Source organism: Odocoileus virginianus, chromosome 32 (genome assembly GCF_023699985.2).
Source record: "Odocoileus virginianus isolate 20LAN1187 ecotype Illinois chromosome 32, Ovbor_1.2, whole genome shotgun sequence".
In the NCBI taxonomy this organism is placed as follows: Eukaryota; Metazoa; Chordata; class Mammalia; order Artiodactyla; family Cervidae; genus Odocoileus; species Odocoileus virginianus.
In genome coordinates this window covers 18,419,889-18,491,977 of record NC_069705.1, presented here as the reverse complement: position 1 = coordinate 18,491,977, position 72,089 = coordinate 18,419,889, and the positions used below count along the sequence as shown (strand labels likewise).

The 72,089-nt window shown below is 45.5% G+C and overlaps 1 long non-coding RNA gene across 4 annotated transcripts; it reads left to right on the top strand.

Annotated features, from left to right (window-relative positions):
- The first annotated feature begins 22,847 nt into the window (after nucleotides 1–22,847).
- Nucleotides 22,848–41,514, top strand: LOC110143827 (uncharacterized). 4 transcript variants are annotated; one of them, XR_002315704.2, is made up of 5 exons: nucleotides 22,848–23,304; nucleotides 24,785–24,920; nucleotides 25,026–25,227; nucleotides 30,082–30,186; nucleotides 30,530–32,362. It is a non-coding gene; the product is annotated as an uncharacterized lncRNA (long non-coding RNA). The 4 variants fall into 4 exon arrangements; XR_002315703.2 differs by lacking the exon at nucleotides 30,082–30,186 and having other exon boundaries at nucleotides 22,853–23,082; nucleotides 23,188–23,304; XR_002315705.2 differs by lacking the exons at nucleotides 30,082–30,186; nucleotides 30,530–32,362 and adding an exon at nucleotides 40,945–41,514 and having other exon boundaries at nucleotides 22,852–23,304.
- The last annotated feature ends 30,575 nt before the right edge of the window (nucleotides 41,515–72,089 follow it).

The following is a 72,089-nucleotide window of genomic DNA, read 5'->3' as shown; positions in this document are numbered from 1 at the left end:
AATTGTGTCTGGCTCTGTGCTACCCTATGGGCTGTAGCCAGCCAGGCTCCTCTGCCCATGGGATACTCCAGGCAAGAATACTGGAGTGAACTGCCACGCCATCCTCCAGGGGATCTTCCTGACCTAAGGATCAAACCTCAGTCTCTTACGTCTCCTGTATTGGCAGGCGGGTTCTTTACCACTAGCACCATCTGGGAAGCCTTCTCACAAAATGATATACAAGTATCCTGTGAGTGTAAACTCTCCTCTGAAATGGAACAATGAGGCCATTGGATTAGCTGATTTCCTTAGACCCTGATTTTCAATTCATCACTGTAGGATTCTGACAGTAAGTGCTTTGAGGTCAGAGTTTTATCATCTAAACAGGTTTTCTTCTCTTCCTCTTATTGCATTTACATCAGAAAGTAATGTAGAAGAGCAAGTTATGTGGAATTAAAGTTGGCTTGCAATAATAGTTAAGTTCTATTATCTGCATCTTATATGCAGGACGTATTATGTCAAAATATTGACCAGTGAACATACAGAGTGTATTGAAGTTTCTTTACTTATGAACAGGTTAGATTTATAATGTTATTCTTTTGTTAGAATTTTATTTTATTATGGTGCGAGTATGCTAAGTCGCTTCATTCGTGTCCAACTCTGTGCAACCCCATGGACTGTAGCCCGCCAGGCTCCTCTGTCCGCGGGATTCCCCAAGCAAGAATACTGGAGTGGGTTGTCATTTCCTTCTGCAGGGGATCTTCCTGACCCAAGGATTGAACCTGGGTCTCCCACACTGAAGGCAGATTCCTTACCATCTGAGTCACCAGGGGAGCAAGACAATCTTGTTGACTGTCAATAAATGTTGCACGCCAGATCTCAAAAACTTATTCATCTTGTTTAACTGAAACTTTATGCCCGTTGATTAGCAACTCCCCATTTCTCCCCCCCTGCAGCCCCTGAAAACCACTATTTCACTTTGGTTTTCAGGTCCTTCTTAGATCTAGTTGTCTGCAAGTTCAAAGTGTCTCCAAACCACCAACATTTGACATTTTCTCATCACTGTCAATATTCTTATTTCTATATTAGTTTCATTGGAAATTCCACCTCTTTTTACAAGGACCTTCAACATTCTTATTATTTTTGATTCCATCAGATATAATGAGGTTAATACTACTTGCAAAATTCATTTAAAAAAGACAACACTCTCTATTGACAGAGGTCAAGAGAAGACTTGGTCTTGGAGTAACATGGCTTCTACAAATGTCTAGAACTTCATACACAAACTCAGAGTCACTTACAGGTATTAAGAATGATCCCCAAGCTCAGGAATTAAGATCGGGCCTCCCTAAGCCTTCTATTCCACCATCCTGGGGCTCCAGAGGGGGCCTGAGGGCCTCACCCCTCCCTACCATTCAATATTTACAACTTCATCACCAATAAAGGAATTTCCTACATACGAACCTTCAAGTTGCAACCTTTCAAAGATGTAAATGTGTGTGCCAGCCCCAGTATGCCAACTGTTGTACTGTACTACTGTGCTTTTCAAGGTACTATACCATGACTAAAAATGTTTTCTCTATTTTTTGTTTGTTTTTATGTATGTGTTATTTTTGTGAAAAGTATTATAAACCTATTACGTGCTAAGTCGCTTCAGTTGTGTCTGACTCTTTGAGACCCCATGGACTGTGGCCCACCAGGCTTTTCTGTCCGTGGGATTCTCCAGGCAAAACTTGGAGAAGGTTGCCCTGCCCTCCTCCTGGGGAGCTTCCCAATTCAGGGATGGAAACTGTGTCTCTTGCATCTCCTGCATTGGCAGGGGTGTTCTTCACCCCTAGTGCCACCTGGGAAGCTCAAACCTATTACAATAAGTATTATATAGCTGATTGTGTTAGTTGGGTACCTAAGCTAACTTTGTTGGACTTTCCAGTTGGACTTAAGATGTGCTCTCGGAAACTTGTTCGTATGTAGGGAACTTAGTCTATTTGTCTTGAGTCCAGGAGGACTAATCTCAGCCTGCTCTGCATCCCAGGTTGTCCTGAGAAGCTTCAGCCTCTCAGGTCATCCCCCATCTCCCACCCTCTAATCCCTATAGGTTCTGAGTACCCACTATTCTATCTCTGTCTCTTTCAGCTTCCTAACTCTTGAACCTTTTCTACCGTGTCTTGGCAATTCCTCATCCATCATTACCAAAATCCCACATACCATCATCTGTCCTCTTTGCCTGAATCTCCCCTGAGGACGGGCTTCCCCAGGAGCCCCTCAAGAAGTGACTGTTTTTCTCCTGTAGTCTCCGTAGCCCCAGGCCTAGAGGAGAGCTCAGCGTTTGCTCCGATCCCCGTGGACCCTTAAGGCCCGTTTCTTACTCTCCTCTCCATGGATTACCAGCTTTGACTCTCATATCAGCTGGTGTCACTCGTACCCTTCACTGTTGCTGACTTGAATGAAGGGGGTCACTTCCCCCTTATATCTTAGGTTTTTTAGCTCCTGGTTCGCTGTTACTCTTTTTGATCTTTCTCTAATCTGAATGTTTGGTGATTTCTGGGTTCCTATACGTACATGGTCTTTCCCCAACTCTGGCCTCTCCAATCCCGCGACCTCGCCTCCTCCACCGCAGCCACCCTCTCCCCAGTCACACTCTATCCACGCCGGGTGGGAGGTAAGGTGCTTAGTGCAGATGTGGGAGGAGGTAGATGGGTGGGTAGGGTCTGTGCCCTCTCCTGCACATGTAAGTCTTCTCAGGAAATAAGAAGCAAGGTCATCAGCCAAGAGTGAGATGAGATAGAAGGGTTGAGGAGGGAAGAGAAATCAGGAATGAATTGTTTAGGATTTGGGTGAGGTGTCCTTGGGGAACTTGCTTAACCTGTACACCTCACTCTCCTAATTTATAAAACGGGGGCAAAAACAGTAGCAATTCAGTGGTGTATTGTGAGGACTATTATACTTCATCAAATCCAAGATGTCATCCATTGTAAGGTATACCTTTACTTCATGCCCCAATAATACAGAAAAATGTCCACCGATATCTGCGCCCCAGGATTGTTGGATATGGCCTGATTTCCCAGATGTTAAAATGTGAAACAAAATACATCATACAATCAATGAAGTGTGGTAAATGTTTTAAATGAATCATGCACTTACGGGATGAAGTGTGTCCTCCCAAAACTAGTATGTTGAAATTTAAACCCCTAGTCCTCAGAATGTGATTATATTTAGAGAAAAGGTCTTTAAAGAGGGAATTAAGTAAAATTACATCATATGAATGGACCCTAAACCAATATGAACGGGGTCTCTATATGTATAGAAGACTAGGACCCAGAGCCACCTGTGGGCCTGGAAGAGAACCCTCTGAAGAAATAACCTTGCTGACACCTTGATCTTGAACTTTGAGCCTCCAGAACCTTGTGAAAATAAGTTTCTGTTGTTTAATCCACGTAGTCTGTGGCACTTTGTTATGGCAGCCCCACCAAACTACTACGCTGTGCTGTTCTTGGTCACTCAATCATGTCAGGCTCTTTGTGGCCCCATGGACTGCAGCCCACCAGGTTCCTCTGTCCATGGGATTCTCCAGGCAAGAACACTGCAGTGGACTGCCATGCCTTCCTCCAGGGGATCTTTCCAACCCAGAGATCACACCCAAGTCTCCTGCATTGCAGGTGGATTCTTTATAGTCTGAGCCACTATAGATCCCTCATAAAGCTTTCTAAGACTACAGGACAAGCAACTTAGATATGGGACAGCCCTGTCTCAGACCTCCAACCCACCCTCCCAGGGTCCCTTATATTCCATCAACCCAGCCCCAAGTTAGAGCTCCCCTTCCACTTGGGTCTCCATTCACCAAGAAGTCAACTGTCTACTTGGCACATGAGAGCTATATGTAAACTAGAACCATTTGCACTTGACTTCTTTTTTTTCTTTTTTTAAATTTCGCTTTTGTGGCCAGAAGGGGAAAGTGTGATGAGTTTTTGATCAACACACTGTTAGCAGGATTCAGACCAAAGTACACAGTTCGCACTTAGCTCAAACCATCCTTAGCAAAACTGATGGTGGGCACTTGACATTAAAGGGGTCTTTAACAGCAAATTGTCTAGATTAATTAGCTCTCCAAAAAGGACTGACACCTTCCTACCCCCTCAACACCCTTGAGTTTTTTTCTAGATGGATTTGACATTTGTGCATAATATGAAGAAAGATTGTTAAGCCTGTAATGTGGCTGCTAAGAGGCTTCAGCTCATGTTTGCTAATCTCCTGTATGGTGAAACACTGGCACCCGGACAAACCCTCATTCACATTGGAACAAAGCGCTAGTTATGTGTGTTGAAATTCCTTCGAGAAAATGTCTTGCAGGCCATTGGGGGAGTGCATGAATGCTGGAAATACTTCACCAAGTGTTGCTCAACATCCTGGGAAGACGGTCTCCTGGCATCTGGACGCTCACCCTGGAGACGGGTTGCAGCCCTCTGGGGCACGTGGGTCTGGTGAGGACAGAAGGAGCATGGGTGGAGGAGGGGGCGGACATGGGGTTGGATGTTTTCTCTGTAATTGTTCCAGACTGGGCTGGAGCCAGCCCCAGGCTGCCCACTTGCTTAGTCCCTTGAGAGTATCTAACCCCAATGCTGGGAAAGATTGTAGGCAAAAGAAGGGGGCAGCAGAGGATGAGATGGTTAGACAGCATCGCTGACTCAAAGGACATGAATTTAATCAAATTCCAGGAGAGATGGAGAACAGAGAAGCCTGGGGTGCTGCAGTCCAAGGGGTCGCAAAGAGTCAGACATGACTTAGCGACTGAATAGCAACGACAAAGTCAGGTTTATCACCAAGGTTGCCACCTTCCCTGCTGGGAACCAGATTTTCCTGTTTTCCGATTTTACGTCCAAGTTACATACTTGGGTTTCTTCAGCTTTGACTTGAAGTAGTAAGAGGGTGGAGAAACAGAGGAAAGGTTTCTGATCAACACTGAAGGTGTGAAATGGTTAGGTGGGAGCCCCTGGGTGGAGGATGGAAGCCGAATCCACTGCGCTTCCAGCTGTGTGCTGTGCTGTGTCTGACTCTGCGACCCTCTGGACGGTAGCCCGCCAGGCTCCTCTATCCTTGGATTTCCCAGGCCAGAATACGGCAGAGGTTTGCCATTTCCTCCTCCAGGGGATCTTTCTGATCCAGAGATCAAACCTGGCGTCTCCTGCAATGACAGTCAGATTCTTCACCACTGCGCACCTGGGAAGCCCAGTTGTGTGGAGGTAACTCCAGCAGGTGGGTTTGAGGAAGTGACTTTAGGGAGCAGAGGATGGAGGGTGTGGTCTTCCTGTGGGGTGACATGATAAGTGAACACGGCCAGAAGGGAGAGGAGAATGGGGCAGTGCTTAGCATGGTGACCAGCAGCATTAGCACCACCTGGGAAAAATGCAAAGGCTCAGCCCTGCCCCAGGTCTGCTGAATCGGGAACTTTGGGAGTCGAGGCCAGTCATCTGTGCTTGAACAGATCCACCTGGTAATTCTGATGCTGGCTACAATGGGTTAGGAGCCCTTCTGGAATGAGGATGAGACAGTCCTGGTATTACTGGTTGGGGGAGAGTTTGAGGGGAGGAAAGAGTGGAGAATGGACTCAAAGGTAGAAAGATGTTCTGCTCCATACATATGAAAAGTGATGAGGGATGCCGGGATCAATGAAGAATGTGAGTCAAGATTGGAGCTTCCCAGAATTTCCCTGCTGGTCCAGAGGCTAAGATTCTGAGCTATCAATAAAGGGGGCCCAGGCTCGATGCCTGGTCAGGGAACTAGATCCCACATGCCACAATTAAAGATTTCGCATATTGCAATGAAGATCTCATATGCTGCAGCTAAGAATCAGTACAGCCAAAGAAATAAGCAAATATTTTTTTAAAAGGACTTTAGCGCTCAAGGTATCCTGAATCCTTAGTTCGCGTATGCTGACCACGGATATCAATGCAGAAGTTTTAAGGAGAGATGTGGCCAATAAGAGTGAAAGAACAAATGTGCATGCAAATTACTTACATGGCTGAGATCCACCTGCAGATGAAGTGTGGCTCATTTATTCTTTTCTCTCTACTCTGGTCTGTTATGGGCTGAATGGTGGCCCTCAAAAGCCGAGTCCATGTCCTAACCTCCAGAACCTGTGAATGCAACTTTATCAGAAAAAGAGTCTTTGCAGATGTAATCAAATTAAGGATCTCCAGGTAAGATCATCCTGGATTATGTAGGTGAGCCCTGAGTCCAGGGAACTGTTATCACGAGATACAGAAAAGGAGACCCACAGAGAAGGAGATGAGAAGCAGGAGCCTGAAAAAGAAGACGATGGAGGCAGAGATTGGAGTTACACAGCCATGCTGGACCTAGAGCCTGTTACAGAGAACGAAGGAAGTCAAAAAACAGGTATCATATATTAATGCATATGTGTGGAATCTAGAAAAACAGTACTGATGAACCTATTTTCTGAGCAGAAATAGAGATACAGACGCAGGGAACAGATATGTGGACATAGAGCGGGAAGGAGAAGGTGGGACGAATTAAGAGGGTAGCACTGATGCATATTCACTACCATGTGTAAAATAGGTAGCTGGTGGGAACCTGCCATATAATACAAGGAGCTCAATGCAGCGCTCTGTGACAACTTAGGTGGGATGGGGAAGGGGTGGGGAGGGAGGGAGGCGATATATGTTGACGTAGAGCTGATTCATGTTGGTGTACAGCAGAAAGCAATGCAACACTGTAAAGCAATTATCCTCCAATTAAAAAGAATTTTTTTTAAATGGAGGAAAAAAAGTTAAAATAGAAAGAAGATGGAGGCAGAGATTGGAGTTATACAGCCATAGACCAAGGAATGCCTGAGCCATCAGAAGCTGGAAGAGGCCAAGAAACATCCTCTTGGAGAGACTTCAGAGGGAGCACGGCCCTGCTAACACCTGACTCTCAAACTCCTGGCCTCAGACCTGTGAGATAATAAATACCTGTAGTGTTTAGCCTGTGATCTGTGGAAGTTTGCTAGGGCAGCTCTAGGAAACAAATACACCTGGCCTAAGGAAAAGATTTGGAGTCAGAAGACATGTGTCTTAAAAAAAAATTTTTTTTTTCCCATTTTATTTCCTTGGATGTGAAATGAACTCTCAGAGTCACAATGGCCCCTACCTGGCTTATGTTGCTCATGACTTTACCAATTTGCCTCCTGTGAGCATCTGAGCTTGCGTCACACTACCATTCTAGCAAGGGGATGGATCTGTGTGTGCTCAGTCGCACAGTTATGTCCGACTCTTTGCGACCCCAGGGACTGTAACCCACCAGGCTGCTCTGCCCATGGGGTTTTCCAAGTAAGAATATTGGAGTGGGTTGTCATTTCCTACTCCAGGGGCTCTTCCCAATCCAGGGATCGAACCCATGTCTCCTGTGTCTCCTTCATTGTGGGCAGATTCTTTACCCACTGAGGCATGGGGGAACCCAAGAGGATTGGGGAGGGAGGTGTCAAAAACCCAAATCCTTTGGAGAATATTTGGAGGTGATGCAATCTATCAGTCTTCGAATAGTTTGGTTGATTTTCTATGGAGGATGAAGGAAATTTCTTCCTAAAATATATACCAGGATGACTTTTCAGATCTGTGAACTCAGTGATTTTTCATGAAGGCATGAAAGAGATTGTCTCCTGGCTGGGTTTCAGCCGCCCTTTCCTGAGGGTAGGAAGGTATGACTACACTGGGGACGATGGGTGAGAAGGGCCTGCCTTGCTGAACAGAAGAAATAAACACAGGCCTGTGGCGGGGATGTTATATCGTTGGGTTACTATTACCCTTGTGTGTTCAGTTCAGTTCAGTCGCTCAGTTGTGTCCGACTCTTTGTGACCATGGAGTGCCTCCCTGTCCATCACCAACTCCTGGAGTTTATCCAAACTCATGTCCATTGAATCGGTAATGCCATCCAACCATCTCATCCTCTGTCGTCCCCTTCTCCTCCCACCTTCAATCTTTCCCAGCACCACGGTCTTTTCCAATGAGTCAGCTCTTTGCATCAGGTGGCCAAAGTATTGGAGATTCAGCTTCAGCATCAGTCCTTCCAATGAATATTCAGGACCGATTTCCTTCAGGATGGACTGGTTGGATCTCCTTGTAGTCCAAAGGACTCTCAAAAGTCTTCTCCAACACCACAGTTCAAAAGCATCAATTCTTCAGTGCTCGGCTTGCTTTATAATCCAACTCTCACATCCACATATGACTACTGGAAAAACCATAGATTTGACTAGATGGACCTTTGTTGGCAAAGTAATGTCTCTGCTCTTTAACATGCTGTCTAGGTTGGTCATCGCTTTTCTTCCAAGGAGCAAGTGTCTTTTAATTTCATGGCTGCAGTCACCATCTGCAGTGATTTTGGAGTTCAAAAAAATAAAGTCTGTCACTGTTTCCATTGTTTCCTCCATCTATTTGCCATGAAGTGATGGAACTGGATGCCATGATCTTAGTTTTCTGAATGCTGAGCTTTAAGCCAGCTTTTTCACTCTCTTCTTTCACTTTCATCAAGAAACTCTTTAGTTCTTCGCTTCATTAGGGTGGTGTCATCTGCATATCTAGGTTATTGATATTTCTCCCGGCAATCTTGATTTCAGCTTGTGCTTCATCCAGCTAGCATTTTGCATGATGTACTCTGCATGTAACTTAAATAAGAAGGGTGACAATAGACAGGCTTGACATACTCCTTTCCCTATTTGGAACCAGTCTGTTGTTCCATGTCCAGTTCTAAATGTTGCTTCTTGATCTGCATACACATTTCTCAGGAGGCAGGTCAGGTGGTCTGGTATTCCCATCTCTTTAAGAATTTTCCACAGTTTGTTGTGATACACACAGTCAAAAGCTTTGGCATAGTCAATAAAGCAAAAGTAGATGTTTTTCTGGAACTCTCTTGCTTTTTCGATGATCCAGTGGATGTCGGCAATTTGATGTCTGGTTCCTCTGCCTTTTCTAAATCCAGCTTGAACATCTGGAAGTTCACAGTTCACATACTGTTGAAGCCTGGCTTGGAGAATTTTGAGCATTACTGTGCTAGCATGTGAGATGAGTGCAATTGTGCAGTAGTTTGAACATTCTTTGGCATTGCCTTTCTTTGGGATTGGAATGAAAACTGACCCTTTCCAGTCCTATGGCCACTGCTGAGTTTTCCAAATTTGCTTTCATATTGAGTGCAGCACTTTCACAGAATCATCTTTTAGGATTTGAAATAGCTCAGCTGGAATTCCATCACCTCCACCAGCTTTGTTCATAGTGATGTTTCCTAAGGCCCACTTGACTTTGCATTCCAGGATGTCTGGCTCTAGGTGAGTGATCACCCCATCATGGTCATCTGGGTCATGAAGATCTTTTTTATATAGTTCTTCTGTGTATTCTTGCCACCTCTTCTTAATCTCTTCTGCTTCTGTTAGGTCCATACCATTTCTGTCCTTTATTGTGCTCATCTTTGCATGAAATGTTCCCTTGGTATCTCTAATTTTCTTGAAGAGATCTCTAGTCTTTCCCATTCTATTGTTTTCCTCTATTTCTTTGTATTGATCACTGAGGAAGGCTTTCTTATCCTTCCTTGCTATTCTTTGGAACTCTTCATTCAAATGGGAATATCTTTCCTTTTCTCCTTTGCCTTTAGCTTCTCTTCTTTTCTCAGCTATTCGTAAGGGTTTGTCAGACAACCATTATGACTTTTTGCATTTCTTTTTCTTGGGGATGGCCTTGATCACTGCTTCCTGTACAATGTCACCAACCTCCGTCCAAAATCTTCAGGCACTCTGTCTATCAGATCTAATCCCTTGAATCTATTTGTCACCCACATGTGAGGCAAGTGTTATTTGGAATTGTTCTCAAGTTCTCAGCTTAAAAAAAAAATACAACCTGAAGTCAGTCTTTCCCAGAGACTGTGTGTTGTTCAAGAAATTCTCTAGAGTGAGCTACTCCAATAGAGAATTATATAGTAGATACATCAGTACTGTCTCCATCCAAGGGAATTTATTTCTCGAGTACCAGAAAACACTCCAGTTACTAGCACTCTGCTGCTAGTAAGGTCCCAAGCTATGCTCTGATGCTTTGTGGGGGCCGATTTTTGGTGGCTTCCTCCCAACCCCTGAAACCTAGTTTCCATCTGGCTCTGCCTCTGTAGCAACACTCAGACTTCAAACTTTCACCTTCTTCTTCTTTCTCTTTCTTTGTGGCTGTGCTCGGTCTTCATTGCTGGGTGGTCTGTTTTCTCTAGTTGCAGAGATCGGGGGCTACTCTCTAGTGGCGCTGCATGGGCTTCGCATTGCCATGACTTCTCTTAATGCGGAGCATGGGCTCTAGGCACGTGGCTTCAGTAGTTACAGCATGTGGGCCCAGTAGTTGCAGCTCCCAGGCTCTGGAGCACAAGCTCAGAAACTGCGGCTCATGGACTTTGTTGCTCCATGGCATGATCGGCCCCATGTCTTTGCACTGGCAGGATTCTTTACCACTAGGGGCTTCCTGGTGTCTCAAATGGTAAAGCGTCTGCTTGCAATGCGGGAGACCTGGGTTTGATTGGTGGGTCGGGACGACCCTCTGGAGAAGGAAATGGCAACCCACTCCAGGACTCTCACCGGGAAAATTCCATGGATAGAGGAGCCTGTTAGGCTACAGTCCATGGGGCCACAAAGAATCGGACACAACTGAGCGACTTCTCTCTCTTTCTTTCTTTACTACTGAGCCACCAGCGAAGGCCTTTCTTTTTGTTGTCTCTCTCTCTATCAAAGTATAGCTTGTCCTTAGCCTCAACCCTTTAAAGTTTGGATCTGTGGATGAACAAACGCCCTAGCAGCCATGGGTATCCTGCATTCATTTGCATTTCAGAGCCTTCTTGACTCTAATGATGGGAATTTCAGAACCATGGTGGACTAGGCAGTGCCCGAGTGTTCCTTAGAGGCCCTCAAACCACAGGATGTGTTTGACTGTCAGCTGCACCAGTGGACCAACAGACTCAGGACCAACCCAGACAGGGAATTAGTTTGTTTGGATCTACAGAGGTTCTTTAGCTTCACCTCGGAAGTCAGAGCCAGCAAAAGGAATGTTTGCTCAAGCTCCTTCTAAAGAAGGCTTCTCTCAAGCAGCCGGCAGGATGATGGGCAAGGGGCGGTGGCGGGGAGTGGGGGTGGGGGGAGGCTGAGAGAGCCAGGGTCACCACTCCTGGGGCTGGCTCAGCCCCAGCTGGCCAAGTGATCCCTTCTCTCAACTCCTCCGGGTTGCTTTTGTCACCTGTAAAAGTTAGCAGTAAATCAGGTGAAATTAGGTCAATGTCTGGTCAGAAAAATCATTCAGGCCAATAGTAGAGAAATCATTCAGGCCATTCGTTAAAAAAAAACAAAAAACACTATTCTTGGGGCCTCACAACAGACCACCTGACTCTTATTATCTGTGAACGGACATGGGCATATCTGTTTGTGATAGGTGCTGCTGTAGTCGAAGGGATCGGGGTGTGGGAAACAAATGTAGGTGGTTTCCCAAATGTAGGTGGTTTCTCAAGACCCTCTCAGCCTTACTCTCCTGTGATGTACAGAAAAACAGCAGAGCAATGGCTTCAACAAAAACCTGGGAGCCCAAACGCCTGAGTTCAAATTCTGGCTCTGATTTACCAACCCCGTGTTCTTGGCCAATCATGCCTCGTTGCCTCAGTTTTCTCACCTGTAGAATGGGAGTGATAAGAATATCAAACATGAAGGCTTGTTGCTGATTCAGTTCAGTTCAGTTGCTCAGTCATGTTCAACTCTTTGCACAGACTCTTCTCATGGCCTGCAGCATGCCAGGCTTCCCTGTCCATCATCAACTCCTGGAGCTTACTCATGTCCATAAAGTCACTGATGCCATACAACCATCTCATCCTCTGCCATCCTCTTCTCCTCCCACCTTCAATCTTTCCCAGCATCAGGTTCTTTTCCATTGAGTCAGTTCTTTACATCAGGTGGCCAAAGTATTGGAGTTTCAGCTTCAGCATCAGTCCTTCCAATGAATATTCAGGATTGATTTCCTTTAGGATGGACTGATTGGATCTCCTTGCAGTCCAAGGGACTCTCAAGAGTCTTCTCCAACATCACAGTCCAAAAGCATCAATTCTTTGGCACTCAGCTTTCTTTATAGTCCAATACTCACATCCAAACGTGACTACTGGAAAAACCATAGATTTGACTAGATGGACCTTTGTTGGCAAAGTAAGGTCTCTGCTTTTTAATATGCTGTCTAGGTTAGTCGTAGCTTTTCTTCCAAGGAGCAAGCATCTTTTAATTTCATGGCTGTAGTCACAATCTGCAGTGATTTTGGAGCCCCCCCAAAAATAAAATCTCTCTGTTTCCATTATTTCCTCATCTATTTGTCATCTATCCACAGCCTTCTGTGTTTAAAAATTCAATCTATGATACTTTTTTAAAAAATCATTTGCCATGAAGTGATGGGACCAGGTGCTATGATCTTAGTTTTCTGAATGTTGAGTTTTAAGCCAATTTTTTCACTCTCCTCTTTTACTTTCATCAAGAGGTTCTTTAGTTCTTCTTTGCTTTCTGCCATAAGGATGGTGTCATCTGCCTATCTGAGGTTATTGCTATTTCTCCCAGCAATCTCAATTTCAGCTTGTGCTTCATCCAGCCTGGCGTTTTGCATGATGTACTCTGCATATGTTAAATAAGTAGGGTAACAATTAAATGATGTCAAATAAGTGAAGAGTACAGAACAGTGCCTGGCCAATAGCCAGGGCTCAAGACAATGTTTGTTGTGTTAAAACTACAAAAGAGAGAGTGAGAAAAGGCACCTGCCAGGTTTTAGAACTCAGCTCAGTGTCCACCCTCTCTGCAGCCTGCTCTGGAGCCCTGAGCCAGCCAGGCCCCGTCCCTTACTGCTGCCTTTGTGACTACCCTGAGCTCACTTAGTGCACGTCTTTGTTTGACTTTGTTTACCTGCACATCCAAATCCCCACCAGAGTCCAAGGGCCCCAAGGGCAGGGCTGGGCAGGTTTATCATTTTCCCTTCCATGTAGAGCAGAGCGGCAAAGGGCAGACCACACATCCACATGAGCTGCGTTCATCTCTCTGACTCTTAGCTCTCTCCGCTTCCCTCTGTCTGTCTCCTCTTGTCTCCAACTTTGTCTCCCTGGGTTGGAAGGTCACACTGTTCCAACTGGGACATAAAAACTGGCCTTCAATAGGGAGGCAAATGAACTTTCTCTTTCCTCATTCCTTGGTGGACGGTGTACACTGGAAGATTCCAGGGTCAGAGGATGGACAGGAGTCTAAGGCAAGCAGGAATCTTAAAAGTGAAGCCGGGGGCTTCCCTGGGGGTCCAGTGGTTAAGATTCCAGGTGATTCCACTGCGGGGAGTGTGGGTTCGATCCCCGGTCAAGGAAGCTACATATGCCGCAAGGTGTGGACAAATAAAGAAACACATAAATAAAGGGGGATCTTTTTCCCTGTCCCTTAAAAAAAAAAAGCAAATCTGGGAGGAGCAACTTGAGTAGCATGTCCTGGACCCTGCAGAGAACTGTCACTGAGCAGTGGCTAAAACAGTGACTGTTGTCCCAGAAATTTGCCCCATTTTCTGGGTGCCAGGCATCTGTTCAGCCTCGCGCCCCTAAGGGAGTCAGGTCAGCTGGCCTGGAGGTTGACCTAACTGCCACTGAGGGAGAGGCCAGGCTGTAGGATCCTTCCCAGACACACCCAGAAAGACGTTGGACCAAATATCTAGGCCCCCCAAGACCCAGTCATGTTGACAAGTAATGCTAACCGTCACAAGTCATCTCTGAAAAACACAAATGCCACATCCTCAGAGGAACACAGCCCCGCCCTTTTGGTCCTCGGGTGAGCTCGGAGCCTTCTGGGTCTTCTCAGGGATGTGGCTGCCGGCAGACACGGGGACAGGATTCGGGCAGAGTCACTTCCTCTTCGGGGTCTCCAGCCTGCTCCTGATTAGGTCTTGTAGGTAAAGGAACTCAGAGAGGACAAGGGTGACTTCCGTGGGTCCCAGGAGATCTTACTCAGAGCATTGCCTTTAGAGGAAAATCCACAGACCATGTTTCTTAGGCCTTTGTGACTGTGCCAGTTCACAGGTGGGAGCACGTGGGGACACGTAGGGGCACGTGGGGGCACTCTGGTACTTCTTCTCCTTCTCCTCCTCCTTCCCTGGCCCAGTTCTGGCTCTTTGGTCTAACAACAAGGCAGAATAAATAATCCAATAAAGGACACCAGCATAGTATTGGGTTCCATTTATGTGTCACATTGACAAGCTAGGGCTCTCACAAAACTTATGAGAGTAGAAAGCTATCGATTTCAATCTGTAAATAAAGACCCAGTTGGAGAGACTACAGAACTTGCTCCAGACCATTACAGCTGGTGAGGATGGAGGCTGGATTCTAAAGATGTCCATCTGACCCTCAGTTCAGTCGCTTAGTCATGTCCGACTCTTTGCGACCTCATGGGCTGCAGCACGCCAGGCTTCCTTGTCCATCACCAACTCCTGGAGCTTATTCATGTCCATCGAGTCAATGATGCCATCCAACCATCTCATCCTCTGTCGTCCCCTTCTCCTCCCGCCTTCAATCTTTCCCAACATCAGGGTCTTTTCCAATGAGTCAGTTCTTCGAATCAGGTGGCCAAAGTATTGGAGCCTCAGCTTCAGCATCAGTCCTTCCAATGAATATTCAGGGCTGATTTCCCTTAGGATGGACTGGTTGAACCTCCTTTCAGTCCAAGGGACTCTCAAGAGTCTTCTCAAACACCACAGTTCAAAAACATCAACTCTTCAGCTCTCAGTTTTCTTTATAGTCCAACTCACATCCATATATTACTACAGGAAAAAACCATAGCTTTGACTAGAAGGATCTGACCCTCAGGGTTCACTCATTACAGGCTCCTTGCACCATATCAGAGTGCCTCTCACTGAGGGTTGGGGGCGGGATGGGGGAATTGATGAGGAACAGGGAAGTGAGGCTATGAGGAAAGAGCAATGAGGTGGAAACAGAAACCAGATTTCCTTCCGTCTCAGGGGTTGCTGAACTTTAAGGGACAAGTAGGTGGGGGAGGCTGCCTGATTCTGGGGACAGCAGTCAATTTGGGAAGGATTGGTCTTGCAGCAGAATTGAGGAAGTGATGGGGAAGGCTGCTAGGTTTAATGAGAAATGAAATGTCAGGTCTAGGAATGCCTGGCTTCTCCCCCACGGGCATGGCCAACCTGCATGGCAGCTCAACGGCTGGCCCTCTTGTCTCTGCTGGTTTCTCTCTTGAGGTTTCCTGGGAAAGCATGTTTCCTTTATTATATAATAGTTTCCTGGGAGAAGGTAGAATAGGGTGGATGTCACGTGAAGATACAGCAAATGGGAACTGGACTTCTGGCCGGGTCACCACTAGTTGGTGTAGAGGACGTGCTGCCCAAGTTTCCTTCCAGCTCTGCGCCTGGTGTGTCCTAAGCACTCAAAGAAACTGCATTATTGAGCATATTGAGCTAAATCTCCAGGCACTCCAAGGAAAGGTGTGGGCTCTGTTTCCTGAAGAGGCGGAGCAATCCCGCCCAGGTGAGTTGCCATATTTCTCCTCTACACATGTCCCGGGAGAGGGTTTACTGCGGGCAGGTGATACCAGAGCTCCAATTGCCTTTTACCTCTCACGTGATTCTGACTCCTGTGGCACCTGCCCGTAACTTCCTGCAGCCAAGTCAACCTATAGGGCTGTGTTAGAATGTTCTCCCTTTGTTCCAGATCTTCTCAACGCCACCCATCCGGGGAACACACACGGTACATCATGTCCGGATCTTTCCAGGATGTTCTGGGTGCTGTGAAGGGGCCCTGGTGGGCGCTGACGGACACTCGTCCCATCTCGTGGACTCAGGCCATTAGTCAGGCTGCCACCTCCTCCTTGCCTTGGCTCTTCTCAAACTCTTCCCCCTTGAGGCCCCTTCCCTTCCTCTCCCAGACCCTCCCCAGCCACTCATCCTGCACCAGGCTCGTCCCTCTCTTTGCTGAGGGTTCGACTTGGGCTGCGTGAATCTTAGGGAGCTTGTCCCTTCTTATGCTCTTCCCCGCTGCTCCTCACTGCAGCCGTTGGGGGGTGTCAGGAGGTTGGAGGGGCCGGGCCATAGTTAATAGCAGGTGAGTCATCCTCTCAGGTGGACCTGGGGCAAAAAGGGTGGGTGGATGTACTGGGAGGAAAAAGAACGACATTCGAGCAGAGAGTACAGCTGAATCAAGCATTAGTCACTGAACCCTGGGGAGAGGACGCCCTCTCTGGGAGGGGCATGTATATGGGGGGTTGTGGGGTGTGGTGGGGATCTGGGAAGAGACCCGAGAGAGCAGCGGGACTTACCACCTGAGGGGCTGTTCATTGAGTATAGTGTGAGAATAAACGCTGGATCATTTACATTCATGAAAGCCCATCAGTAAGCCTCAGTCTACCATGTGGGTAAACATATGTGTTGCCCCACAGCTGCTTAATAATTCATTTGCCTTTGAAAATGGTATGTGGGCAGAAGCTAAAACACGCAGCTAGAGGGATGCTGGTATTACACTTTATGGTGAAAGAAATATTTTTCTGGAACCTTTTTCAGAAAGAGCATGAGTACCCTCTCTGTCTAAAACAGGCAGGGGCCAGTCTGAAGGTCAGGGTGGTGCTGGTTTATCTGGGAACAGCCCTTGAAGATTTGTGGACCCACAGCCTCTCACTTCATCATCTAGGGACAAGAGGCCATGGTCCTAGGGCTTGGGGACTCGGTCCCAATCAGAAGGTTGGAGGTCGGTTAGCCTTCATCTCTCTCCTTGAATCCCCTCTTATTGCTTTTGCAAGACATTTGGTTTCTGCCCTCATTCCCTCTCCTCCCCCAGAATGGCTCCCTCAACCTGGCACTGATCATCCACGTTCTGCCACATGTACCATCCCTCTCTGGTCCTGAGGTCACAGACTCTGGAGTCCACTTGGATTTAGCGAATTCACTGAGTAAGCACTCTTTTACTCATTTCCTAATATCAGTCCTGATCCCTCCTCCCCAATTCCAGTGTTCTTTCTTCAGCCTTCTTTTCTTCTGCATACTACTGTCCTCAGACAGCTCTGGGCCGTCATAACATCACACATGATCTCCAAGCTACCGATCTGCAGCTGGTATTTCTCTCCCCAAACCTCCCTGAGGTGTGCTTGGGTGATGAAACAATGAACTGGGTCAAGAACATGCAGCAGAGACCTCTCCACATGCACCAAAAATCCACTTTCTCTCCCAGGGAATGGGGCTGGCCCACCTTTACCAGCATTCCATGTTTTTAAATGTAACAAACCACTGAATTCCAGGCAGGGGAATCCGCGCAAAAGGACCAACTCTTTAACAGAGCACCAGCTAGAAGCAAACACCAAGGAGGCTTGGGTGATGGCAGCCTTGGAAATGGAAGATACCCAGGCCCTGAATTACACTGAGGAGGAAAGTCGCCACCACCGAGACCGGACTTCCAGCCATATCAGCAAGAAATAAGCTTGTTTCGATCTTACTGTGGAGCACCGGGAACTCTGCTCAGCGTTATGTGGCAGCCTGGATGGGAGGGTAGTCTAGGGGAGAATGGATACATGGATATGTATGGTTGAGTCTCTTGGCTGTTCACCAGAAAGGATTACAACATTGTTAACTGGCTATACTCCAATATAAATTTTTTAATTAATTTATTTAATTGGAGGCTAATTACTTTACAATATTGTAGTGGTTTTTTGCCATACATTGACATGAATCAGCCATCCAATATAAAATTTTTTTAAAAAAGAAGAAGCTCGTTTTGTGCTTGAAAATATTTGGGTCAACTAAATATTGACCCAAACAGGTCAACCATTTCAAGTCCAAGATCCTCTGTATGATTTGTTGGGGCTCTCCCCATTACCCCATTCCCTGTCTGGCTTCATTTCCCACCACTCTGGTCATCCAGGTCTGTGTCAGCCTGCTTCCTGCCCCGAGCCCGCCGCTCCTCCTGTCCTCTGCCTCCTTCCCTCTGATGACCTCAATCTCAAGTTCTTCTAGGAAGAACTTTGGAGAATTCCATCCCCCACTCCACTCTCTCTTCCCTGATTAAACAGGTGAGTCATTGCCTCACATGCGCTAGTTTTCCTACTCACAGGCAAGAACTGTCTTCGTGTTTCTCCTCCCTGTTGGGTGTTAAATAAAAGTGAAATACAATGTGTTGTGAATTGACTGTAGTCTCGGGTCTTCAGACTTTATTCCTAGATGTGAAAAATGTGAAGTATGCTCTCTAATAGATCATTTGCTCATTCAGGGAAAGATTTCCCAAGTGTGACTCTCTTTACAGTCCCCACCAACACAGTGAAAGTTGCAAGGGAGCACATGACGAAGTTACTGACCTTCAGCATATATGTCAGAATGTGAGATGTGTTTGATGATATTTCTGTCCTGGTTAGTCCCTGAGGTTGCTCATGTATTTTCACTTTCCCCTGAAATCTCTGGTTCCCTGTCAACACTGTACCTTTGACTTGGAACCTCGAGGCTGGACACACCCAAGGAACTGCAGGGCAGGTCCCCACTTGATTTTGAATCTCAAAGTTGACTTTCTTTGCTTGTTTATCAGAATAATGCTTGTGGAAGTCAGATTTTGTAGAAAGAGGGGAAGTTTTTCTAAATTACAAGTATTTCCCTTTGGCTTCTTAAGAGCCGAAAGCAGCTGGATCTGTATCAGAGAGTGGAGGAGACAGCAGACACCCCCTCAACCTTTCCCCATTCACTGCCCAGAAGGGGGCGAATGAGGGCAAAGGGAGTCGTTGCCAATAAGAATGATAAAGTGAAATGCCTTCTGGCTCTCTGAAATGTGGAACGGAGAGCGGGTTGAGATGAGTGTGACTTTCCCCAGCCGAGGGGCAATGTTCGTTGAGAGGGAGGCCAAGACAAGAGGGACTTATGCTCCCCATCTTGGGACTCTGGGAGGAGACCCCTAAGTGGACACCCGCTTCACTGTCATGGAGTTGCTGGAATGTAGGCTCCGCTAAGGCAGGGATCTTTGTTTTTGTTCACTGATCCCCCTAATCTAGAACACTGCCCCGAACATAGTAGATGCTCAATAAATATTTGGGGAGTGACTACATCAGAGTAAAATGGATGGGACGTAGCCTCCGGGCAGAGCTCCCCCATGTGGTTTGGAAGGCATCCAAGAATTTCCATGATCCCCGCAAGGGGGACTTGGCCAAGTGGAGAGGGCTCGATGGTGATCTTGTGTGGGGTGTTGCCACAGTAGAGGTTTCCAGAAGGACCCTGTAGGCTGGAAGCGCCACAGTGTCCTCAGCCAGGGTCAGGGGGACACTCAGCTCCAGTGAGAGCCCGAGAGGGCTGAGTCGGCAGCGGAGATACCGGGCTTGGCTGACCGAGAGGGGCCACAGCACTGGCAGCACCAGGCAGACAGGGGGCGCTATGCCGCACAAGGACCGAGGTACAAGGGCGCAGTGGGCTTCAGCGACCACCTCTGCAAACACAGGGACTCCTTGAACTCTCGCTGCTCAGAGGTCGTCTTGGGGAGGAGTATGGAGTGGGGTAGAACTTCAGCATTTCCTTGAAAAGGACTGCTTTAAACGGAAAAGAGACCATTGAAATAAGAGAAGACTCAGATATTGTTAACAAGCCGATCTGAGTCTCTCCTTTCTTTCAAGTGCAATGGGCATTGGCACCTACTTCATAGGATTGCTGGGAGAATTAGATAAAGGGCATGTAGAAAGCATTTGGTGTCTGACAAGCTGTAATCCATGTCCTTGCTGGGACTGCTGTTCCCCAGAGAGGTGGCACTGCTGGGGACAGCTAGGTCAGTTATGAAAAATAAGATATTATATCTATTTTGCAGCATCTGAACACCGTGTGAAAAAAAATTGCTATCATGACACTTAATAACAACACGGTCTGGGAAGGGATTTGTGGCGTACAAAGCACTTTCAAATATTGTTCCCTTGAATCCTCTCAACAATGCCACAACAGGGGAGATCATTTCTACCCTGAATTTACAGATCTGGAAAGTAAAACTCAGCGAATTTGAAAGGCTCACTCAAGGCCAGACTTCCAGCAAATTCTGGAGCCAGCTCTGAAATCCAGGATTCCTGACCCCAAATCCCCTTCTCTTTCAACTCCAGCTCTCCTAGAAATGGGCTCCTTGCCACCAAAGAGTGCAGGACCTTCCACCTACTCCTCCGATCACGAGCCTTCCCTCCTACAAGGACGCTTTTGTTGAGTTGGGCCAGGGTGCTGAGAAAGGAACCGAATTACAGAGAGTCCCAAACATGCGGGGCTGAAAGAACAGTCTGCGGCTAATTTAATAAGCACTGGGTTCATTCGTGCAACAATCCTGCCTGTGCAAACTGGGTTTCAAGGATCCTGAGGTCTCAGCAAGGGTTCCCACCAGCGCTAGGTGGTGGCTGAACCATCTGCAATCTTACAGATGAGCAGTTCAGGCACGAAGAGGCCAGGCAGCCTTCAAAAGGTCACACAGAATCAGAGGTGACTCACATGTGAGAAACCCCCATCATCAAAATGTGGAAGTGGTGGGGGGAGGTAGTCAGACACCCATGGGTGAGATAAAGTCCAGATGAAAAAGAACTTTCTCTTCTGTTTTTTCTATTCACTCTTTTATTGATTGTTTTTAGATCTTCAAAAATTAATTTATTTTTGGCTGCACCGGCTCTTTGTTGCTGCGCATGGACTTATTCTACTTGCAACGAGCAGGGGCTGCCCTCTGGTATGGTTCTTGGCCTTCTCACTGCAGTGGCTTCTCTTGTTGCAGAGCTGGGACTCAGTAGTTGTGGCACACAGGCTTAGTTGCCCCGCAACATGTGGGATCCTCACCAACAAGGGATCAAACCACTGCCCCCTGCATTGCAAGGCGGGTTCTTAACCATTGGACCACCGGGGAAGCCCTCTATCTTAGTTTAGATCCTTTTAGTGGCAATCAATGGAAGCCCAAGTCAAATTTCCTTTAATACTGAACAAGGGTTATTTTTTGTTATTTTTTTAAGTATATTACCTAAAATGGGGCGTTATAAGGGTCCAGGGGTGATTTACAGAATGCATGTCATGGGAAGACCTGGGTCCAGGGACTAGAAAACCCTTGGTGCTGCACCTGAGTGGCATGTCTTCTGGTCATTCTCCTCCTCTCTCCTGCAGGTTAGCTGGCCTCTTTCTCTGGCCTCCTGGTTGTCTACAACGCTAACTTCTCCTGTTAGCAATTCCAGAATCCCAGCCCAGAGGGTGTGATCAGCCTGGATGGGTGTCTCCACGCCTATCCAGGCTGCACTGGCTCTAGCTGTTCTGAAGGGCTCACAGGGGCCGTTACTGGACCTGCCCCCCAGAGAAGCGGGCAAATGCAGGACAGGCCTTTGGGCCACAGTGCAGGAGAAAACCATTTGCTTGTGGAAGAGAGTTACATTATTCTGTGTTCCATTTTTCATTTTAGAAGGCCTGAGTTTTTCTTTCCATTTCAGCCTCTTCGTTTCAATCCACTCTCAGGACAGTTCCCACTCCAGGCCTAGAGGTGGCTGCTGTATGTAAAAGACAAAAGTCATTTTTCAATAGAAAATGAAGTCGCTCAGTCGCGTCCAACTCTTTGCGACCCCATGGATTCTAACCAGGCTCCTCCGTCCATGGAATTTTCCAGGCAAGCGTACTGGAGTGGGTTGCCATTTCCTTCTCCAGGGGGTCTTCCCAACCCAGGTGTCCTGCATTGCAGGTGGATTCTTTACCAGCTGAGCCACCAGACTACCTCCTACATGCTTGAAAATGTCCAATTTCCTCCATGTGTCCAACAGTCACTCCTTGGTACCTGGGAGGAGATGCTCTCTGTCCGGGGAACAGAGGTGAGAGACCAGCCAGTGAGGGGCCCTGGGTTCTCTGGAAACACACAGAACACTGAGATTTGCGGTCTTTGCCTTTCCTTACGTCCAGTTTTGTCATCAGACAGATTCTCACTTTGGGGCTCAACTTCTGAAGAAACCAAGTCAGAAGGAGGTGGCCCAACTTCACATGACATTTTGGTTGATGGGGAGGGGGGAGTGGTGTGTGTCATTGTCCCGTGTGGACGGTTTCCGGTGTGAAAGAAAAATTTGAGGGTTTGTCTCTCTTCACATTCAGGCCCCCTATTGTTGAACTTAGGGAATAACACAACAGGGACTTTATTGCAAACTCATCTCACAGGCAAGTTATAAAGCGGAGCATTTATATGTGGCGCTTACAGGCTTAAGGGCTTCCCTGGTGGCTCAGACAGTAAAGAATCCGCCTGCAACACAGGAGACCCGGGGTTCGATCCCTGGGTGGGGAAGATCCTCTGGAGAAGGACATGGTAACCCACTCCAGTATTCTCGCCTGGAGAATCCCATGGACAGAGGAGCCTGGTGGGCTACAGTCCATGGGGTCTCAAACAGTTGGACACGACTGAGTGACCAGCACACACTTTTACAGGCTTAAACTCTCTTTTCCTGGAAAGAGTGTAAGCAGGTGGTCAGCCCAGCCCCATGGGAGTGAAAGACATGCTCGGTTGAACGTCTGGCTGGAGCCAGGGTTTGAGGATGGCTCAGAGCCTGGTTTTTGAAGCTGCATACAAACAATACTTTGTTCTTAATATAGTGCTAGAATTTAGTAGCTATCACATATTTTTAATTTTAATTTTTAAAGGTTACTTTCCATTTACAATTCTGAAGTTGTTGACGCTCTTCCCCAGGTTGTATGATACATCCTTGCGCCTATCTCTCTTGCACCTTCCACACGCCCTGTGTTGTCCCCCCTCTCTCCTTCTCCCCACTGCTAACCACCAGCTTGCTGTCCATGTCTGTACATCTGCTTCTTCTTTGTTGTTTTCACTGGTTTGTGGTTCTCTTTTGTGACCTCATCACCTCTGTTCCTCTGTACCCCAGTCACTATGTCAATCGAGGTCTCGCCCTCTGGCCATCACTATGAAGTGTCCCTCCTCTGCACGGAGGCATCCTTCTGACCCCGCCCTGGCCCTTTCTTGCTGGACCAGTCACAGCACAGGCAGGTCACCAAGGCACAGTTCCCCTGAGTGGGGCTAACCTTCTATTATTCGTATGTAGACCCCAAATCAGACAAGCTGTATCTACAATTTCATCCAGCATACCCGGTGAGTCTCCTCTTTGAGAAAAATCAGTCTTTGTGTTAATGATACCATCCCTCATAAAGGTCACGAGGAAAGAAGATGGGGATGGTGTTCATGATCTTTTGCTAGAGACTGATGGCATCACACGGAGGGCAGCTGCGGTGACAGCTCTTTATGAGTACACTTCGGTGCCGTGATCATCAACAAGACCAGGACGGGTCAGAGGCAGAAACTGCCTAACCCCAGGTGTGTTCTCTCTCCATTTAGTCATTTACATCTGGTGTCATTATAGCAGGGAGAAGTTCTGCCCTGTGCTTCTGGGTAGCATGGGAGGTTAAGAAAGAACTATGAAGGTGGGATTTAAGACTTTTCCCACCCAGTCCATAATGTTGGGTTGGTTTTTTTTTTTTTAGTTTTTTTTTTTTTAATGTGAACCATTTTGTCTTTATCGTGTTTGTGACAACATTGCTTCTGTTTTACGTTTTGGGTTTTTGGTCCTGAGGCATGTGTGTTTTTACCTCCCTGACCAGGGATTGAACCCGCACCTGCTGCATTTGAAGGCCAAGAAGTAGGAAGTCCCGCATAATGTCTTTATCATAGTCTATTCATGTGAGGTGGCAATGGAAGTGGCAAAAATAATAGGCATTTCTTTTTTTTTTAAGTTTAGAATTTTTGTTTAATTTAAAGGAAATACTTAAGAAGCATATTCTGAATGAAATAACCATTTGAAATTTTAAATGAATACTATTTAAAACCTATATTTTAAGATAGTTTATGAAACTAAATCTCTCAAAAATCATATTTTGCTATTAAAAACCACTCTGAAGTCTATTTTCAAATGAATGTGTAACTCTTTGTATGTTAATGCTATATATTTGTTATATCTTAAACTTTTATTTGTATATCTTAAACTTTTAAGGGATGAATATGATTCTGCTGACAATAGGCATTTCCTTTTTAATATAATTTTATTTATTTATTTTATGTAATTTTATTTATATAACATTTTATGTAATTTATTTATTTATATAATTGTGCTGTGTTTAGTTGCTCAGTCATGTCCGACTCTTCACTACCCCATGGACTATATCCTGCCAAGGCTCCTTTGTCCGTGGGGATTCTCCAGGCAAGAACACTGGAGTGGGTTGCTATGCTCTCCTTCAGGAGATCTTCCCAACCCAGGGATCAAACCCAGGTCTCCCACATTGCAGGCAGATTCTTTAACATCTGAGCTACCAGGGAAGCCCAAGAATATTGGAGTGGGTAGACTATCCCATCTCTGAGGGACCTTCCTGACACAGGAATCGAACCAGGATCTCCTGTATCACAGGTGGATTCTTTACCAGCTGAGCTGAGGCCCATTTATATTTGTATAGCTAATCAATCAGTTAATTTCTGTGCTGAGTCTTTGTTGCTACACAGGCGTTTCTTTAGTTGTGACCAGCTTCTCTGGTCTACTCTGTAGTTGTGGCACATGGGCTTCCCACTGCACTGGCTTCCCTTGTTGCGGAACACCAGCTCTAGGGCGCAAATGCTTCAGTAGTTGTGGTTCCTGGTCTCTAGAGCACAGGCTCATGCACAGCTGTGGTGCATGACCCTAGCTGCTTTGGGTATGTGAGATCTTCCCCGATCAAGCATTGAACCCGTGTCTCCTGCATTGGCAGGTGGATTCTTATCCAGGGAAGCTCTAACAATAGACATTTCTAATACTCCTTTATCATTGCAGAAATCACTCCAGGCTGACCCCATGCTAATTACTGAGGTTCACAGTCCTAGGAATTGCAAAGGGGGAAAACAGACAACTGCACAGAGCCTTGATGCCTTGATTTACCCAAGAATCTCCACATCCACATAAGGATCAGGTAAACCCTTCACTCCCGTCTCCTTAATGCAATAGAGAAGGACAAGGCTGGACTGGGGATTTTATGTGCATAACTGAATTCCTTTATGCCTTTCTTTTGAATCAGATTTTGTGATTTCCACTGTAGTGCTATGACCTCAAGGCTCACACCTCTGAAGAAGTGGCCAGGATTTTCTGGCACCAAAGACTGCCATGGGCCCTTTCCTCAAGTTACCCAGCAGATCCTCAGAGGTGTAAACTTCCTTCAGTAAAGTTTGATAAGGGGTCCTGGAAGGCATGCGGAAGTCTCAGACAACACTGTGAAACCAGTAAGTTTTGCATTTGAGTCCTTGTAGCAATCTCCATTTCTGACACCAGCGACAAGTGCTTTCCCAGCCTTTCTGAATAAGATACACCATCACACTAATCAAAAGAAAGCTGCAGCAGTTATATTAATTATCACAAGGTAGATTTCAAAATGAAGAATCTTGCTAGAGATAAACAGGGACATTACTTAATGTAATGTAAAGAGGTCAATTCACTAAGAAGGTATGTATATTGAAGCTCTGTTGTTAAGTACATTCCTACTAAGGATTTTGTATCTTCTTGTTGAAGGTGCCAAACAGTGAAGCCTCAAAATACATGAGGCAAAATGTGATAGAGTTGAAAGGAAGAGTAGACAAATCCACAACTATCAAAAGAAAAATCTTTTTTCAATATTCCTGTCAATAATTGATAGAACAAATGGACAAAAAATCAGCAGATATAGAAAATTTGAACAATGTTATCTATTTATGACAGAAGTTGCCTTTCATTCTCTCCTCTCACCCCACCAAATGCTACCTTCCTTCCCAGAGATAAACACTGTCACTAGTTTTGTGTGTATCTTTCTAGACTTGTAAAAACATACAAACACATATAGACAGACACTTTGTGTGTATAATCTAAACAAAATGGGACTACTCTGTGTCTATTTTCCTGCCACTTGCTTCTTTTGTTTAACAATGTGCTGTGTGAAGTCGCTTCAGTTGTGTCTGACTCTTTGTGACCCTATGGACTATAGCCTCCCAGGCTCCTCTGTCCATGGGATTTTCCAGGCAAGAATACTGGAGTGGGTTGCCATTCCCTCCTCCAGGGGATCTTCCCGACCCAGGGATCCAACTGGTGTCTTTTATACCTAACCTGCATTGGCAGGTGGAGTCTTTACCACTAGCACCACCTGGGAAACCCTGTTTAACTATATATATAATCTTTGTCATAGAGTACATCTGATTGTTTCCTATTCTTTTTAGAGAGTCTGACACCAGGCATGTCTCCTCAGAGAGCACAGTCTCTTCATCCAAAAGTGAGGGCTGATGGAACATGTCTTGGTCACATACCTCTAGAGGTCCATCTTTCAGTCTGAGGTGTTGTTTGTTGTTGGACATCTCTCCTTGTGGAAGGCTGTCTTTCTGTTTGAGAAAGCATGCCAACCAGCAAGCATTTCTTCTCTTCTGGCACTGTCTCTTCTCTTTTCTCAGTCAAAAAAGGAGGGTCACCCCTCCAAGCATTTCTCCTCATGGAGCTCTGTCACCGTGCAGGCCAAGGGAGCCCTGGGCATCTGGCATATCTCCTCAGGGAGTGCTCTCTCTCTCAGATGGAGCACAGGCCATCTGGCATTTCTCCTCACAGAGCACTATGTCTCTTTCTGAGATGAAGACCCTACCACCCAGCCTTTCTCCTTAAAGCACTCTCTGTCTGAGGTGCTATTTATCTGTCTGCTTGTCTGTCATCAGGCATTTCTCCTCGTGGAGAGCTATCTGAGAAAGCATGCCAACCAGAAAACATTTCTCCTCTTCCAGCGCTGTATCTCCATTGCAGCATCTTCTCTGGCATTTCACATTATGGAGAATTATCTGCCTGTCTGAAAAAGAGATCTGGACATCTGCCTCTTCTTCTCAGAGCCCTTTCTATGACTGAAAAAGAGGCTGACATTCAGAATTTCTCCTCATAAAGAGCTGTCTCTCTTTCTCATCAGAGTGCTGTCTCTCTGAGTTGGAGAAGGTCACCCATCAGGCACTTCTCATCAGAAAGTTTTATCTCTCTGTCCAGAAAGTGAGCTGGGAATGGCTCCTCAGAGGGCCCGTCTCTGTCTGAAGTGGAGGGCTGGCTCACCAGCATCTCTCCTCCCAGAGTCTAGAGCGCTGTCTCTGAGTGGGTGGCGGGCTCCCACCTCCTGCCTTTTTCCTCTGAGGGCTCTGTTTCTACGAGATGGAGGGCTGGCCATCGGGCATTGCTCCCCCTAGAGGCTGTCTCTCTGTCTAAGGAGTAGGCTGAACGTCGGCCATCCCCCCTTACAGAGAGCTATCTGCCAGTTTAACAGAGAGAGCCGGCCATCCAGAGTTTCTCCTCACCGACCATGCTGTATTTCTCTCTCCAGGGCCCTGTCTCTGTGTTGGAAGGGGAGGTTCGACCCACAGGCATCTCTCCTTATAAAGCGAGTCCCTTTCTTCCTGTCTGACAAAGCAAGCCAGACATCCAGCATTTCTCCTCAGAGAGTTTTCTCTCTGTCTGAAAAAGGCCGGCCATTCAGAGTTTATCTTCATTGAGCGCTGTCTCTGTGTGAAAAGATGGGCTTTCCCTCCGGAATATTTCCTCATAGAGGGCTGATCCTAGTCTGAGCTGGAGGGCCTGACAGCCAGCATTTCTCCCCATCCAGCTCTGTCCCTTTGTCTGGAAAAAGTCAGCTGGCCATTGACTTTCTCCTCACAGAGCGCTGTCTCTGACTGAAAAGGAGGTCCAACCCTGTGGTAATTCTCATCCTAGAGCACTACTTCTCTGTCTAATGGAAAAGCCTGGAGGTAGTATGACCGTTAGAGAGGTTCTGCCACATAGCAGCCTCCACACTCATGCCTCATCTTCTGAGGGCACACCTGAGACCTAGGCGAGGCTGTAACAATTGTGTTGGGCATGGGGCAAGCAAATCCTTGGAGATATTGATATGATACAGTTGCCTGGGAACCCTGGAACCTCATGTATTTCTTATATTTTGTATATTTCTCAGGAGCTATGTTGTCAGTAGCCAGTTCCTCTCCTTTTGAATCAGGCAACCCATCCTTCCCCTTGGCTGGTGCTGATGCTCCAGGTCCTCGTGGGAGGATCTTGTTAGTGACGTCAGCCAGAGGCATGAATGGCTGCTTCAGCAGACAGTGGACTTTAGGAGGCCTGAATACTTGTCTCTCCTGACTTCATGACACCCTTTAAAATTAACGCCTTTCTCTTGTCTGTGTTTCCTGTCATGGCCTCCAACCAGCTCTGATGTTGGTTCTACTCTTAGCACTATTCATGCCAGTTCTTTTCTCTTTTACAAGGGTTGAGTCCCTGATTTTCAGGGTTGCCTTCTTGTTGAAGTGGAGGAAGAATGGTTATAATAGTGTGTACTCAGAATGTATGCTGTTACAAGGATATAGATGAACTGAGGGTCTCTTATGAGGATGCTCTTTCTGAGCATCTTTTATGTATCAGGCACTATGATAAGTGCTTTATATCATGGTATTTGACTCTTCCAAATAGCCTCTTAAATATAATGTGATAATCTCGATTTTCCACGTAAGCAAACTGAGATTCATTGAAGTTGGGTAACTTCCTTTCAACTAGCATGTGCTTTATGTAGCAAGTATTTACACTGGTGTCTCCCTGGAGCCGAATCTTACAACCTCTCCCTTTTGCCCAGGCAGCTTCTTGGGATGGGGAGGGTGAGTTCGAGGATCCTATTTTTGGACTGTATTTTATTCAAATGTGAACTACTTGCAGATGACCACTCTAACTGTACTGCTGCCTCCACCAGAGCCTATGGGCATGTGCCAGAGGCTGGTGTCTGCATCAAAAGAAGCCTCTCTCTACGTCATTCCGGAAGACAAGGGCCAAGACCTTGGCACACTTATCCCCTTGCCCTGACTCAGCTTTTGTGTGATCATAGACCTGCCCTTCAGTCTTCCTGGTTATTAATCACAATTTAACCAAGGAGATGGAGATGAAGGAAATCAGGAATTAGTTCAAAGAAATATCATGCAGTTTCTTAAACTCAGTACTCAGGGCCGACACTTGGGGAGGAACTTCATTGCTTGTGAAGGGTGCTTCCATTATGATTTGGTTACTTTTAAAGCCTCATGAGGCATCCTTGCAGCAAGAGAAGAGATCTTGCCTTTAAAATAGGGTTGGATTTTTCTTAAGAAAGAGAACATTACCCCAGCTCTCCCAGCATTGCCTTCTCCTCTGTTGTGGGATAGATGAAAATAAAATGCGGTCTGTTTACCCCTCCCTGTAGATGAGGAAATACCAAACCTTGAGGCTTCAGCGCAATGGCTATAACCCTGCCTTTGGGTCTGTGCCATGTCAGGATAAGATCTGAACTGCTCTACTTACGGTACCTTACTGTTGGTGTGCTCCTATCAAACCCATGCCTGTTTTTTGAGTCAGTTACTCAACTAATGATTGAGGCCAAGAGAATGAATGGAAATTGTGGAAACTGAAGTTCAAAGGCTAGATTTTCCACCATTGTTTGTCCCTCATACTTGACCCTTTACTCAGGCCCTTTATTCTGACAAGTTATTCTTTCTGAACCTGAACTTGTGCTGAGGCAGTAGCATGATTGTTGGCTGACTAGGAAACAATAGTCCCAGGCGTGCCAGCCTCCCTGCCTCCCCAAGCACTGTTTACTTTGCCCGGCATGTGCTTCCTTCCATGTCTGCACAGCCCAAAGCCACCCACCCTCTTCAAGGCTCTGGATAAATATCTTCACTTTCATGAACGCTTCCTTGGGGTTCTCTAGCTGCCATTAGAAGATGTCAGGGGGCTGGCCAAGAATAAAGATTTTGGAACCAAACCACCACTCCAGTTCAAATCCCAGCTCGGCCACTTTCTAGCCACAGGATTTTCTTAAAATTTCTCACTGTGTCCTAGTTTCTCCATCTGTAAAATGAGGATAACAGTAGTAACTACCTCAAACATTACTAGGCATATTCAATAAGCTATTACACACTCAGTGCTTAAAACAGTACCTGGTGCATACTAAGGGTTACAGAAGTGTTTTCATAAAATAAGTAGTATTTCTTCTTCTGAGCTATTAATAGCATTTCAGAGATATCTTCTACAGTGCATATCAGTTTCTACTTTCTATTATACACATTTTCTTCTTTTTCTAGACTGAAAGTGCCTGGCAGGAAAGCTGTGCCTGTCTCTGCTCGGTAGCCCTATACGATCTTGTGCATGGCAGGCACTTTGTAACTATCTGGTGAATGATTTCCAAGGTGATTGCTGTCACTTCATCCTCTATTGCTAGTGACGAAAACTATGGGCTTCCCTGGTGGTTCAGTGGTAAAAAATCTGCCTGCAATGTAGGAGTCACGGGTCTGATTCCTGGGTTGGGAAGATCCCTTAGAGAAGGAAATGGCAACCCACTCCAGTATTCTTGCCTGGGAAATCTCATAGACAGAGGAGCCTGGCGGGCTACAGTCCATGGGGTCACAAGAGCTGGACACGACTTAGTGACTAAACAACAATAGCTCACAAAAAGCATCGTTAGTTGGGTATTATCTTTCCCATTCATAAAGAATTTTTTTTTTTCAATTATCCTCTCTGATAATGTTCCAGAAAATGCACTTCCTCTCAGGGAAAATACATTGGAATGTACATCCTGCCAAGCATCCATTCATCCCACGGTCACTGGAAACTTGGTGTTGCAGTGAGGAAGTGTGTCAGGGCTGGCTCCCCTGGAGACCTGCTTCCTGGTGGCATCACAAGATGCAGAAGTTTTTGTCAGCTCACTCAGCAAGTCTATCTGCTCATGGTGGCCTGGTTCATTCATACTCAACTTCCAAGATGTTGCCCAAAGACCAAAATGGCAAATCATTCATTTTCATTGAGAAAGAGTTCTCGAGAGGAAGTACTTAAAAGCTCCCATTGACAGGTTAGCACATTCTCTTTTTAGTATGGAAATGTATCTGAGAAACCAAATCAGTATCAGAATGCTGCCCTGTGGATAGACAGAGCTGAGTAAAGTGAAATGTTGTTCATGTCCTGATTGCTTGATATGCCCAATTACACTCGATGGAGTGCAGACGAGAGGGATGGCGGCTCTCTCAGCAACACTGGAAGACAGTCTAACAAATGCCCACGGTTCTGCACCTCTTTCTCAGTATCCCTGGCCAGTCATGAAAACTTCTGCAATGACATTATTTCCTCATAATGGATATGTTTCAGTGTTCCAAGATTACCACTCACTTTTCACTTTGCATTCTAAATGAAGGCTTTCCTTTTGGGGAGGGACTCTATAAGTCCTCGGCTTAGTATTTTTAAAATGTTCTGGCTTGCTGTGGTGCAGTATCACGTGTCTGTGGGTTAGCTGTGCTGTGTCCTTGTCTTGGGGTGCCCTCCCCACCTTGCTGTACCCACACCCCCAACCCCTCTGTCTGCTGAGCTCTCCGTCATCCTTTCATTCCGGGGACAAGTGTCATCCCCTTCAGAAGCTCCCACACCCAGAGCAGGCTTAGAAGGTCTTTGCTTTGTGTTCCTATGTTGGAGAAGGAAACAGCAACCCACTCCAGTATTATTGCCTGGAGAAGCCCATGGACAGAGGAGCCTGGCAGGCTACAGTCCATGGGGTCTCAAGAGTTGGACACGACTTAGCAACTTAACCTTTATTCAGCTTTTGCCATAGGCTGCAAAGACAGGCTTGTTTAGCTGTCTTCCCCACTAGATTACAAACTCTCAGAAAACAGGAACTCTGTCCATCTCATGGACCTGGACACAGTGCCTGGTACAGGGCAGGTATTAGATAGGTGCTGATAATTGATAAAATCAGTGAGTGGCATCAACATTAGCTTACAGCTCTCCTAATGATGCCTCAAAAGCATGCAACCCCCATTTTATTCTTCAGATGACTTTTGACACCTCTTGTTTATAAAAGACAATGTTCATAAAAACCTCAGGGTTGGCTTTCAAGATGAGATGCAAACCTAGTCAGGTGAGCGAGCATCACTATCCTTGGGGCACATGGCTACCAGACAAAGGTGCCGTCTCCATGCATCTCTTCACTACCAAGCTCTTCACTACCTTCACCACCCCTGGTGGTGAGGATGGAAACTGCAGGCTTCCCCTCTGTGTCCCAAAGCCATGGTCCTCCCTGTGAAGTCCGACTGTCCCGAGCTGTGTCCTGAGGGGCTGGACAGTGAGAACCAACTTCCCTCTCCCTTCTGCCAGTTTCTCTTGGTGCAGACCAAAATGAAAAGTTATTTGAAAATTTTGGAATCAGACACACAGTTGAGGGTAAGAAAGTGAGAAGAAAAAGATGAACTCTCTTTGTGGAGGCATGGAGAATGTACTTGGCTGCTGGGTGGTGATGGTAACCCTGACCCTCTTAGGAATAAAGGAAAGCTCTTGGGAGCCTTTTGTGTTCTTGATTAGATTGTTCTATTAGGTAAATCTTCAGTGTCAAACCCCCCCCCCCCCCCCCCCACCCCCCCAGAGAAAGAAATGTCAACCCATTCCAGTATTCTTGCCTGGAAAATTCCATGGACAAAGGAGACTGGTGGGCTACAGTCCACGGTGTCCCAGAGTCGGCCATGACTGAGTGACTGAACATAAGTCTTTTAGTTTCGTTTTTTTTTTAAAAAAAAAAAAACTTCTTTTCAACATTTAACTGGTATATTAGAACTAGTTTGACTCATCTGGGGATTTTACTGACTCCCAAAAGGACACAGTCACCTACCTTATCTTTGTTGGAATGAACCAGTTTCCCTGCTCATTCAGTTCTTATTCACATTAATAGTTATCATTTCTATTTGAAAAATATCTACATTCGCCGTGACTGTCCAGAACACTGATTTCAGTTTAGTCATACAAAAGATATGATAAACTCCACTGGCAGACAGAGTCTCTGAAGCGAGAATTAGCTTAATTGGCTATTCTTAAAATGCTCTCAATTATAACCTGCTTTTGTCCACCATGTTGTATCTGTGGTAGAGAGACAGAAGTCTCCTCTCACTCTGGGCCGGTCTCTATTTATATGAGATCATTTTTAACACTGCTCCACCTAGACCTTCAGTCCTCTCAGCAGATGGACATTTTTTTAAATGGAAAGGCCCAGATGCAGCAATTTGGAGCCTAGAGTTGGGATGCACGTGAACATCAGGTGAGTGGTTATTATGAAACACGTTGCAAATACACTTCCTTTTCTAACTACTCTGGGCCTGTTTCCTTATCTCTCAAATAAAGACATTGAGGGAGATAACTTCTGGAGTTGTTTTCAGGTTCCTATGGTCTTGGGTCTATCTAAACTTCGTGTCATCACTGCTGGAATGGGTGCAGTTCTTGAGGTGGGGAACCCCATACCTGGGAAGGGACAGAAAGGTCCCCAGAACACCCAACGGCCCGGGAGGCAAGGCGATGAGCTCTCCCGACTCACACCCCTGGCACAGTTGTGCACCGTGCAGACGAGGTGTGCTGCTGAGCCAGGGATGGGCGCCCCCTGGAGGGGATGTGGGGAAGGTGCTCCCGCTCCTGAATCCCTGGGGAAGGGGGCGCTGTACCAGTGGGCTGCCCACTGCCATTAGCTCTCCTTCTCCTCGCCCCAGTCCCTAAGGATGAGGAGACCTGGAGGGAGGATAGAACCAACTGGGCTGTAGGGAAGAGGGAGCCTGTTCTGCGCAGAGAGGTGGGTCTATATGGGGAAACTGCGCAGAGCCCGTTTCTGGCACTGCCGCAGCAGAGGCAGTCCGCGGCACTCAGAGCCTGGGACATGGGCAGGCAGTGGAAGAGAACTGACCTGGGTGTTTGAGGGCCTTGTCTTGTGAGCGCTGGTGCTGAAGATGGAAAAGACAGGTTCGTTCGAGTCTTTGCCGTCTCCCCTCTATCATGGTGGATCGGGGCTGCATCAGGGCAAGTGGCCTGCTCCCGGCTTGTCCCCCGTGTCAGACAAGATTCTGGAAAGGCAGGTGGATGCGGAGGGGAGGGAGAGAGTGAGTGGCTGGCAGTTCTCAGCTCCACATGCCCCTCTAACCTATGTCAGCCACACCCCAAGAAGTGGAGGGAGCCAGCCAGCCTCTGAGAGTCATGTGCACACCTGGAACTTAAGTCGAGCTTTACAAGAGGCGAAATAATAAATAACTAAAGCCACACAGTGGCAGGGGGTTGGGGAGGTGGAGGCATTTTAGCAATGGTCATTTATTCAACAAGACAAACTAATTCACAGAAATCTTTATTAAAGCGCCGGCTGCATGCTTGAAAAATCAACCAAGATGCTTATATAAAAAAAGCTTTTCAATGGACCCTAAATTGCTCTTTCTGGCTCTGTCTGCCTGATCCTACCTCATTAAAATTCCAGATGTCGGAAGGAGGCTATGCTCCTTCCATGATTTAAGGCCCCTTTGTTAGTTCAAAGCAACCTGGGCTGCCCTGATGCAGAATGCCAGGTTCATGTCCTTAGCCACACTTCATCAAGAGTGCCAGGTGGGCCTGTCTCCAGAGAAGAGTGATTTTTCTTAAGACAGCAGTTCTTTGGAGTTAGTTACTGAGCCCCCAAAGTATGTGTGAATCTCCAGAACACAGGTTTTTTTTTTTTTTTAAACAATAGGGTTTGTAATTATTATCAGATTATTAAAAAAAACCAAACAAACACTACTTTCTTTTGTATTGGCACATAGCCAATTAACAATGCTGATAGTTTCCGGTGGACAGCAAAGGAACTCAGACATACATACACATGTATCCATTCTCCCCCAAACTCCCTTCCTATCCAGGGGCCACATCACATTGAGCAGAGTTCCCTGTGCTGCTCAGGAGGTCCTAAACTCCCTGACACTCTCTTCCCCCATTCTTCCCGCCCCCCACCCCCAAACATAAGTTCATTCTGAGTCTGTGAATCTGTTTCTGTTTTGTAAATAAGTTCATTTGCTTCACTTCTTTTTAGATTCTCAAAAAAAAAAAAAAAAAAGAAAGAATAAACAGAAGACGTGAATAAAGCAAGAGCCCCTCTCCCAGGACCACCAGCTGGAGGTCAGGGGCTACATTAGGCCATCAACCCTTTCATCATATGGAAGTAAGCAAGGACCTTTCTGGTTAGTTGAAGAACTGGGCTTAGATCAGCATAGCAGGCAAGGAAAAGCGCTACCTTGTCTCTGAATATCCATCCAGCTAGTCTCAGTTTCTGAGGAATATCTCAGGGCTGCGTGGGGCTGCATGGGCCATTCTCTGTACGGTCCAAGCATCCTCCTGCCTTTCTAAACGCAGGACATGAGACCATCTCTTCCTTCTCCTTTAGTCATTTGAAGGCTCTTGCTTGGCTGCCCGGCCACTCACTGCTCAGCAGGGAAAATGCTGGAAGATGACATCGCCAGGCACCTTCAGCTCCACACTGTCCCTCCCACACCAGGCACATATTCCAGAACAACTTTAAAGTGATGGCCCCCAAAACGCACCCCCAACTCCAGGGTGAGGGGCTCTTTGGCTGATATGCAGGCAGTGAACGCAGTGAGGCCCGCTCCCCCGAAAAGGGTGGGAGAGGAAGAAGAGCGGGGTCTGTGAGGCCGCTTTAATCCCCGTGAAAGAAACACCAAGCTCTAGAATTGATATATCGCTTCTCCTAGGCTTTTTCCTGTTTTTTGTAAAACTCCAAAACCCATTGATTTTCTTTTACCACTGATGGATATGTTTGCTAATTTGCTAATAATATTGCCTTCCACTGACAGGAAGGAACTTGTATTTGGTTACTTAATTTTCTTTCAGATGCCATCCTGTGGGAGGTGGGGGTGTCTTGACAGTGATTAATGGGACATTTTCTTGCTAAAGAGTCGACTTCTCATTTATGTCTGGGCTTTCTCTTTTGTTTACTCACTGCCCACCTCCTGAGACATTCCTCAGGGACTGACACCAGCTCTGATGGGGTATTTAGAGACCAGGAAAGCACTTTTCCTCACCTGCTGTGCTGGTCTAAGCCCCATTCTCCACCTAACCGGAAAGGTCTCATGCTTATTTCCATATGATGGCAGGGTTGTGACCCAGTAAAGGAAAAAGAAGTGAGTGAAAAAAAAAAAAAAAAGAGTTCTGCTCTTATTGGACTTAAATTGTGGTTGGGAAGACTGGGACATAGGATGGTTCTGGAAATGGAGATGTAGAAGCATTCAGATTGTGAAGCTGGGAGTCCCTTTCCAGGAATGAGAAGCCAGAATCCTTAAAATGAGTATGGTTTTTTCCTAGAGAAGTAAAGGTATTCTACCCATTAGGATGGGATAAAGGTGAGTTGGCTGAGGTACTTTGTGTAATGGAATGAGCTAAAGGATTGAGTTTTAAATCTCAATCCTGCCACTTAATAGCTGTGATCTTGGGGAATAACTTTCTTGAGTTTGATTTTGTCATCCATCCAATAGGAATAATAATGTATTAGGATGGCTTTACTTGCAAAGAACTGAAAACCCAATTCAAAATGACTTAAACAATTGGAGGAAATGATTTAGCCTATGGCTCCTAAAAAGGATATTAGTTGAAAAGCTTCAGGTATGGTTTGATCAAGGATCCAGATATATTTCTCTTGGAGTCTCTTATTGTTTATTTTGTCTCGGGAGAAAAATGTCAGCAGCAGTTCCAGGCCTCCCAGCTTGCACATCACGTTGCCCAGAATAAGAGATAACTTTTTTTACTCAATCACTGAAAAAAATTATTGGACTCTGACTCTCGACTCCAGTATTCTTGCCTGGAGAATCCCATGGACAGAGGAGCCTGGCAGGGCTACAGTCCATGGAATCACAAAGAGCTGGACATGACTGAATGACTAACACACACTGGACTCTGACTGGACTGACTCACATCATGTGCTCACTTCTGAACCAATCATTCAGCTGGGTGAATGCCGAGCACTAATTATTCTAAGCCTGGATCACACATCTTTCTCTACAGGAACCACCTGTCAACTAAACATTGGTACCTGCCATGGGTGCCTGCCATCTACCTCCACAAGGATTAGATGATCCTTGTGGATCATCTACACATGATCTGGTGCGGGTGCAGATGCTGAAGGAGTTCAGGTGGAAAGCAGAAATGAGGCACTCTCTACTCAACCAAACACGGGCAGGAGACATCTTCAGATAGTTAGATATTCTCAGCAGCTCATTTTATGAGCCCAAATCTTATATCTCCTCATATTTAGAAAAGCACTAAAATCCTTCATGGTGACAACTGTTTCTCATGACTAGCAGAAGCTTCATGAGACTAATAGAAACCTTTTGAAAAAAATATGTGCTGGATTGTCTGTATTCCCCCCTTTAACAAAATCACATTATATACTGACCTTTGCCTTTTGCCTCTTTGGAATAGTTTCTCAGAGCTCTGAGGTGCCATTTCCTGGGCTGCAGTCCTCATATTGCCCCAAATAAAACTAAACTCACAACTCTCATGCTGTGCATTTTTTAAGTCGACACACCCTAACAAGAGGCATGGAATTGTTGTTTGATTGAGAATGTCTGTTTTGAGGATACCATCCAAACAGTACAACTGCTTTATGATCCACGAAGGAGTAAAGAGAGGATTAGCTAATTTAACATAAACAATCTTTCCCAACACCACCCCTAGCACCTCAAAGATACTAAAACATGAGTCAAATCTGAATTTGTGGTGACATGTCCTAAATTAGCTTTCCATCACACTATAACAGTTTATCACAAACTTAGAAGCTTAAAATAATGTCCATTTACTAGCTGACAGTTCTCTAGGGCAGAAGTCCAGGTTCTCTGCTCAGGGTCTCACAAGACCAAAATCAAAGTGTAGGCTATGCTGCGCTCTTATGTGGAGTTCAGGGTCCTTTCCTAAGCTCTTGTGGGTTATCAACAGAATTCAGTTCCTGGAGGTTGTTGGACTGAGGTTTCTTGTTGACTGTCAGCAGGGTGACACTCTCAGCTCCCAACAGGCTGCCTCCATTCAAAGCCAGCAGTGGAGAAGCTCCATTGTACTGAATCCTTTTCATGTGTCCAATCTCTGTCTGAGTCTCTCAACCCAGATTTAATGAGCTCCTCTGATTACATCAGGCCTACTCAGATAATTTCCCTTTTGATGAATTCTGCTTTCACTTGTTTTCTCATCAAGTGAGAAGAACATGTGTTAAAGCACATGGTAAACTTCGAAAGGTCACATGACTAATAGATGCACGATACTGTACTAGGTTCTGAGTGTGGCAATGGTATGTAAGTGCTTTCTGCTTTTCAACTAGGTTTGAAATGCACCAAATGAATGTTCACCTTTCTGTTTACTATACAACCTGAAATTCTTCCTACAATGCTGGTAGTTATGGTGAAGTAATGAAGAAAAGTGTGCACCTTCTGAATTTTGCTTCCTGTTCAAAAGTCCATTTCCATGTCACAGAAAATGTATTATTGGGAAGCAATAGGCCATTCATGTTGAGAGTCAGAGCCATAGGATGTGATTAGTGTGATTGAGACTTAGCAGGAAACCCTGAACTGTCTGTTTTGGTGGTTTGTGAATTTGGATAAGTTCCATCTCAATCTTAGACACTCCGATAGGCTCTGGGGATTTAAAAAAAAAAGAAGAAGAAGGAACGGTTCCTGTCTTTCTGGAGCTGCCAGTATGGGGGTAGAGGCAGAAATGTCAGCAGAAAGATGACATCTGTCTTGGCATGTCTTAGAAGGTGGCACAGTTCAGAGGAAGGAGGTGGTGGTAGCAGTTGACGCTCATCAGAGTGGGCGTTTGCCGGGAGGAGTAGGACAAAGAGAGTCCAGCCAGTGGGAAGAGTTTTGAGCAGAGGTGGAGAGAGGAAGAGGAGGAGGGAAGGCACAGCACTTGGTGAGGGCCCACGGCCAAAGGCCCTGCACAAACCGGGGTGTCCCCCAGGGAGCCGGTGGAGATCCGAGCACAGCAGCACGTGATGGTAATGGAGGCACATAAGGAATGGCTCTGCCTTTTCCCTTCATTCAGCAAAATAAGAGAAGCATCTGGTTTAGGAACACTGTGGGGATTGCCAGGGTAACAGCACGGGAAAGTTTTTCAATGGGTTTCCCAGGTGGCTCAGTGGTAAAGAATCCACTGGCAATGCAGGAGACCTGAGTTTGATCCCTGGTCAGGAAGATCCTCTAGAGAAGGAAATGGTAACCCACTGCAGCATTCTTGCTTGGAAAATCCCCATGGAGAGGAGCCTGGTGGGCTATAGTCCATGGGTTTCCCAGACATGACTGAGCAAATGAGCTTGCACAAACGCACAAGCCTTAGTTACCTCCTTATATCCTCAGCTTTCTTACCACACTGTGTCCCTCTTGGGACAACCCACCTCCACCTTGGTTTAATAGAGTGAGAGGCCATGGTCGTACACCAGTGAGGTGTCACCGGGAACAACAGGGACCTTGAGTGTGGCTTTAAGTCCTTAGAAAATGACTGTCAAACCAAATTGGCCCCAGCACCTCCACCCAACAGAGGAGCAAGCCAGGAGCATGAAGTCCCAGGCATGAAGACAACCTGGCCTCAAGGGTTGAGCTGGACCCTACGTCTTCTGGATGGAGCTGCCAGGTCCGCCCTGGATACTGGGATGGGCAGAGAACTGCAATAGGTTTTGCAATCTGTACACCACAGTCTGCCCACAAATGTTCACAGGCAATAATGCTCACTCTCCTCCCAAAGACATGCAAAATTTGCATGTAATTATGGCATTGGATGCTGTTCCAAGTCCAGGATCTTGGGACTAACAGCAGATCCAAATGGGGTTCCTGTTGAGCCAAAGGCTTATGAACTAAAAGTACAAGCTATCTGCCTCCCACACACTGAATACATAGTGAAGAAACAAGCATGGGATAACCACAGTGAACACGGACATCCAAAGAGGGGAAGGTTGGACAGCACAGGCCATCAACAACTCTGAAATCGTTCAGCGCGCACACTGCCCCATTCCCACACTCTGGGGCCGGGCAGCAGTCCTGGTCAAGGCACTGGCTCTCCCGTCCACGGGGATGGGAGCACTGGTTTTTGGCTTCTCCCTCTGGGACATCTTCCTTTCCATCACCCTCCTTCACCACTTCTGATGAGGGTGCAGGAAAATGTGCAAAACCCTCAGCCTTTCGCCTGCTGTAAGCCTTTAGGGATTCAGAGGTCTTTTACAATTTTGAACAACTTTGATTTAGGACCTTTTAGTTCAGGCTGATGGCAGTTTCACCTCCCAATTCCTTGACAAGTTTTCTTGGGGTTCCTTTGGATCTGATTGAAATCCACTCTATTTCACCAGATCCTTTTGAGACATGCCCGACTTTATAGACCTTTTCTCAGCTACTTCTGGCACTCAGGCTACTATGGGATAGTATCTTTAAAGCTCCTAGAAGCCCTTTCGTCCAGCCAAGAGAGTATTCTAGGCACTGCTCTAATTCCTTCAAGGGTCTTATAACTACAAACTTAATTTGTATTTTATTCTAAGCTTCTATCTTACTGGCAGTGGCCCAAGTTTTATCTTTTACTGGTTTGATTCACTGGATATAAGAAAGTTTTCTTTTCCATCCTAGCCTGTTCTGTACCTTCTATGTTCCCTCTCAAATCGGCTTACAAACTAACCAGCAGTAGACATTTTCAAGTTCTGCCTGGAAATTTCATTGCTCAAACCTAAAATTTCACAAGGTACTATCTTCCACAGGCAATGGCTTTACTAATTGTTTTGCACTATTTAATATGGGTCATCATTTTTTGAGATTTCTATAGTTTTCAGTTTTCTGCTTATTGTCTGGTCCCTAAGTCAAAGCCACATATTTTAGGATTTTGTTACTGTAGCACTTCATTCACACATACTGCTTTTGTTTCAGTTACCTATTGTTGTGTAACAAACCTCCCCAAAACTGAGTTGCTTAAAACAATCATATTTTTAAGGTCATGATTCTGCAGGTCAGCACTTGCAGCTGGTCTCATCCATTCATCTGTGGTCTGTTGAGGATGGGTTAGGTGGCTCCATTTCTGGAGATTATCTGGCTGTTGACTGGGTACCTTGACTCTTGGTCACACATCTCACTGTCTATGTTTCTTTCATATCCTTCCAGCATGAGAACTGGGCTTCTTTTCTATGGTAAGGCCAAAGTTCAGATGCAACCCAGCCCAGTGGTTCAAGAGAACAAAAGGAAGTGCACAAGGCCTCTTAAGGTCTAGACTTGAAACGGGCTTTCTGCCACTTCTGCTGCATCCTTTTGGCCAGAGCAAATCACAGGCTGACCTGTTCAGAGTGAAACTCTGAGGTTAGAAAGCAAAATGTGAAGCTACAGGGAACCATTAATTGGGGACTTCAGTTGCAGTTGGTCAACCCCAGAGAGACAAACAACCTATTTTACTGAAGTCACAGCACCATCATCTGTAACCTAAGAGTCCGCCTGGATGCCCAGCAGCATACCTGTGTCTCGCTCCTGTTTCCAAAACTAAAAGGAAGAAGCACTGTCTGCACGTAAACACATCCCCACCTCCATCCAGCCTCTCTGCTGCTTGAGCTTTTTTCCATCTTGGACCTGGCCTTTGGTGGAGAAAAAGATCCTGGCGAGCATGACTGTCACTATACTGTGTGTGCAGTGAACAGCCTTTGGCAGTAGGGAAGTGTGACACTTCAGGGACTCCAAAATAAAAGCCAATGTACAATGTCCCTATTGATAATGCCATTTTTTTTTTTTTTTTGGCAATGACATTTTTGAAAAAGCAGTTATTTGTCTTCAAAAGACTCGCAAGTGGTTTTCCATTTGAAGCCAAGTGAGTGTCCTAACTTGCCTTTAACTGAGAACATTTAAAAAACTGAAGAGTTTTAGAAAAATTATATTGAGGCCTTCTGTTATGGGCTGAATGGTGCCCCCTCCCTTCCCCCCAGTTTCATAGCCTGACGTCCTAACCCCCAGTACCTGTGAATGTGACTTTATCTGGAGATATGGTCTTTAAAGAGATAATTATTAACAAGTTAAAGGGAGGTCATTAGGGTGGGCCCTAATCTGATGTGACTAGTGTCCTTATGGGGAGAGGAGGTTAGGACACAGGCACGTATTGAGGAAAGACCGCGTGAAGACGTGGAAAGACAGAGGCCCTCTGCAAGGCAAGGAGAGAAATTTCAGGAGAAGCCAATGCTGCCGCCATCTTCACCTCGGACTTCTTTTTTTTTTCCATTTATTTTTATTAGTTGGAGGCTAATTACTTTACAACATTGCAGTGGTTTTTGTCATACATTGAAATGAATTAGCCATGGATTTACATGTATTCCCCATCCCAGTCCCCCCTCCCACCTCCCTCTCCACCCCATCCCTCTGGGTCTTCCCAGTGCACCAGCCCAAAGCACTTGTCTCATGCATCCAACCTGGGCTGGTGATCTGTTTCACCCTAGATATACATGTTTCGATGCTGTTCTCTTGAAACATCCCACCCTCGCCTTCTCCCACAGAGTCCACAAGTCTGTTCTATACATCTGAGTCTCTTTTTCTGTTTTGCATATAGGGTTATTGTTACCATCTTTCTAAATTCCATATATATGTGTTAGTATACTGTAATGGTCTTTATCTTTCTGGCTTACTTCGCTCTGTATAATGGGCTCCAGTTTCATCCATCTCATTAGAACTGATTCAAATGACTTCTTTTTAATGGCTGAGTAATATTCCATGGTGTATATGTACCACAGCTTCCTCATCCATTCGTCTGCTGATGGGCATCTGGGTTGTTTCCATGTCCTGGCTATTATAAACAGTGCTGCGATGAACATTGGGGTGCACGTGTCTCTTTCAGATCTGGTTTCCTCAGTGTGTATGCCCAGAAGTGGGATTGCTAGGTCATATGGCAGTTCTATTTCCAGCTTTTTAAGGAATCTCCACACTGTTTTCCATAGTGGCTGTACTAATTTGCATTCCCACCAACAGTCTAAGAGGGTTCCCTTTTCTCCACACCCTCTCCAGCATTTATTGCTTGTAGACTTTTGGATAGCAGCCATCCTGACTGGCGTGTAATGGTACCTCATTGTGGTTTTGATTTGCATTTCTCTGATAATGAGTGATGTTGAGCATCTTTTCATGTGTTTTTTTGCCATCCGTATGTCTTCCTTGGAGAAATGTCTGTTTAGTTCTTTGGCCCATTTTTTGATTGGGTCGTTTATTTTTCTGGAATTGAGCTGCAGGAGTTGCTTGTATATTTTTGAGATTAATCCTTTGTTGCTTCATTTGCTATTATTTTCTCCCAATCTGAGGGCTGTCTTTTCACTTTGCTTATAGTTTCCTTTGTTGTGCAAAAGCTTTTAAGTTTCATTAGGTCCCATTTGTTTATTTTTGCTTTTGTTTCTAAAATTCTGAGAGGTGGATCATAGAGGATCCTGCTGTGATTTATGTCGGAGAGTGTTTTGCCTATGTTCTCCTCTAGGAGTTTGATAGTTTCTGGTCTTACATTTAGATCTTTAATCCATTTTGAGTTTATTTTTGTGTATGGTGTTAGAAAGTGTTCTAGTTTCATTTTTTTACAGGTGGTTGACCAGTTTTCCAAGCACCACTTGTTAAAGAGGTTGTCTTTTTTCCATTGTATATCTTTGCCTCCTTTGTCGAAGATAAGGTGACCATAGGTTCGTGGATTTATCTCTGGGCTTTCTATTCTGTTCCATTGATCTATATTTCTGTCTTTGTGCCAGTACCATACTGTCTTGATGACTGTGGCTTTGTAGTATAGTCTGAAGTCAGGCAGGTTGATTCCTCCCGTTTCATTCTTCTTTCTCAAGGTTACTTTGGCTATTCGAGGTTTTTTGTATTTCCATACAAATTGTGAAATTATTTGTTCTAGTTCTGTGAAAAATACCGTTGGTAGTTTGATAGGGATTGCATTGAATCTATAGATTGCTTTGGGTAGTATAGCCATTTTGACAATATTGATTCTTCCAACCAATGAACACGGTATATTTCTCCATCTGTTTGTGTCCTCTTTGATTTCACCTTGGACTTCTAACGGTCAGAGCTGTCAGGACATGAACTTCTTTTATTTAAACCACAGGGGCTATGGTACATTATTATAGCAGTCCTAGCAAACTCATAGACTCTCTGAGATGTTGATGGCTTTGGGTTCTTTTTTTGACTAGAATGGCTCACTTTTGAGTGCATACAAGTTTTCTTGTCAAAGTAGACAGCAGATCTTACTCTTATTAAGAACAAAATTTTATTGAGCACTGACTTTTTGCTGAGGACCGAGCACTTACTTTTGCTGAGGGCTGTGTTTACATGTATTTTCTCTTGTCCACAGAACACTCCTATAAGGTGTGTACTATGTTATGTCTGACTTTTTAGATGGGGAAACTGAGGGTTAGATGGCTAAAGGGTTAAATGACAGGGGCTGAGTCTCCCAACTGGCAGAACCAGGAATCCATTTCTCTTGGGTACAAAAAAAGCCTAAGCTTTGAAGTCAGATGAATTTGAGGTCAAATCCGTGTTCTGAAAATTACTATCTATACTACCTTGAGTGGTTTACCTAACTACTCTGAGCCTTAGTGTCCAAATCGAAAAAAATGGCCCCAGTGCACAGGTTACTGTGATGGTTCAGTGGTGTAATTCATGCCTACTAAAATCTTTCAAGAAGCCTAGCACAATTCTTACAGCATGTCACGGGCTCAATGAATGCTGGTCTTTGTGTGTTAAGACAACATCAGGTCCGGTTGCCTTACAAGCATCTCTAATCCAGTCAATCTGTGGGTCAGGGCCAGAGGTCAAGGCTATTTCCTGTGTTACATTTTTTCCAGTTCCTTGTCCCATCTGCTCTGGTGTTTCCTCAAAGGATATGACCTTTACCCATGACCTCAGAGTGTAGATGGGCAAGTCACAAAAGGTCTCACGCAGACCAAAGAAGCTCAGGATTCAACACAAACTATTGCATAAAGAAATCAAAGGCCACTACTATATCCTCTGAATAGATGGCAGAACCCACATACTCAGTAAGAGGGCCGTGATGTGAAGAACAGGGTATGCTCAAAATTGCAATCTGGAAGGTGTTTCTTTCTCTAAGTGAGATTTTATTGATCATGAGTATGAAGATGGTATCATATTGCACATTGGGGGAGATCAACCCTGAAGCAGCCCAGCACCAGATCGAATGTGAGAAGTGTCTTTAAACACATTTATGTGTGTGAGAGGGTAGGGGGTGGAGAAGTCACTTTTGTTGTGGAAACATACAAATCTTCCATTAAGGGGGTGACATTTAGGTTGAACTTGAAGGAAGGGAGGCGAGAGATGGCTTTTTCAGCCAGGCACACTCCATCCTCAGCCTGGTTGTATGTTAAAGCACATAGTTTATATTTAATAGACAGTATGTGTGCATACTTGCTTCAGTCATGTTTGACTCTTCACAACCCTATGTACTGTAGTCTGCCAGGCTCCTCTGTCCGTGGAATTTTCCAGGCAAGAATACTGGAGTGGGTTGCCATGCCCTTCTCCAGGGGACCTTCCTGAACCAGGGATCAAACCTGGGTCTCCTGCATTGCACGAAGATTCTACACCATCTGAGCCAATAGACAAGCTGAATTCTATTTGTAAGGAAGTATAGCTTGTAACTTACTACTAACTAACATACTCCAAAAACTTGGCAGCAAGAAGCTATTTCAGGGACTGCTAGTTAAAGGATAAGCAGTTCCCCAGTCTTTTTTGGCTATTTCAAGATCTTTCCTGGGATTAAATCATGTGAACCGAGTGGGGCTCTCAGATGTCGTGGCTTGGATGGTACTGTGAGACCACTGGCTGACCCGCTTTCACAGCAGGTGCCTTGGGGTGATGGGCCCCGTCATGTGGATGCTTTCTAGGCTGCCAATTAGTGGAGAGTATCTGGACCTGTTTAGTCAGGGATCTTCGGTCTCTCTGGTTCAATAGTTGTGCTTTTCCTGAGGAATCCTTGTCCAGAGAGGCACCAGTTTTCCCTTTCAGGGTTGATTCCTAGAAAGCTTAGTATCCAATCCGTGCTCCCTTGCAACAAGCACACACATCATTATGGGCTATGGTCCTTAATGTCTTGTTCTTAGCTCCATTTGAAATCTCCACCATTGTTTTCATTCCTTCTTAAATTCCTCTGTTCAATTCATGCTTTTCTCCTCTGGCTTTTATATCCTCCCTTGTGAGCTACTTCCAGTCTTTTCTGGAAGGAGATGTGGTTGACTCACACTGTCCTTCCATTTCAAACAAGACTGCAGATCTTTGTCCACAAGATCCCCTTTGCCTGGAAAACTCTTCCTTTCCTTTCCCTTTTTCCTCCTTTCACTTTTCCGCTCCCCCTCCTTGACATCCTGGTAGCTTTGCCCTCTTCTGAGTCTGTTTTGATATCGCTTCCTTTATGAGTTAGAGGTCCCTGTGTGTGTTCCGAGGATTAAAGAGAATGATTCATGTAAAATTCCCAGGACAGAGCCTGCCGTATACTGAAGACGAGATGTCCTCTCACCTTCAACCCCACTTTCTATAAGTGATTCATTTCTTAGCACATCATTCACAAGGAACCGAGTCCTTCTGGGGAGCAGTGTACGTTTGTCTCTAGAAGGAAAAGACACAGATACAGAGAAAGTGATTAGGGAGGGCTTCCTGTCAAGGTGGAGTCTTAACATTTAAAAGAGTTAAGACTCAGAGTTTCCCTGGAGGCTCCGCGGATAAGAATCCGCCAGCCAATGGAGGAGACACGGGTTTGATCCCTGATTTGGGAAGATTCCGCATGCCACGGGGCAAATAAGCCCATGTGCCACAACTAGTAAGCCTGTACTCTAGAGCCTGGGAGCTGCAACTCCTGAGCCCACGAGCCACAACTACTGAAGCTTGAGTGTGCTAGAGTCCATGCTCTGCAATACAAGAAGCCAGAGCCATGAAAAGCCAACACACCACAATTAGAGAGGGGCCCCCACTTGCTGCAACTAGAGAAAAGCCCATGGAGCAACGAAGACCCAGCACAGCCTAAGAATTAAATAAAAACCGTATTCAAAAACGAGTTAAGACTCTAGACAATAGCCACCTTCAGAGATGGGTGGCAGAAGGTGGGCTGTGGGGAGGGACCAATCCTGGGGCCAGTAAACAGCCCCGACTCCATCTTTCTAGATCTCTACTCTGATTCTTCAGGCCTCAAAAAATGCAAAAGACTTGGGGCTCCATGTTTAGGGACTTCCAATGAGCATGTCCTGGGGGTGTGAGTGCCTCTGTAAACATTTTCCCTCTTTGTGGTTCCAGAATCTAATTCACTTCCCTGCTCCAATGCCTAGAAAACTCAGTTGTCTAAGCCACTTCTCCCTGGGCCTTTCTTTCAGCCAACAACACAGCATATAGTGTCTGTTCTGTGCCCAGACACCTTCTCCCCGCTTAGGTACTCAAAGCAACAGAGCTACCATGAGCTCAGAGATCATCTACACGTATGTCTCTGAAATCGCTCCATGGTGATGGAAGAAATGCTATCTTCACTCACGGGAGACATGATCCCTTCCACAAATGTGGACTGAGTCAGTGCTGAGTGCCAGGCACTGGGAGTAGAGGTACCCGAGGATGAGTTGTTTAGTCGATAAAAGTCATGTCCAACTCTTTTGCGACCCTGTGGACTGTAGCCTGCCAGGCTCCTAGCTTGGTCCGTTTCCCCCAGCCAACAGGGGCTATTCTAAGAGGGGTCCCCAGCCTTTTTGGCACCAGGGAGCAGTTTTATGGAAAACAATTTTTCCATGGACTGGGACGGAGGGGTGGTTTGGGGATGATTCAAACACATTACATTTATTGAGCACTTTATTATTACGTCAGCTCCATCTCAGATCATCAGGAATTAGATCTCAAAGGCTGGGGACCCCTGTGCTAAGAGGTGACCTCAGCCTCTTTGATGCCTTCATAATTTGTTACTTCTCCCCCATCCTGACAAGTCAGCCCAAAATACATGATTTAAGGAGCTATCTTTGTATCCCTAGGCAAAAGTGAAAATGTTAGTCACTTAGTCGTGTCTGACTCTTTGTGACCCCATGGACTGTAGCCCACCAGGCTCCTCTGTCCATGGAATTCTCCAGGCAAGAATACTGGAGTGAGTTGCCATTCCTGTCTCCAAGAGCAGCTTTCCAAATCTCATTTCCTAATAACCGCTGTAGAGCACCTCCTACAGGAGAATTCATGAACTGCAGTTTGAGGATCCAGGAGGAGACAGCTTGCAATGCCAGTCTCAGGGGAGGAAAGGGGTGGTCTCCATTCCTTTCTGGTTCCCCCACCCCAACCCCCCTTCATTTCAATGACTTGTTCTTCCCATTTGCCAACAGAATAAAGAATAAGGAAGGAGGGGAGGAGCCACCCCACCTTTTTCACCATCTTTGCTTTCCTGCTTCCTTTTAATAAGATGGATATCTTTATAGAATATGGCTACTTACAATGCTATTAATAGTTCAAGTTGTAAACATGATATTTCAATATAGCCCTAGCTCAGGGCTGTGGCCATAGCAAAGCCTTCAGAATTACACGTGGCTTGCTGGGTTGTAAATCCTCGATCCCTGGAACCAACTATGAAGCGAATTTGATCCTTGAATGTTTCTTGTTTGGCATAAAACTGAGAGGTTTTGAACAGCAAATCTTAGGACAAGGAACTCTCTCTGCTATGGCCAAAGTGAACCAGTAATAACAGTCAGGAGGCTGTCCCTATAGTCCTCATGGAGTCTGAGATCTGAGTTTTTCATGTTGAAAATGGAGAATACGTAGACATCAGAAATGATACCACCAATTCACTGCCCATGATCAGCTGAACAAGTGTGGTGCCAGCCAGAAAACTCCATTTATTAAAACAATAGTTCCTTAGGACACTATAGAATTTCCCTAATAACGGGCTGAATATATATTTAAGCCCAGTAATAATGGCTAGCAAACTAAGAGGTACTTATGCTTAATTATACCTCTAGATGTAGGCTGGCACAGAGGGAGGCCTTAATTATCAATGTGTTATGCCCTTGCTTTACATATAACAAATGACTTTAATGTGGCTATTCATGTTATAGTTTAAACATCTCGGTAATTAGGAAGTGGAAAATAGGTGTAGTGGAGGGAGCTGTCAGATTCTTGAGCTCTATAGTGACCTTTTGTGCTCCGTAACCTCTAAGCTGAAATTCTCAGCCAAGGGAGGCTGGACCAGTCTTGGGTCAGAGGACGCAGAGTGCAGACATCCAGGCAGAGGATGAGGCTAAGAAGACAGTTACTCACAGAATTACATCCCTTTATGTAACTAGTCCTTACTGAGTACCTACTATGTGCTGAGCACTGTTCTAATCACATGAAATGTCAAGAAAGAAAATGGGACTTAGGGGACTTCCCTGGTGGCCCAGTGGTTGAGATGCCACGCTTCCATTGCAAGAGGCGTGGGTTCAGTCCCTGGTCAGGGAACTAAGATCCCACTGGCTGAGATCTTCATTTAAAAAAAAATAAAATTAGCATGATAAAAAAATAAAATTAAAATACAAATTAAAAAGGAAAATGGACTCAGAAACCTGCCTCTGTGGAGCTTGTATTCAAAACTGGTTCAGTTATGGAACCCAAAGAGTTGATAACTGGCTCAGAGATGGTCACCAGTTGTGTGTGGGCTTGCCCTTGGCCCTGTCCCATCCTGTGTTTCTTTCAGCAACTTGGGTGAAGACATAAAAGGCATGTGATCGATTCTGCAGAGAGCAATTGTGAGCATGTGCCAATGCTGAGGGTTGTTCCTGTTTGATTTCTTATCCCCTCCACAATCTTGCAAAGCATGTATTATCATCACTTCCATTTTAGATCACAGAATTCTGTCGGACTTCCGTGGATTTCCCATGCAAGCTGGTTTCCCTTCCTCTGAAGATACAAGGTCGAAGATGGTGAAATTAATACAGGATGTTTGGACCAGGATTCCAAAAGTCTTTATTATCTGCATATATGAGCTCAAACTAATAGTTTGCACCGAGGGTATAATATAAAGCAGTAAGGTCTAAGACACAATATTTAGAGACTTGAATCCTCTTGGCACTATTTTTGATGTCTTTTCTATTTCTGTGATTATTTCCTGCAGTTTATGAGATTTCTGCTTTTCCCGGGTACTCTGCAGGAAATTGATGTTTAAAATGCAAGATTAATATATTTAATAGCCAAGTTTAAGGAGTGAGGGAATTTAGTGTTAGCGTTACTCCAGGGCACAAGCATCCTTGGCCAAGGTGATTTAGGGGTTGATCTCTGTTCTAGCGATCTCTGTAGCAAACCAACCCCAACCCAATGATGTAAAATAGCAATCATTTTATTATACTCACTGATTCTGAGTCAGGAATTTGGACAAGGCATGTCAGGATCAATTTGTCTCTACTTCCAGAGTATATGGGGCCTCATCTGGTAGGATTGCAATGGCTGGGGGTGACTCAGACGTCTGGAGGCTGGCATTGTCTAGAAGCTTCTTCACTCATTGTCGAGGATCTGGGCTGGGATGACCTGAAGGCTGGGTTCATCTGGAACTGTCTGCTGGTGCTTTTCCATGTGGCTTGGGCTTCCTCACAGAATGGCAGCTCAGGGTAGCTGGATGTCTTAAATGGGAGCCTGAAGCTCAAAGAGCAAGCATGCTAGCAAGCGAGGTGAAAGGTATATGGCCTCATTTCACCAGAATCTATCAGTCAGAACAGTCACAAGCCTGTCCAGATTCAAGAGGAGGACACAGACCCTATCTTTTAATAAGAGATATATACACACTGTTATAGATTACCAGCAAGGACCTACTGTATACCACAAGGAATGCTGCTCAATGTTATGTGGCAGCCTGGATGGGAGGGGAATTTTGGGGAGAATGGATACATGGATATGTATGGCTGAGTCCCTTTGCTGGCCACCTGAAACAGTCACAGCATTGTTAATTGGCTATACACCAATACAAAATAAAAAGTTAACAAAAACTCTTCTGTTGTATCCTTATTTCTGCCCAAATAAGCTTAACAATAATAATAATAATAATAAAATAGATATATTAATGAACTTGTGACCATATTTAAAAACCATTGCATTCCTAAGAAGCATATCTTCCCTGTGGACCTTTTAACTCAATTTCCTTACTCAGAGTAAGTCCCAGTTTGTAGAAGAAAAAACTGGGGAAGGGGGATGTGACTGTGGTCTTCAACTCTTTGAAAGCATGTCACATGCAAGATTTAACCCACAAAGCTCTGAGCACAGAACTGAGAACCAATGAGTAAATGTCGGAGGAGAACTTCCTAATATTTAGCGATGTCTATCAGTGGCCAGCTCAGCTAGGAAGACAGTGAATTCTCTGATTTTTGAACTCTCAATTAAGCACAAATCAAGAATGCTCTACAAGAGTTTCAGGCTTTGTCTGGAATGTTGGATTAGATGAATTTTTTAGGAAAGCAAGGGCTATAAGTGACTGCCCATCAGACACATGGCCGTAGACAGGGAATGATGCATAATAGCGCAACGCTTCACTGTCTTTTTCCAAGTCACCTCCTGAGGCCATGAATTCAGGGATCCTCCTCTCCTTATGCCGGTGACTGAAATCCACCTAGGAGAGATGATTTCTTTTAAGATCTTTATCCTTGTCCAAGTGTAATAAAATACCCTGCAAGAGGTGAGAGCTGATGCCCTTTTGGGTAATTTGTCATTTAACTTGAACATGTTTCAAGCCTTATTCTGTGAGCATCATTTGGCAAGAAAAGACACGCATTGAGTGTCTGAGAAGGATGAAGGGAAGCCTCAGCACAAGGAGAGAAAGGGAGATGCAGGAGTTGGGGGGAGATGCGCCAACATCTGCAAGAGCTGAGACTTAACCAGGGCAGCCCTGGTGATGCTCTGACTGCTTCGGCTTAATTTCAGCAGGTAAGAAACCACAGTTTTCTGAGCAAACCAGTAGAAAGCGGGTGCCCTGTGTGCTATGCTTCCTGAACTTGAGAAATGCAATGATGACCACAGACCCCTCTTTCCTGGGGAGCAGTGGAAAGAGGTTCACCCCCGCCTCCATCACAGACGCCTGTCCCCACACTCTGCTAGAACAGCGAGGCTCTGTGGCTGAACCCACTTCCTGAGAAGTCAGCCTCTGTCTAAATGAAGTAAAAACCAGAGCCACAAATCTCCGAAGCAAGAGAAATCCCAGAGGAAGACAGAGGCGATGTGGGAGCCAGATGCAATCCAAAGGGTACACACTTCAGGTTGCGCGCATTGGATCTAGTCATTTAAAAAGGACCTCTTTAGAAAAGCAAGGGATTGAAGAGTTTCAGAGGCTATAAAATGTACAGCCTAAACAGAGCATTCCAGAGAGTTCCATACAGGGACGCATAAGTACGCATAAGGCAGGACTCCTGCCTCCTCCGTCACCCACACTACCCACACACCCCAAAGAATTTCTGCTTCAACCTCTGTGGAAGATCACTCCCTGCATTTCCATTTCTGCACTTTCCTCACCTTACATGACCCCTGAGCCCGCCCTTGCAAAACCAGCTGTCAGGAAAAACTTTTAAGTCAGCTGTTGGCATCTTAATATGATGTAAAGACAATGGGCTGCCTCCTTCCAGTATTTCAATGTGAAGGCTGATTCTGGGGGCTGAGAGCATCCTCCGAGGGAATTTAAGACGGGGAAGAGCGACACGGCAGAGGCTGGGGACGGGGAGGTGGCCAAGGAGTAACCCAGGCGGCCAGCACCTCCATTTCCGGGTATTTGGGGGTTGGCGGTGGTTGGGGGGTGGTTCAGTTGCTGATTCACGCAGAGGGTATGGGCTCTGGACTGGATGCTGCTCCTGGAGAGCAGGGGGTGAGTGGATGCGCCTTCAGTCTCTCAACCTTTCTTCCGTGGTCCAGAGAGGAGCCAGCCCCCCGGGCCCCCACCTTGCAGCAGCAGTGGCCCCAGGATGCTGAGTCTGTGGGAATTCAGGGCTTCCTCCCAGCTACAGGAATTTTAATTGGATTGCAAACAGACCACCTTGAGACAAAAGGAGAAGTCTTCCGATGGAAACTTTGTGAGTCCTACGACTCCAGACCCACGGAGATCTTAGGACAAACAAGGCCCGAGTAACACCAAGTGCTATTTATTTTCTCCAATATATAAAACGAGCCCTGAGCCTGTTATGCACTGCTAATAAGCACTGTACGGGATCACAGACACATCCATGGTCCCCAAGGCCCTGTAAGGCTCTTTTCCTAGCATCACATGTCCTTCAAGTCGTGGATGTCACAACATTGTTCCAGCAGAGACTGAATACCATCCCATTATTAGAAGATGGAAAATTAATTCAATATACAAGATCAAATGGAGACATTTCTTTTTCTTTTCTTTTTTTTTTTAACTTCCTAAACCACTACTGGTTTGTGAGGAGCTTTTAAACTTTTACACGGTTACAATGTGATGCTCAAAGCTCCACTTTAAAGGGGCCATTTGATTGGACTGGGGGAAAAGAATCAGTGGCTGAACAGATTCATTTAGCATAGATCTTGTCCAAAGAAAGGAAAAGTCTTGGAACTCGGTATGAATAAATTTAAATATGATTCAGGAGAGAGTGCATTTTTTATACATGAATTTGAGCTATATGAAATCAGCAATAATAAACAAGACTTATAATACTATCCATGGCCAATAAACAAGAATGAAAGTATGAAATAATATCACACACTAGGAACCAACTCAGACAGCCAATTCCCCCCTCAGTCAGATAATAGCTCTTTATGGGTCTACACACCTAGGAGTTCAAACCGGCTATGTAGGGTGCATTCATGAGATTCTGCAGGGGTATATTCGTGTGGCCTTGTGCTGTCCTGACATTGAGAAAAAATAAAATTACTTACTCATTATTGGAGAAAACACTCAGAATCTTTCAATATTTGCATCAGTTAACCATAAAGCATTTTCGTTAGCTAGGCAACTTTCCTTGAAGATTTGTCATGCTTTGCATAAAAACTGGGACCACAACTCCTTGCCCGAGTTCTAAAAAATCTTTAGTGGGTCTGTAATCTTGATATTTCTGCTGTGGACTCAGGATATGAACGTCTCTAGTACCTTGAATTTTCTCTTTTCTCATAGTAATTGAAGAAAAGAACAGTCAGTCGGACAGGGAGGAGCTGTGTTTGGCTTCCTAAGGAAAGAAGCTCTAGTGGTGTTTACAGGACATGTATTTGTCACTGGGAAATTTACTTGAGGCAATGGTAGCTTACAATTATACTACCAGGCAAGGTAGCTCTGAGATCGTGGAATACAGGGGCTCACGCCAAACCAATATGCTTGAAACATATAGTTTATTGAAACCTTTCCAAAACACTGTGAGAAGCAAGAGGGAACAGATGAGGGAGGGAAACACATTTAAGATAGGGTGCAGGTAAGGGGAGAGTCCACACAACCTGATTCAGTTATCCAATATTCATGCATCCTGTCTCTCTCTAACTCAGCCTCCCTCACTGATGGAAAGTTATGCAGATAAGAGATGAGTTTTAAGCAAGAGAGCGCAGCCCAAAGCTGCCTGAAACCAACACAAGTGTGCTGTTTCACAGACACACAGGGCAAGTCCCCTGACCAATAACTATGCCAATTAGCTTGATATGCAGCTTTGGATTTTATCCACATTCCTTAGGCAAATGCTGTGTGTCAAGTCGCTTCAATCGTGTCCAATTCTTTGTGACCCCATGGTCTGTAGCCCATGAAGCTTCTCTGTCCATGGGATTCTCCAGGCAAGAATACTGGAGTGGGTTGCCATTTCCTTCTCCAGGGGATCTTCCTGACCCAGGGATTGAACCCACACCTCTTGCATCTCCTGCATTGTCAGGCGGGTTCTTGATCACTAGTGCCACCTGGGAAGCCCCTAGCAAAAGGTACATGATGTCAGGATGGATATCACTTGGCGGTCAATGTAAGACCACATGAGTATTGAGCGTCTCATATTACTCTTGTATATTTGGAGGTTCATGAATATTTGTTGCCTCTTGGTCCTTGGTCTATGTTCGGCAATACATACTTCACTAACTTTGTTTATTGTTGTTGTTTTGTTGCTAAGTCGTGTCCTACTATTTGCAACCCCATGGACTGTAGGCAGCCAGGCTCCTCTGTCCATGGATTTTTCCCAGCAAGAATACTGGGGTGGGTTGCCATTTCCTTCTCCAGGGGCTCTTCCCAATCCAGGGATCAAGCCAGGGTCTCTTGCATTGGCAGATGCTAACCAGGGTTAGCATCTCCAGGGTTACTACTTTACTTATCTAACCCTAGCACATTTAATCAATTTTTTCAGATGGTGGCATTTGTTCATCCTTAGAGCAAAACAAATTTACAATCATAACCTGGACAGGTAACCCTGTCCCTCAGCCCTACTGTGAAGTTCCTTGGAAATAATAAAGATGGTATTGTCCTGTGATTTCATTAGTCTGTCCAAAATGTAGAAAGATGCACAGCAGGGAAATTGACATCTACATATTTCTAAGTTAACACCACATAATATTGGAAATGCTTATCTCAAAAAGATTGCTTAGATGAGGCATCGTGGAACAATGCTATGAGGTCTTAGCTGCCCGGCTGGGTCAAGGCTGGGCTGACGCTGACTTGCTTTTGTTTTGGGTTGACACAGGGACAAAGGGAAGTGTCCAGAGAAGATTTCTGCTGAGAACATCTTTAAAAATGAGGGACAACGGAGGGAGAAACATTACCCTGGGCAGGGCTGGTGTTGCGAGGAAATGATGATTCAGTTCATCGCTCTGACCCATGAGATGCTTTGTTTAAAATTGCACTGGGCAATTCCTTCAGCCTCAGGAAGAGAAACAAGTCTTGTCAATAAATTATAGCGGATGTGGGGAAATCACTCCCAGGGTGAGGTCTGGGAGTGAATGAGTCCCACGAGATCGGTGCCCACAAAAGCAGCTGCCAAAATTCACATTTTTCTGTTTGCCCGCTGTTTCGGAGTGGTTATAAATCCACATAAAGCAGCCTGAGAGTCCCCCGTCTGCTGGCCATACACTGAGATCAAGGTGGGGGAAGGGCACACAACCCTGAGCAGCTAGACTTGCCTGAGAGACGCAGACTGCTTCAGAAGAACCCTAGGGGCTTTGGGTATCCTTTCTAGATGTCTGGAATCTTCTAGAAAATGTCAGTCCCTCTTTAGGAATAATTAACCTGTACTTGGCTTCCCTGGTGGCTCAGTCGGTAAAGAATCCATTTGTAATGCAGGAGACTGCCTGATGGAGACGCAGGTTCCATCCCTGGGTAGGGAAAATCCCTGGGAAAAGGAACGGCAAATCTATCCTTAATGCCCAAACTATACTGAGGGCAAAAATATTTAAATCTATAAAGATGTATTTTTCATTATAAAAATGATACATATATAGTAGGTATGTTGCAAAATTGTCAAGAGGACTTAAGTGCAGACAAAGTGAAAGCCCTTCTCTCCCTATTTCCCTGTGAAGACCAGGGCTCATGCTCTCTTTTTCTTATTTCCCCATGGAGATGTGGAAGCTCAGGGCTGACACCAGTCTCCAGGAAGAGGAGAGAGATTGACCTTAGTCATGTTGGAGTGGTGGCTGATTCACACACCAGTTTTTGTCTATGACCTTTGGCAATCCATCTTTCTTCTGCTGGAGTAGCATTTTCCAGTTGACAACGTACTTTCCAACACATTCGACTTGACCAATACCATATAGACTAGTGGGAGGATAGGGAAAGTGTCATTAGTGTTGGATTAGCGTTGATTTCCAGATAACAAAACTGAGGCTCAGCGAGTGTAGAGCCTTGGGTCAAGGTCATGGGCCCTCAGCAGAGCCAGGACTGGCATCTGTGCTGTGACAGGCCTACCCCTCCAGGGCCCTGAGGAGGCCAGTTAGAGGCCAGCCCGTGGTATACGGAGTGACTGGGCTGCACAGATCAGGGCCGGGGCCAGGGTCTGGCTCAGAGAAATCCCTCAACAAACAGGTCGCCGTTGGTTCTAGAGCATCTTTTTTTAAAAATTGTGTTTGCTAATTAACTTTGATAATTTAGTACCTTCAGTAACTACATTAGTAATTAATTAATTTGGGGGGTTGTGCTGGGTCTTCGTTGCTGCCTGCAGGCCTTCTCTAGCTGTGGCGAGTGGGGCTGCTCCTTGGAGCTATGCTCCGGCTTCTCATTGCAGCGTCCTCCCTTGTTGCAGGGTTCTAGGTGCACGGGCTCAGGAGTTGTGGCACACAGGCTTAGCTGCTCTGCGGCTTGTGGGATCTTCCCTGACCAGGGATCGAACCTGCATTGGCAGGCAGACTCTTAACCACAGTACCACCAGGGGAGCCCACTGAGCATCTTTGGTTATCATCCCTTCTACCTTACCACTGTGACTGCATCTCAATCCAGATTTGTTTTTCTGGACCTGGCATGGCTGATGGAGCTAATAACACTACATTTTTTCTCCCCCTTTATCAAAATGATCTATATTTGGGGGAAGTGTGGCTCTTCTCTTCTATCCCTTTTGTATATTTTGAGTCAGGAGTGATTTTGCTTGAGAAACACAGTCAGGCCAACTTCATCTGTAACTGCATTGGAAGGAAAAGGATAATGGAAATTTTAATGAAAACACCAACGCAGTGAGAATAGGAATCAGTTCTTTTGCAATAGGAAGCAGCGACTTTGCTCAACAGGCAACAAAACCTTTAGTTTGTGTTCTTGAAAATTATGATCAGCTCCACAGAGATTTAAACCAAGGGCAAAAAAAGAGAGGAAAAAAAAAGATTTTTAAAAGTTCAGATGCAGTTCACGCGGAAATCTGTCTCCAGACTTGGAGAACATTTCAATTTCTCACAAGGGCACATAAAGAAAGAGGCTGGAATCTCGTGCGAAAGAACACAGATTCTCTAGATCACAAGGAAGCTAGTTGTCTGTGCCCGGCAGCTCGTGACTATGAAGTAGCAGGATTACAAATGACATGCGGGATTCACCATAATCGGCCTCAGGGCTGTGCCATGAACCAACTGCACTCCAACGGCAGCGTTGCTTTTCCGTCCAAGTGGAATTCATGTGCTCGCTGGTCCTAGCTGAGGGAGGGGGCGGTAGAAGTGAGGTGTTTGTCTGGGGGACAGAAAGACCAAGTTTGATCACCTGTGATGCCTGAGCCAATCTGGTGACGCAATTACTAAAGGCTCCAAGGAGAGTCAGACTGTTACAAGGCTGTTGCCATGCCGTGGTAGGAGGAGACCATGGTGTCTGTCCACCACCCAGTCTTCCGTGGGAAAGAGAAAGAAAATGCAGTTGGCCAGAAGTGTCTCCATGATAGCCCCTTATATTATGTAAGAGCAGACACTGCTAACATCCGACTTGCTGGAAGAAATACCCCACGTTCCTTTACATAAACAGAAAAATTCCCTGTGACCAGAGGTTCAAGTTTTCTACACCAAACAATTCTGACACTAACTACCCGGAGTTAGTGCTGATTCCACAAGTGAAAGTCCCCTAAGACTGCCCCTCACTTCAGACATCAATAGCAAGTAGGTTACTCACAACTTCTGCCCAAGCTGGCTATACATGTGAGGTTCTCATGACTCCCTCTAGAGTTCCACCATTGGCTAGAACAGCTCACAGAACTCAGGGAAGCCCTTGCTGATGTTCATTGGTTTCTCATATAATAAGTGACACGATAACGGATGCAGACGAACAGTCAGATGAAGACAAACTCAGGGCAAGATTTGGAAGGGTCTGGAGCGCAGGAGCCTCTGTTCTCGTGGAGTTGGGGTGTACCACCCTCCCAAAACATAGATCTGTTCTCTGCTCAGAAACTCTCTAAATTCCATCCTTTGAGGTTTTTCTGGAGGCTTCATCATGTAAGCATGATAGATTATTAACTTATTTTCTAGCCTCTTTCCCATCTCTGGAGGATGGGGATGGGGGTGGGGTGGGGGTTGAACATTCCAAGCTTCTTCTAATCATGGTTTGGTCTTTCTAGTGATCAGTCCTGTTCCAGGAGCCCCACAAGATCCACCTCATTAGAACAAAAGACATTGCATCTCCCAGTCTCATTGGACAGCCCCTCCACCTTTGCATGATATTTACTCCTTCTGTGATGTAGACACAATCCAATCTAGACATCCAGTAGCCTGGGGAATAAATAAATAGGGGGAAATTGTAAGTACAGGCTCGCACACTCTCACTCACTCACACATACATCAGAGAAAGAGAGAAAATACAGGGAGCTATCATAGAATCTTCTGCAGCTAGCAGCAGTGAGAAGAGGGTCCAGTAGGGTCCAGTAGAGATGCCAGTGGTGCCAGGCAGATGCGATGGTGCCAAATGGACACAGTGCCAGGCAGAGAGGCCTGGAGCAGAGAAGGGAGGAAAGAGGAGCTGAGCAGACTGCACAGAAGAACACATGGGGCCAGCCAGGGATTCTGGAAATGCCAGAGGGAGAATTTTTGCTGGGGTCTGGGTCCCTGCAGTATGAGACAGAACTTATAGAGGAATAAATGCAAAACACATGTTAAAGAATTAAAAAGACATAATTGTGCCCCAAGAAATTAATGCCCAGTGGGAGACAATTATTCAATCCTCAAAATACGTACAGAGAAAAAACACATAATGTAAGAATAAGGATGGCCTAGTTTTATATGAAATGCTGAGACAAGGAAGGAAGGTAGGATGGGGCTGATGTGGGAAAGACAATGGATCACCATGTGTCCAAAGGCCTGCACGGCGCCACTGCTGTGTCCTTGGAAGAGACAAGAGCTACCAAGGCCCAGAGAACTTAAGTGACTTGCTCTAGGTCACACAGGGCAAGAATTCAGCTGAGCAAGAATCCTTCAGTAAAGCACACCGCAGCAGACCATATAGGAAATAAGTCTATGCTGGCTTCCCCTTGCACTTTTCACGCTCCTCTCAAAAAAAAAAAAAGCTAACGTGTATTTTCGATTAAGTCATTGGACCTCCTCGTGCCTCCAGTAGGCAAACTTCCCCAACTAGTCATCTGTTTCTCAGCTGAACTTTTCTGGCTAATACTAAGGAAAAAAGCAATTTCTGTTATAACAGTATCTTCTGTACTGGGTGATGGGAAGATGCATAACCAGAAGTCAAAAGCCCTGAGCTTCATCAGCAACTGGCGGGCGAGGGGAGGTGGCTTCCAAGTAAGTCGCTTCACACCTATGGGCCTCTGCTGTTTCATCTGCAAAATGCTGGCTTTGGCTCAGATCAGTGGTTTTCCAGCGGTTCTTGAGCCCTAAAATTACATGGTAGCCCGCAAGAAGTTGCTAAGGGGGGAGCCCAAAAAATGAGACTTCAAGTCCCCTACTCCACTTCAATTTTATACAGTGAGGTTCCTAGGCTAAAAAAAAAATCATCTTGAGAATTGCCCAGACACTAATAATCTGTGATTCCAAGGCATTTTGGTTAATGGTTCTAAAGATAGATCCATGTTCACACGCCTCAAGTGAGTAAAATTTTGGATGGACTAAAAATAACGAAGGCTGGTTTGACTTCCGGATTTTTTTGAGAATGGCACAGAGAGAGTGGACTGAGAAAAATGTTTTGTGAGTGGGGAATTATTTTGCTTTCCTGCCAATTTTTATTATATAAGCACATTTTTTTCCTTAGCAGCTCCAGCCCCTGTGTGAACATTACTTCACTGTAGGTACATAAACTGGAAGATTTGTATAAGCTGGGACCACACAGCATCCAGTGTGCAAATTAATTGCTAGAATTTTCTTAAAAAAAAAAAAATGTCGGTGGGAAAGATGAGTTTCTTGTTTCCTCCCCTAGAATCTTAGCCATATTAGGAATTTATTTATTTAGTTATAATTACCCTATTACTATGACAATGAAGACAATTACACTACAGATAACATTTAAAGAGAATTTCTAAGTGAGTGAATATACACAACTTTAGTCCAGAACAGTTATTCAGTGGTTTGTTAATAGAAGAGACATAAGAAAAGAGAGATTCTCAGACTACGTTGATTGATACTAAAGGAAACTGCTCCAGATGCTCAGACTTGTAGCTAATGAATAAAAACAAGGATACATGGAACACAAAATAAAATTTAGGAAATACAGGAGTCAAGATAATTGGAATTTTTGTTTGTTAGTTTGTTTACAGATGAAGGTGTCATTAGGATTGTCTTTAAATAAATGAAGATGCTTTGTGAATTAAATCCTTCCTGGTCATTTCCCATATTTTTTTAGGAGGAAATGGACTTATATTTAAGGGAAAAGATCTGTTGACAGAAGTGAATTGAATTTTTTCGTAATAAAACACCAGGATGGTCAAAATAAGGTCACCCTCAGATCTCTTGCCATCTGGCCATCTGTCCTGGAGTTCCGCCCATTTAAAGGCAAATGGTAGGAGAAGAGAATCATGATTTTGATGACTGTATATGGAGCATGTCTAGAAAGTGAGCCGAAACAAATACAGTAGTATGTGTGTGTTGTGTGCTAAGTTGTTTCAGATTCAGTGATGTTCAACTCTTTGTAACCCTGTAGACGGTAGCCCTCCAGGCTCATCTGTCCATGGGATTCTCCAGGCAAAAATACTAGAGTGGGTTGCCATGCCCTCCTCCAGGGGATCTTCCCAAACCAGGAACTGAACTCACGTGTCTCACATCTCCCGCATTGACAGGTGGGTTCTTTATCACTAGCGCCACGATCACATATGTAAAACGTCTGATGCTTTTAAACATCCTTTTCCTATGAGAGTGTTAGTTGTTCAGTTGTGTCTGACTCTTTGCAACCCCTCTGCATGGTAGCCCACCAGGCTTTCTTGTCCATGGAAGTCTCCAGGCAAGAATACTGGAGAGGGATGACAGGCCCTTCTCCAGGGGATCTTCCCGACCCAGGCATCAAACTCAGGTCTCCTGCACTCTAGGCAGACGCTTTACCATCTGAGCCACCTGCTGTCATTTGGGCTCTGGGAGGGTTCAGATGTAGCATCCCCTGGTGCAGGGGAACGAAGGGAAACAGGCCCATAAGAGGTCAAGAGTCTTACAGCCACACGAAAATGAGACACAAAGTCAGGACTAGCCCTGTTTCTGCACCATCTGCATGGCCCCGGGCATCAACTCAGGAGAGAGACCAGCCAACAGCGGTAGCTTTAAGGAGAATGTCGGACTTGGAAAATCATTGGGAGAGACAGAGGAAGACCATCGTCTGGTGAAGAAAGGCTGGACGCCAAGACGTGTCTAAGATGGGGATTACTACCTGAGAGAATTAACGGACTTTGGGACCCGCCTTCACTGATGAGGTCCACAGACTCTGGAAGGCACCCCCTCAATAACTCACACCACCTGCATGGACAAAAAAGTACACCAGCAATTTATTTATAACCAGAGTTATAACTGATGACTGTATGTGAGAGGGTAGAAGCTGAGAACAAATGAGTGGTTTGTTCTAGATACCTAGAGTGAGTATCCTATCCCTTCTCCAGTGGATCTTCCCGACCCAGGAATCGAACCAGAATTTCTACATTGCAGGTGGATTCTTTACCAGCTGAGCTACCAGGGAAGCCCAGTGTATTAATACAGACTCATATTCTATTCCTAGAATCAAGGTGTCTGGAAACTGGAGTATTTATAAGAAGGTTATCTGGGGACCATAGAATCAGATTGAACTTGGAGAACTAGATCACAGAAAACCCTATAAAATAAATCTACACTCCAGTCCTCTATCTCTGGTGAGTACCTCTACTAGCATCCCCCAGATGCCATATCCCTCTCCCCTGATAGGGCTGAAGGTACCAGACAATTCTGCCCTTTGATTTGTATATTGTAATGCTGACCGTATTAATCCTATTTCCCTATTCAATGGCCCATTCATTCTTTCAGCACGTTCACATTGTTCTGATTCCTCTTCAGTCCAGGATATTTAATGATCGTCTTGGTACCACTCAATCTTAAAAATCGCAAGGGACAGCCATGTGTCTGAGGGCTGGGGGTCCCAAGTACAGGAGAAGTGGCCCCAGTTGACCAGATTAAGTCCTGGAGATGAACGACAGCAATAAATGAACCAGTATACCTCAACACGTGATCTTCTCCTTGATAGATTCATTTTCCTTTGCACAAAGCAACGAGTCACATTGCCAGGGAGCTGCTCCCCACCTCCCATCTTCCTTACTGCCAGCAAATTTCTAGCCACAGTTTAGGGGCCCACAAGGGCTGTAGCTGTAGGATACAGATATATTTTCTCTTCTTTCCTTTCCCACTCATGGCTTACTTGGCCTGACCTTGCTTTGACCTTGAGATGACTTCATTGAGCCTCACCATCCCATCTGCAGAAGGGGGCCTCAGACATGACCATCTCTAGATCCTCAGAAGTATTCCCTTGGGAAAAAGAATCCAGACTTAAGTTAAGTTGGCATTGACTTTGGTTTCTGCTTTCTCTTTATTCTGTAGCTGCCAAGTCATTTTCTAGGTATTCGAAACTGAATGAAAAGATATTCTTCTGGGTTTAATTTCAGTTGCTCTCTGTGTTTTTCTCTCTCTCTCTTTTTTTTTTTTTAATTACGCACTTACCCAGTCTCTAGAACTGTCCCCCAGGCACGAGTGTCCTTTTAATTCTTAGAGGCTCGGCAACCCATGTAAAGTACTCCAAAGTACTTTAAAAGCACATTAAAAATGTGCATTTTGACAACAGTTATCCCCTCTTATGATGGAAGAAAATATCTCTGTTAAATTTTCCACAGACATGAAAATGAATCTCATTGTCAGAAAGAGACTTTATACTCTTCCAGTCCTGACTGTCGACTTCAGAACCCACCCCAGGCATTGGAATCTCAGTATTAGCCTCATGGGCCCCAAGTATGAGCTTTATCTACCGTCAGTTGGATCCTTCACATGGGGACTCAGATCCATTTACATGCCTTGGAGACCTTAGTAGGTGTCTGGCCCAATTCACTGAGGACCCAAAGGCAAGGGTTTGGGGTTCAGGCTCTAGGTGAGTCATATGTGATTGGGTCCAGGTTCTAAACTATATGACCTCCTTGAACTTCAGTGCCTTCATCTACAAAACAGTGAGAGGTCCAGGCAGTGACACAGGGCACGTACCAGCACACGGTCTGGCCCCAGGAAGCCCTTCCATCAGTAGTAGCCACTGCAATGATCACAGGAAGGAAAATGACAGATTCTTTATTCAACAGGAGTCAACCAAGAGTCTTATGTTCTGGGCTCCGCACTAGGACACAGGCCAGTTTCCCATGTTTGCCTAGCAACAATCTTTTCAATTTCGTCTCAGTCCTTATTCCTTCACCTAGGCCTTCTTTGACCTTCTGAGTAGTATGGACAACTCCTTCCTGTGTGAACCTCTATGCCTTGCCCGCAGCCAGATCGTAGGCTTTTTGTAAGGGCAGGACCATGTCTTATTCAACCTTGTACTATCAGCCTTAATCTGATGGCCATAATAAGGAAAGAAAGGTGCGAGGGAAGGGAGAGAGAAAGGGGAAGAGGAAGGAAAGAAGAAGGGAAGGAGGGAAGGAAGCGGGGAGAGAAGGAGGAAGGCAGCATCGGTTAATAGCCAATGATAATATGAAAGCACCTTTCCTCACGGCTGGTCACCGTGGCCCTTCTCACTGCCCCTAGCTGGTAGAAACTGGAGCTGTGGGAGGGGCAGACAGATGCCTGACCAAAAATGTTTATCATGGCTTGACAATAAACAGCCATTTTCCAGGTGTTAGAAGATAGATGGGCTTCCCTGGTGATTCAGACGGTAAAGAGTCTGCCTACAATGCAGGAGACCGGGGTTGGATCCCTGGGTCGGGAACATCCCCTGGAGAAGGGACGGGCTACCCACTCCAGTATTCCTGCCTGGAGAATTCCATGGACAGAGGAGCCTGTCCATGGGGCTACAGGGGCCACAGAGTCGAGCACAACTGAGTGGCTCACACGTTCACTTTTTCACTTTCAGAAGACAGATGCTCCCTTCTAACATGAGAATTTAACCTCCCTTTTTTTCTCTTGAAAAACAAACAACACAGAGTATTCCCAGAGTCGGAGCCTCTCACTGAGCAGAGACCAGGTTAGTGCCTGTCTCACTGACCTGGGGCACCCAGATCCTCTTCTGCTGAAAAGAGCCAGTGGGAGTACTTGGAGGAGGGGAGGACAGGCAATAGTCCCCTAGGGCGGAAGGTAGCGGCCAGAGCTCTCTTGGAGACATCTGTCCTTCATTCCTGAGGTCACCTGCTTGACATTCAGTGCTCCTTTGGAGCTGGAGAGACCAATGGTGAGTGATGAGGATGAGGTGAAAGTGTAAGTGTACCAAGAGCAAAGAACTCCCATTCATTCATTTATTCAACCATCCATCTATTCACCCATTCACTCTACAAATGTTCTCTTTTTTTGCTATCCTGCATGGCGTGTGTGATCTTAATTCCTCAACCAGGGATCAAACCCGTGCCTCCTGCAGTGGGTGCATGGAGTCTTAACCACTGGACCACCAGGAAAGTCCCTCTGCGAATGTTCCTTGAGTGACTAATATGTGTTGGATGTACATGGATGCAAGACAAAGACTTAGATAAGGAGCTCAAATTTCTCTGTGTATCAAGTTCTCATCCTAAATAAGAAGTTTGGATAGTTTCAGGGTTAGAGTTCCCCATGACTCCAACTTCACAGTGAGATGAGTTCTCTCCATAAAAATAAACAGACACACACAAAAAATAAATTAAAAAATAAATAAATAAACAAACACACAATTTTGCATGTTAGTTGAGGAGATTCATAGACATCTGAAGTCCATTCATGAATACCAGGTTAAAATTCTTCAGACTAGAATGCTGTTCTAGTGTCTTCCTACCAAAAATTCAATTATTGATTCTACAATAAAGCTACCCCAACAGAGACTCCTTGACACATGGTACTTTCTAACAGTCAGCAAAGATTTCAGTCTTTGAGGCAGACACTTTGTTTCAAAACACCCCAGGGAACCATTGTGGAGGAGAAATAGGGGGTGCCCAGCTCACCACCTTCTCCACCCACCTATGTCGGCAGCATTAATCACTCAGTCATGTCCAACTCTGTTACTCCCATGGACTGTAGCCCAGCAGACTCCTCTGTCGATGGAATTCTCCAGGCAAGAATACTGGAGTGGGTTTCCATTTCCTTCTCCAGGGGATCGCCGACCCAGGGACTAAACCTGGGTCTCCTGCATTGTGGGCAGACTCTATCGACTGAGCTGCCAGGGAAGCCCATGTCTGCCCCTCATCCATCTGGCTTAATCAGGAGTCAGTCTGGAGGCTGAAGCTTCTCTGACTGTCAGTTCCTAGTGCCTGGGCTCCTGCTTCAGGGATTTAGATTTTTCTATTTGTGGCTGGATCAGCCTTCCTAGCACTGTGTCTTCCTACCCAGACCTGTTCTTCCCCTTACTTCATCACTGTTCACCCAGATCTCAGACTCAGAACATCAGCTTAAGAGACCCATTGCCTGGTATATCATTCCTTCCGGGCCCCATCTTCTGGTTGCAGATCAGAAGTCCCTTCACCCTTGTATGCCAACTGCTAAGCAGGAGGACCTTGGCTGTTCGAGTGTTAGGTTCCCCAGTATCACCCTATCCATGTTTCTCTGTCTGAAATGTTCCCTGTCTTGACTCTGACCCATCCTGCTCTTCCCACCCACATCTAGGACCCTTGGAAGTCACAAAGCAAGTGAAGATTGGGGACAAGACCAGAGCGAGGCAAGGGAGGCTCCCAGATAACTGAGGAAGCACTCGTTCTTGGTGCTGACCTTGAATCCGCATGATCCAGAGAGGGAGTTCAGTCTTAAATTTTGTAGGCTAAGCACCTCTCTTGCCACGCTCTGATCTCGGTCTTGACGAGGAAACCTCCTCAACCCAGAACAGACTGAGGGCATCCTCGAGAGTTTCCTTAATTTCTGTTTTTAATTTCTGGAAGGGACCACACAATCATATTATAATCCTACTGCCAAGAGGGAAAATTCATGGGGAAGAGGAAAGTACTTTATATCAAGTTCAGCAGGTTTTGTGGCTGGTGATTAATCCCTTTGTGAAAAATGGCAATTTTAACACTGACATGAGTAATCACACCTTTTCTTTCCACCGCAGTTTAGCATTTCCTGCTGTAATAATTCAGGCCTAATACTTCATTCAAGGAAGCAGAAGTGTCAGCATGCTATTCATTTTCTCCTCATTGACCCATTTGTGTCTTCATACACTCGGTCTGAAGCTGCCACATTGTGGGCGCGCATTCGTGATTCATGCTGGACGTCCACTGAAATTCTGAAAGGGCATTGCCAAGAAGGACCTCCTTCAAAGGACAATTCCTCAACTTGGTGACAACTCCATGACCCAGCATCTTGGTCATGATCTCTTGAGCTGGGAAGTCCCCCGATCGTAGATTTTCAAGGCCACTGTCTACAGAAAGGTTGGAAGAAAGGAGAAGTCCAGGGTCCAGGCTCAAGTCTCTGGGGCTCTCATCCCAATTCTGTTGTCTAATTTTGCTAAACTTTTTGACCTCCCTGGGCTTGCATTTTCTCATCTGTGATAAAAGAAGGCTGGATGAGGGCTGGATCAGGAAAGGCAGTTTCAGCTTCAGAATGTTATGGTGCTACTTGGTATGACTCTTGGGGTTTTAAGTTTTGTTTGAGTGTTCTTGGAACTCTTTCCCACCTCGACTCTCTGGAGGACTTGGACAGTAGCAGTGGGAGTCTCAGTTCATGCCCACAGTATCATTCTGGTTTGCCATGGTGCTCGAGGGAGGTGGAGAGAAATGTCCTGCTGTACTTTGATCTCTTGACCTGTATTCTAAGCCTTTCCCTTGCTCCCTCGGAGACTCTTCAGACTCTCAAACCAGCATCCCCTCTGTTGAGCTGCCAACTCATGCTCCCTGATGGAGGCCTCTTAAGCAGCCCACTAGCACCATCTCCTTCCCACTGAGGTTTCTGACTCACAGCTGCAGCAACGCCTGGCACCCTCAGAACACATCTTGCAAACTGCACTGGGGGCGGCCTCTCTGGTTTGCCCCTCTGGATACCAGATCCAAGACTACAGCCAGAACTGAGATCTTCACAGGTTAGAGAGTGTCTATTAATACTTGGAAGAGCTTTTGAACACAGACTTTGTTTTCTTTTAATATATATTTTTATATGTCTGTACATGTGTGTATATATATATATTTCATGTATATGTTATATAATAGTCACATATGACTAGTACTTGGAGTATTGTTTCAAATCTGTCAGTATAATTGGTTCATTCATATCTGGGTGTCTAAATAATATTAAGATTCTGAACTTTTACTCTGAAGGATATAGTCAGAATAAATTCTGACACTTTTTGCTGAACATGATTTTTAGGACTATCTTTGGAAAACAACAAAGATAGGACTGGGTGGCAAGTATGTTCTTTTCTCTCATCTACCAACATCAATTGATTTATAGTGGCTTCCTTGTGGCGATGTTGAAAATAATCGTGTGACAGTGACTCGACAAGGAGTGCTTAATGGATGAGCAATGTCTGCTCTGAGTAAGGAGGGGGGCCGGGCAGCGTGGGTATCACTTATGTGCCATCCCTGGGCGACATCTTTCCAGCCACTGCCTTAGTTCGTCCTCCTGCCTGAAGCTAGAGGTCAAGGCGTGATGCTCAATGAACATGACTGATGTCCAGGATGGGGGAATGTCACACAAAGTAGGATCATTTCAGTGATAAACATCAAACAGAATAAGCTATAGCCTTAATTCTGGGGCTTTGCTTCTATTATCAACATACCTGGTGAATCCAGTTGAAACTGAAGTCATTTTAGTGGAGGGTAAAAAATCTATCTGGACTTCCCTGGTGGTTCAGTGATAAAGAACTCACCTGTCAATTCAGGAGACCCAGGTTCAATCCCTGGGTCAGGAAGATCTCCTGGAGAAGACGGCAACCTGCTTCAGTATTCTTTCCTGGAAAATCCCATAGACAGAGGTCCCTGGCAGGCTGCAGTCCATGGGGTTGCAAGAGTTGGACATGACTTAGTGACTAAAATAACAACAGTGATGACAAGAAAGTTCACAGAGAAGGAAATTGAGGTCCTATACAATCTGCTGCACATTTATGATGCAAATCACCATATACATGGTAAATAACAGATAACCACTCACTAGCCTCCATTTACTGCTTACTAAGAAACTGGCAAATTCTAACCCAGGCAGGACTACAGTAAACCTCCCTGGCTAGCTCTGTGTGTGCCCTATTTAGATGTCTTTATCCTGCTCTTCCAACCCTCTCCCTCTTTGCCTCCCAGCACTCTCCCCACGTCTCTTCATGCTAGAATGGGTTCTTTCTTCCATAAGGGCTGAGAGCAGACCAAATGCTAAGAACTCTGTTTCTCCATCTGCTCTTGCTTTCAACTTTAAAGAGAGAGTTGTCAGTTGTAATCCTAGAGCTGTAGGTATCTGCCTCTTTAACTGATAACTTTTCGACATTTAAAGAGATTTCTTATGCCTCAGATACAGAAAAAATGTCCCCTTTCCCCTTCCCCTCCCCACTCCCCCCAGTCTTGGAAATCCACCCACCATGTGCATCGAAGTATTTTGTCTTGGGTCTTTGCTCTGATCACTGTGTAACCTGGCTTATCCCGTGGCCCTGGGAGGGATTCACCGGGTGTGAGAAAGAAGATTATTTTAAGTTAAACAGGAAGTGAAAAAGCCTCTAAAATGTAGAGATGTAATGATATTTTCTGGAGGTCAACATCAAATGTTCAGCTCTTTCTGGCACAGCAGTAAAACAGTCAGTGGTTCAATTGTAGTGAGAATTTAAAATCCTCACCATTCTTAAGATCTTGCTTTAATGAAAAAGTAGGCTGGACACCTGAGCTGAGGTGCCAGGTTGCCTGGGGGTTGGGCAATCCCAATTTTGACCTGGGTCATAAGTGGGCTCGTTTCAGGAAGCAAGAATCGATAGAGGCTCATAAAGGCAAGTCAGAGAGAATAGGATGTATTTCGGCAAGCCTCACGAAACAGGGGATGTTCATTGAACATTCAGTGCATTTCAAGCAACCTGAAACTTCTGTGCCCACTCAGATTTCGTGATGGCAGTAAGGCAGCGCTGCCTGACTCTGTGCCCACACCTCCTACACACGGAATTCCTCCAGCTCCTCCCCTTTTGTTTTCCTGTCTCCCAGTGCTTTCTCTGGTACGCATTCTCTTGTGCACCTCACCACCTCGCTCAGCGGTGTCACACAAAAGCCGCAGTCCAAATGTCCTCTTTGGAAGTGACTGGAGAACGAACGATGCAGTGTGCACTCCAAAGGCTAGGATCTTTCAGCTGTAGCCCTCCCTAAGAGAGTCTCTGTCCGCTTCTGCCTATCCTCTTCCTTGTCATGGTTCCCTGCTCTGGTTTATTTCACATCAGTTCCCTTTCAGTTTGGATTAGTCAGTCCTCTCTGCCGTGTGCTAAATTCATTAGTCATGAAACGACCATAACATCATCTATTAACTCTATTACTGAACACCATTCTGAGTCCTTTGATGGTTAAACTACATACAACATAGCCCTCAATTTCACCCTCATACCCTCCATGAAACTTGTACCTGTGAAATAATAGGGAACCATGTATTTCATTAGAACTTCCCTGGTGGTTCAGATAGTAAAGAATTTGCCTGCAATGCAGGAGACTTGGGTTCTATCCCTGAGTCAGGAGGATCCCCTGGAGAAGGAAACGGCAACCCACTCCATTATTCTTACCTGGAGAATTCCATGGATAGAGGAGCCTGGTGAGCTACAGTCACAAAGAGCCAATCACAAACAAGTGACTAACATAACATACATGTAGTTCAACATATTTACAAATGCTCAGCACAGTGTCTGGTACATTTTAGATGCTGTAAAAGGCACATTTGTTGGACAAATAGACGAATATGTTTGATCGTGTCGTTAAGCATAGAGGGGCTAGGGGAGTTCAGATAAGGCGTGATGATGTAGACTGGAGATGTCAGTGAGGGGTCCAGTAAAGGCAAGACAGGAAGGTGCTGGGAGGTCTGTTAGGCTCCACCTGAGCAGTCTGAGGGAGGCCAGGCTAAATGGGAGCCTGTGGTTCCTGGATGAAAGCTGCTTCTTAAGAGTTGGCTGTTGTGGTGCTGACTGCTGCTGTCATTACGGCTAAATTTACTCTAAATAGAAATCTAAAACTATCTCAATGAGCGCTGAAGAGCAGCTTAGTCATCGCGGTCACCAAATGTCGTCATATACATTAAGGGCATCTATGTGTCCAGAAACATCCCAGCCACCCTTTTAAATGCACAGCCTCTGGTTAGCTTTGTCATTTGGGCTTTTGGATTTGAAAACAGACATACAAAGGAAACAATCTGATCTTAGGAAAAAAAGGAAAATTTACCCTTGACATCTCACTGAACTGGATTTTTGCTGTTAGATATTATAGAGACTTGTAGTTGTGAAATGTCAATTCACTCATTTGACAATTACATAAGATTAAGGCAATAGGCATAAAGCGGTGAGAAGAGGGAGGCAAATTTAAGAACTAATTGCAATTACTTATCTAAGTATAATTGTGCAAGGTGCACAAAGGAAGAGGGCAGGGTACTAAGGAGCAGAGAATGAGGAATCTGACCTAGGATGGGGCAGGGATGCAGGTTTCCATAAGTATTTGAATATTTAGAAGGAGGAAGAAGAGGCAGGTGAACAGTTGGGTGGGGATGATCTGGGGTTAAGCTGGGAAAAGACCCACTTTCCCCCGGCTCTGAGGTGCATATTTTACTAAGTTACAACTCCTTACAGTAAACTCCTGTGGCTTGAGAGGTTGGCTATGCAGATAATATTGTGATCACAGCGGCTGCCTCTGAAGTGGGAGGCAGCACACCAGCTTTTACAGTTGTCTCTCAGTGTCCGGAGAGGGTTGGTCCCAACTCCCATCTGCTGTGAATCCCAAACTCTGGGGGTGCTCAAGTCCCTTATATAATTAGGTATAGTGCAGTCAGCCCTCGGTATCCCCAGGTCACACATCCACAGGTCTGGATCTGCAGTAGGTTGAATCCACAGATGCGAAACCCATGGATGTAAAGTGTTGACTGCTTTATTCTTTTACTCTGGGTACCAGGGTGGGACTCAGTAGCACAGTGTCCTATTGTTTTGCTCTGACTCTCAGAGTTGTGTCAAGCAGAACACAGGCACACATGGACACACACACACAGACACACAAAGAAAGTGACTCCTGCCTGGCCAGTGCCCCCACCCCCGTCCCTCCGTTACCCCTGTTCTCTCCTTCTAAGCAGCTTCATGCCAAGCGTCCTCCCCTCAACCCCTGAGTTCTGACTTCTCAATAGAGATGTTGAGCTTATTGGCACTTACGCTTCATTCTATAACATGCGATGAAGCCAGT